We start from the raw sequence: 55,959 nt of genomic DNA, 5'->3' as shown, positions 1-55,959 counted from the left end.
CATAGCCAACCTTTGAAATGACATTTAACTCCTAATCGACACTGCTATCCGAAAGTTTAAAAGCTATGTTAAACTTCATTTAATAGTAATGTTAGGATTTTCCCCAACTTGTACGGAAAGTGCGCATAGAGGCATGCTTGGGTTGTTACAGCATGAACGCGGTAGGTAATTAAACAACGAGGAGGAAAGTTCAACCGACGAGGCAGGCTTACGACGTAAATAGTCGCCGTAGTTGTGGGAAGCCCCCGCGTCCACAATTTCTGCCAGTCATGCTTTTATTCTTACAGTAAAATTGGGATGTTGTCCAAAGTTATGCCACCCACAATTTGGGAATAAACATTATTATTATTGGTGGTTAATAAATGAATAGAGTGAGAGCGGAAGCGTTCGGCGAGTGCCGGTAGGCGACAGATAAAACGGTGTCAAATAGAAAAGAGATACTAAGGGGATGATGATCCTACAAACGTGCGCATTTTTGTTGGCTGACCTAGCAACCAAGGACCAGATGAGTTTGAAGATGTAGCACGAGAACACCACAAATCATTATAAGTGGGCCTCTAATCGACGTGTATACAGTACATCCAGGTTCCGGTGCAAGAGAGTATCATTTGTGGTAAGGGTTGTGGCCCGTGCTTTGCACTGAGCGTCAGTTGAACGGAGTTCGTAAGGCCAGGGCTTGAGTAGCTGTGTAATTTTGAGAAAGCAAGGACTTACCCGCCGAGGTATCGGGCAAGGAGGCTAGCCGTTGAACTATTTGACATGAGTGATGAAAGTGTGAGTTATAGAGTGATTAGTGGGAAGTGGTTTTGAAATCAGAGTCCCCATTATGCAAAGTGTGAGGAGGGTAATTTGAAGGGCAGTTGACAGATAATGATCGGTCGAGCGAGAGCCACTGAGATAACGAATAGGCACTATTTAGTAACTTTAAGCTACTAAATTAAATGAACGGAAGGTGTATAGTTCGCCAGTCAATGAGCCACCGCCGTCAGATCCAAGCAACAAATAGTGCTTGGCAAAAAACACGCAACAAGCGCAAGATGTGACTGCTTGTATTCAGGGACTAATATGGTCCTCACATTTTATGTCTTCGATCACCTCGTGGTGCAAGCGGGAAGAACATTTGTGTCATGTCTGGCTGATGAAATAGACTTTTGCAGTGAATGTAATCGCCTCACGAAGACCAGATACTACCACTTTGCGGATACTAAAGTGCCCTCGTCTGCCGGTGATGATAAGGAGATGCCTACAATCGAAGCGATTATCTTCTTCACTCCAAACACTTCTAACTTGAATGGGCGAGGAACAATGGTCATTACTTATTCGTGTTACAGGACTCCCCTCACCACAGCACATGCCGGAGTTTGAAGCCACGCCAGCTGCTGACTCGCGGAGGTTCAGACATCTTAGTGGAATGACAGCAATGAGGGACGCACGAGATCTGACTTGGAGCCTACACACTACTCAAAGCTAGGTGCTAGAGCACTCAGAGTTGATGAACCATGCACCCAGAGACAGCAACAATACATTTTAGTGCGGTTCTGTTTGACGACTGTGCAGTTCATCCAGATAGCAATGCAAGAGGCTACCATTCGTGGTAAGAATAGTATCCATTGCTTTGCACTGAGCGTCAGTCAGTCGGAAGGGCAAAAGTAGTCACGTAATTTTGGGATCGTGGTACTTAGCCATCGGGGTTGCAGATGAAGAGGCTAGCTGTTGGGCCAGCTGGTACGGCCGGTGACGCTGTACGTTAGACATGAATTGGCAATAGTATTAGGCTCAGATAAACACTCCAATCATAAGTTCTCCGTTTTGCAATGGGGTGGTTATTGTGAAGAGGGATAGCAGCCAGATAACGATCGGTTGAGCGAGAGCTCTTGAGATAATGGATATGGACTGTAGTTCATTCGAGACCTACGCTGTGAACTGAGTCAATGCTGTCAGCTTCAAGCAACGAATAGCACAAGGAAAAATAGCGAAGAGGCGCCAGCCCTGATTGTTGATATTAAGGGAATAACAAGGTCATCCTACTTATATATATGTATATGTATACGAATGTGGTCACTTCAAATAACAAAGGAAAAGAATGTGTGTGTATCATCTGGGTTGATTCAGCCCCAACTAAGATGAATGTGGCAACATCTTTGAAGGAAGGTATTATTCTTTAGCCTCACAAAGCATCTTCAGGCTAAGCTATTCGTTTTTGTCAAAAATGAGACGAAAGGACAGTCGTTCCTCGCTTTTATTTCGTGGCCTTGCCAGATAGGTGACAATCTGGAAAAGCCCAAACCATTTACAAACAGACAACAAAAGCATTGTTTATGAAATCCCCGAATTAAAGGCCATTATCAGAACCACCGACGATGGGCGAAACACCCGTGATACTGGAACGGAGGCGGGTATGCGAACGTACCACGGTGCATTGCAACAGGTCGACCCTCTCTCTACAGGGCCCACCCAGCCACAAAACGAGGTTTTGAGCCCTCGCCCGTGCTACCTGATCAGCGGAATGGCAAGCGACCAGTCATAAATGCCAATTGTGCATTGGTGCAAAATTTGTCCGGTCGCGAGGACAGCCAGGCCAGTAAAACAACTCGGTCGATTAGAAGAAACGGACGGCCACTGGAGCAGGCTGTCGCGCGGGCAAAAATGAAACGACAGCTACCTTTTGGGCCATAAGAGCAGAACGGAGATGATCAGGGCCTGAGCACCACAGCTAAACGACGGCGAAGCATTTTGTGAAACGCCACGACAAGCAGAGGCGCGCAACAATGTTATGCGTGTGCAAATGAATGGGCTGTAGAACTAAGCAAGAATTTTTTTTTGCGCATCTTCAAACCCACTATTTCATGTGCGTACACTGCCCATGGTCGAAGGAGCACGGTTTTGAACGGTTGGGAAATGGGGCTTTGGTTTGGCTTATGTTGGTTAAACCCTGGCAAAGCAAAGCACCAAACATTAAATGGAGCTTATCCGAAGGATGGTACCCAGCTTGAAGGAACAAGCTGTAGGTCGTCTGGGTACGGAGGTTTAAGGTTGAGGGTAAAGAAATTTAACAGGGTCGGTGAGATTGAAATTAAATAATCACAATAGTAGGTACTAGATAGTCTCGGCACAATATCTGGTCTTCAGAGGGCAGGTGCAGATTCAGTTACAGGAAGTGGAACTCCCACATAGAGGATAGTGAACAGGGGAATCAATGTCCAAGAACGCTTGAGAGGGAGGCTGTCTCACTTGTTGGTTAACGGTAGATGGTTCAAGCTGACAAATGTACATGCTGGGGCTGTAATGGGAGACTTGGGAAGGGGGCACAACTCTAATGGGCTTACGGTCCCATAAGAAGGTGTCTACTGTAAGCTGTGGTGCGAGAAAATGCTCCGCTGCCTCAACAGAAGGTTATGAATCAAGGACGCCTCGAAAGCTTACAGGGGAGGACATAATACGAATATGAGAAAGGAGCTCGGTTCATAGTTTAAAACACAGACAAAAGGAAAAGCTTCGAATACATACAGCCCGGGAAGTCGAATGTGGGAGCGAAAATTCGGACTCGCGGACGTTATCGGGAGGGCGCGAAGGAAAAGGGTGGCAGTCTGCAGAATAAACGATGCAAAAGAGCATAAGTTTAGCCTAATGCGCCCCAGCCATAGAGGATCTAGCCCAAGTGACAGACAGTAAAGACCACATGGTAGCGTGAGTGACTTTGGAAGCAAAAAATAAGTAAGTGAGTGCTGCACATTCTTCACAGAAGCCCGGCATTTCTGTGGATCCTGAGAGGCGAATAGGGTTCACAAACTGCTCAAAGATGGCTTAAAGATGAGCGAATAGAACTGCAGAGCTTGCTGGCTTTAGCACTTTGTATCACGCATGTTGAGAGGGGCTAAACGCTGAAGCACCTAAGACCTGTGTCTTTCACTAAGGGAAGTGTAGGAATCGAGAGTCCATTATGAATTAGACATGAAGGACTTCGAGAGTTGGTTGCGGGCAGATTCAGCTGTGAAATGTTTGTCCGTCATCGCTGTTGGTGTGGGTGCTGAAGGAACCTAAATTAAATAAAGCCAAGTTGGCTTTGGTGAGGCAATGTGCCAATTTCCTCCCGGCCAAGCCCTTTGGTTGAATGTATGGTTTTTTGCATCTACCTCGGTCATTTGATATGCACACACGAGCCCCCGTGAGCTTTTGAAACTTGACAGGTCAAACCACTTTTGACGAACTTTGTACGCGCGCTATTTGAACACGTGCGTGAGCACGTGCCATACGCGCAAATATCTCATTAACTAAGATCGATTCGCCATTCTCTCCTCGCTTTCCTTGAAATTCCTCCAATGCGTGCAACATGCAGACGGAAGTCAAATACAATCATGTTTGAACAGCTTTTATATACGTATCTTTCACGTCTGCTATTGCATTCTGTTGACAAAACCCAAGATTATCGAATTATCGTCCGAGAATTCTCACGTCACTCAAGTGTGATATACAAAAAGGTTGAAAAATGACGTTTATAAATCCTTTGGGTTATTGAACCATTTCTCAAAATTTTCAAATACAATATCCACTGACTTCGTCCGTCTGTTTCTACCGCGCAGTGAATACGGACTGCGTGTTTTCAGATATTTTGAATCGCCCTGTAAGATCCTTAGCTGCCCGGATTTAATCAGTGGCGTCATTGTGAAGCCAGACAGTCTGGACGACGTTTCTTCCATCTGCAGGGAAACTTCTAGTGAGTTTTCCAAATTTCCTTCACTAGATCACTCCTTAGGCTCCGGAGCGAGAGCTCCCAATCAAACTGATGGACACAGATGAGTGGGTGGAGATGGAGATGGCCAGGTTCAATCATGCGATGGCTGAATATCAGGGTTGCACTATTGATACTGCTACAGATACAGAACACCAAGACTCCATTGGATGAGTAGATCAGGACGAGGTCGCCATCCCCAACCAGGCTGCGATGCCTTCACGAAACACATTCGGTGTCTCTAGAACACCATCATCTCGTTCAATCGAAGTGGATCGATTGAGCCACCGAAATTCTCAAGAAGAACTGGGAAGCTAGTTTGATCAGGTTGGCATATTATCGGTTAGAATGTCCTACTTGCCGGCCGCTAGCTCATCTTCTCCGGCGGCCCCATTTTGTATTAACCTCATATCGCACCTTATCCGATAGGCTTTGTTGATATTTTGTTTTAAACGGTCCTAAGCGCGCATTCTGATTCGACACGTAACAACTGACGCTTGGCGGCGCTAGGTATTCACACAATGGAACTGAATTTTCGTAAGCTACGACGTGTCACTTTGGACAAAAAGAAGCAGGAAGTTGAGTTCAGAGCACGATTTCATACTTGCGAGCTCCGTCTAGGTATCCTGTGGCATCCTGTGGTATCCTGTGGCGTTTTTGGATAGCTCCATTCTCCCCTGGACCTTAGATTGGCTTCACTTACAGGACACAATCTTCCTTATTTTGTTCGCCTTTGTTCTCCTCCATTTTGATATCCTAAGAATACTCAGGAGGGAGCAAGAGTCAACGACGGGTCCTCAACTAGCTCCAGGACAGGTGAAAATGACCGAAACGAGAATACCGAGGAGAAAGTCGCAAACGACTTGACATATTCAGGAGAGGAAACAGTTTATGAGACCACACTCGGAAGTTTTACCCTACAGCTGCCGTAACTCCTAGACTGTAGGGTTTTCCTAAAGTCTACAAGAAAAATTTTGATTTAATGCCATTCCAGATGCGTGGAATTACTCCACAGACGATAGTGTCCAGTGGCTAATTAAGATTTTAGAATCTGATTGCCGAAATTCTGGCTCGGTTAGTCTCCTAGATACTGTTGAATTTGAGGGCCCATGCAGGGCTATGATTCTAACTCCTAGCTGCTGTTCCATCAAATCCCGTCCGTAAAGACCATAAATTTGGCGTGAGTACATTGATTCATCAGAACTGACACCTCAACTCTCACCATCGCCTTAGAGGAACTAAGTCTGCCTTGTATCCTCATCGTACAATTTCATTTTGTTTACTCGAACGGACAAACTGATACGGATAACATGGTCTCTCTTTGTGGTCCCAGTTGAGTCCACGGACGGAGTTAGGCACGCTCAGCTGAGTGTAGTTTTGAAGCCGATTGGGGCCATGTAGTGTTTCTTAGTGGAGTCGGCTGGACTAACGGCATGGCGTTTTGGGAACTGAACACCTGAGCACTGCCAAAAAAGTTACATTCTGGGTGCTTTTACACCTAACTCATGAAAGGTAAAAGTTAAGGAACTATGGAGTTCTTATAATTGGTGTACACCTATTCTGAACATTTTGCTCCCGCATTCTCAAAAATAAGTTATGAATTTGGACCTAGCGTTCGCGTTTGCTTTTTGACTTATTTTCTGGAAAAGTGTGTTTGATATTTGCAAAATCGTCAGATGTGCACGGACACACAGGAAGATAAACGACGCCCAGTAGCGTAACCAAAGTGATCCCCAAATAAACCTCGTGAAAGTAAAACCTGACATGGTAGCACCAAAGTTGGAAAACAAGTGCAGCTCACTTGACACCATGGATTGGCATTAATGATATAGGGGCTTTTTGCAGAGTTGGTAGACGATAGCAAAACCAAACTATAACATATACTATATAACATACTATATATAACATACTACATAACATACACTACAACATACACTATAAAATATACGTACTATAACATATAACGTATGCTACACAAAGTGATATGCATACCCAGCATGAGAAGATAAGATCTCGACTGATTTAAATGGATGGTTGGTTACTAGCATTTCCTACTCAAACTATCAGTCGCAATGTTGGATTCACGGAAGAGACAACCCCAATCGTCAGAGAGACTGAAGTTGCTACAGATAATTAAAGATGGAAACTTTACTGGCGGTCTCGAAGAAGCTCAATGTTGCATAGATTGATTCATTCTATCGTGTATGAAATGGACAAGCTATTCTGCATAATGACCTAATTGACTAACATCGATCAGGCATTCTCGACACACCTCTCGACAAAGCAGGTCGCTTTGACCCCATTAAGCAAGTCGTTGATTGAATAGGACTGCTTCAAAATCCAAAGCCTAAGGCATTGACAGCGCAAAAGAAATTGTGACATTTGATGCACGCATCTGCATGATCGTCTGCCATACACTGACGTGGTACCAAGTAAGAAGAAAATCTTTATTTTGGGAAAGTCGACATAAGTTTTGTGAGGATGAGAACATTAAGATTGCAGTGGCCTGGAGCCGAAAGACCCAGGATCAAGGAGGGTACTTTTGAATTTGGAGACCTAGTAAGGGAACGGAACCAAAGATGGTACCCAACTAAAGCATCCTGGGCTCACCGGATCGATTTAGCAGCATCTGACCAAAGATAATGGACGTAAATTGTCTGAGGCGTCTTGTTACGTCTTTCATTGGTGGGACGTATGCACACAATATCCAGTAGCAACTCTAAGGTCACTTATACGGGAATTCGAACCCGGGTCGTCGAAACGGAGGTCCTCTAATTTCCTCACCGGGCTGCCAGAGAACGGTTTCCACCGTCGTGCGCAGAACTATCAAGTGATGTTCGTATGCGCTACGATGGAGTACCAAAGCTCCTATGAAACGTGTACACCTGAAGGCACGACTTGGAAGATGCCATTCCTGAAAGTCATCAGCACTCATCATTGTCAGCTGTATTAACCGCGTACTCGTCGTAAAGTGGTTGTAGCTGCCGCAGTTTCGTTCACCGATGATTTGGGGGAGGGGGAGGTAGCTGCGCATTGCAGGCGGGAGCTGATAAATTGGTGGATAAATGCAGCACTGTCAGTGGGATGTCAAGGGGGGGAGTGGGGGGTTGGAAACGGAGCTATGCATTGAAAGCAATAGCATGGATGCACGAGCGCCATTGAGGGCACGACTGGGCCATATCTGACAATGCGTTCCTGAAAGTGACCTCTTTCTTACATCAGTTCCTCCATAAAACCCAGTGCAAGCGGGAGCTGATAAATCGGTGTATAAATCCAGCACTCTCAGTGGGATGTAAAGTGGGGGGGGGTTGGAAACGGAGCTATGCATTGAAAGCAATAGCATGGATGCACGAGCGCCATTGAGGGCACGACTGGGCCATATCTGACAATGCGTTCCTGAAAGTGACCTCTTTCTTACATCAGTTCCTCCATAAAACCTGGTTGGACATCAGATAGAATGATAGTCGAGGTTTCCACGAATATTTCTGATAAGTTACACACACAACACAGACGTTGTCTAGCGTCTAAGAGGAAGAAAATTTCGTCGGGGGTGACTGATAATGCTTTCATTTGACTTCTGCTAATCAGGTCATTTAATTTACGGATGACAAATACGCAAAGCACTGTAAGATTTTCCCCGAGTATGGTCCCTCACTTACCATTTCTGCGTAATGATATACGCCATCCGACCATTCGTTCCGCGCAATTCGCACACATCGGTAACTAAGACGATTTTATGCAAGTTACTTGTTTAACTTGTAAGTCTCATGCTGTCTGACGTTCTATCAGTTGATGCTGCCCCTTTCACAGCCCTGCATTTTCCCGTACTGCCGATGCTGATGTAAGTGCGGTGAACTCTTAATCCATTTAGAACCTGTAAGTCCCTCAACTAGTGTCTTGCTTACCCCATCACTGGTAGTTTACTCACTTCGATTGTATGCCGTTATTCATTAAAAACTTGCTTTGAAATCGTTCACGTGTCGTCACTAATTGGCCAATTCAAAGTAAAAAGTTGCAACGCGTTGGTGTTACTGGCATAGGGACGCCTGAACTCAGAGGGACCGATAGTAGCCACTCCCTGGGAATGTGTGGACCGCCCCGGATGCCACCGTTCACTTGGGAAGGAGGATACATCGAGCATTGCGGCCCTAATTTGTTCAGAGTTCACCCGCCCTTCTGGTCCAAATAAATCCAACGCAATTTGTCATATGGTTATATTATTTGTATTCACGAACTGTCTTCTTGAATCCATTGCAAATGAAGGAGAGAAACAAATGAGCGCACGAGTTAGCGAAAATATTGGCCGGCAGGAGCAAAACACAGAGAAAAAAGAATCCCCAGACCACGAACATCCGATGTAAACCATGGGATCCGATGAAACAAATGAGGGAAGGAACGAACGCGCACAAAAAAGCAAGTTCGGAGTCACAGCGAAAGTATGGAAGAAAACAAGAGAAAAGCTGTGTTCAAGTGCCTGTCAACGTGTGCGTGAGTGAGCACGCCGTAATTATGTGTCCATCAACACAGGGTGAACGGTGTAGAAAAGGGGGAAATATGAATGCAAAGTGCAGTGATGATAGGAAATATTACTAATAGAAAAATTTAATCTCTCTGAAAGGAAGAAGCGAAGGACATGCCTCACTGAAAAGTTACCCGAACTGTACGAATAAAGTGGTTGGAGATGTGGGAATTTGGGTGTTCAACAGCCTATTTAGGGCGCTTTGGGTTGGGTTTCTTCAGGGGAGAGTTCAGGGACGGGTGTTTTTGGTGAAGAAACGGGAGTGTTTTCTTCGGAAATACAGGAAACAGGCAACAGGGATGGTGAGTTAACGGACCTGGCAGAGGATGAATGTGAATGGGCCGGTGATGAGGTAATTGTTGGGGAGGAAATTTTCTCACCAGAGTTCTGCGGACCGAAACGGGATGACGACAGATGCGCATGGTCACGCAGATTACGCGTTGAAACTCGATTAGATGACTTTTCGTCTGAATGAGGTTCCACCGATTCGGGTTTCCGGAAGCCTGTAAAAAAGTAGGAGTACGTAATAATACACTGAGCGTTGGAGGCAAACCAAGAGAGTGAAAAAGATATTCCAGTGAAGTACCGAGAAAACCTATGCATGTCTATCCAAGTACCACTGACGCTTCTAAACGTGAGGATGATACACATTCAACTTAAGCTGGTTAAATTACTTTCAAATGACAGCAACGCCAATCAACTAATTTAAATTAGTGCGTATAAAATTCGAGTGAACACAGTGATCCTAATAAAAGTCGGTAGAAGAGGCATCTGATATTAAGATAATAGTTAAAGTGTGCTTCTCTATCGAAACGAAACTGTTCAGAGCATTTCCGGTCTTCGCAGTCAGTGGACGGGTGGCAAAGCTCAGTGTGAGAGCAACACGCCTTCTAGGTTACACTGATGAACACGAACGAAAACTGACGCCGTCCAATTACACTTCAGTCAGCATAAAAAGATTACTAAACCGAATTCCTTAAAACCTACCAATGTCCGAAGGTCATGCAACCCGACAGCAGCGAGAACATCGAGGCACCACCCGACAGAACAAGCCTAAGACGGGCAGTCAGAAACCCATTGGTGTGAACTATTGATATGAGTTATCATCTTAAGTACTATGCGGGTGCAACAATCACACAGACTTCAGTGAGCTGAAACATCAAGTCATCAAAATTGAATTCGTTTACAGGTGTATATGTGCGCACAAAGGCCGAACAACGTTCACGGGAAAAGTTTCAAGTCCAGAAACGAAACGCGCAGCACGGTTACACTCTGTATATCACACAATAAACCAGCAGCTTTGATAGTCGGCGCGATGAAGGACTCTTGTACGTGACAGGCCTAAACCACTACGAAGTTGCGCTACAGGTGAACTGAGTATGCCACTTCGTAACAAACCCACTTCAGCGAGGGGTCGGTTGTGGATTACAGCTCTTACACTGGTTCTTGGCTCGCAGTTCCACCCAATATGGTACATTAGAGATCAGTTCAGTTTTCCAACTACAAACTGTTTACCCGAGTAAAGTGATTTTGCAGCACACCCGCTCAATCGACGTGATTTTCGTTTATTTCGAACGCCTCGCCTCCGGACAGAGTCCCAGCCCATCTGTGGTGAATTCGCTCGGTCACATTAATCAGGCGTTTGCAGTACCGGATAGAATGAGAACCCCCAGCAGCCATCGTTATTTCGAGTGCCCAGAAGCACCGTATTTCAAATGATCGCTCGATAGGAGGCTGTTAGGGTTAGGCTTAGTAGATTCGATTCAATTCAGGATTGATTGAAAGAACCAAATGGTGACACTTTTCTCCTCAGTGGTTGCAAAATTCCTTTCTCAACAAGAGCATTTGTTCATTGCAGGTGGCCCAACCATGTTACACGTTTCTCATTGAAGTTTCAGCTCTGCCCTGGTGCATATGTGATAGAATATTCTGCTCCGCTATTATGTTATTAATAACGTATATTATTATTATTATATTATTATTATTATTATTATTATTATTATTATTATTAACTTATATTACGATCACCAAACTTTGTCAGTTGGAAACTTACACGCGAAGATCTTTTGTAATTTTTAGCCAAGACTCGAATATAACAATCGGAATGGAAACTTTATAGACGTTAATCCATTGCCGCAGCGAATGGCGTTGTGCGTCTGCAAAACCAACTCAAGTCCGGAAATATTCGGGATAGTGTTTCAGCGATGCTTATGACAACAGCCATCCAGTCTACTGATATGTCTGAATCAGTGGCAAGAAACATTTCTGTAGCAGAGTTACCTGCCGCCGAAAACATTTGAGGAACCATGAATATCTCAGGCATTTTTAATTAGAGAGATAAATGCAACCCGCTACCACTAAAAGCTCTATCCACGATAGGGGTGTCCTCCTGTGAGGGACACCGCGGTAAGAGGCACCTACTGTGACGTTAAACCAGGGGTACAGTTGTTTAGCATAAGGATATACGGAACCTTTCGAGTGTCACTGTCGAAAGCACTTGCAACGGAGAACTAACCGGTGGACAGCTGAGAGCTGCTCGCCTGTGACATACTCGAAGACGGTCGGGATATAGGATCTTCTAATTCCTGACCGGTCGTCGGCAAGACGATTTGGGAATGCACAACACCTGAAAGACTCTTGGAATCGAAATGGTCGAAAAGTTGACTGTTTCCTCGATCAGAATGGGGCAAAGAGGCGGTGGAAGCACGCCGCTGTTGAGATGTTTTGACCGGCAACTTTGAAGGGACAGTGTTGGTGCAGTTCTGACGAAAAGAATGGGCCGTACCATACATAGAGATGGATGCGGCATGCTTGGAAGTGCTTGAACGGGAGGACGGCTTAGGGTAGAGCCCAGTCGTCATATCACCAGTAACAGATCCCTCGCAAACATCGACAACTGATTTCCAAGCAGCTGCTGCAAATATAGGGCAAGTGTAAAATTTAGCAGAAGCACACATTACAATAAACAACAACGCGTCGGAGAAACTGCAATCATGCACACGCGCACAACGTTTTATCAGCGGATTCATGCATTAGTCGTGAGGTATGCATGCAAGACACAACACATGGTTATTGGGACACCAGGCTTACACATGCACTGCTGGATGGTAAAAATCCCAACAAACCTTCTGGAACGAGGGCTGTAGCACCGGGATTAGGTGTGACGATGAACTGCCAAAAATGCGCGAAAATGAGCTGAAATGAGCCAGGTACTGTCAGTAGCGTGATAAGCACTACCACCCTTGCTCTTGAGGAGGAATAATCAAGATCCTGGATTGCCTCGAGAAAGATGGTTGGAAGGGTTGGCTTTAGTGTTTGGCATCAGCAAGTAGAAGGCGTTATCCTGACCGGGGCCAGAGATACGCCGAACCGTCGTGTGCCTCGGATAAGATGTACGATTCAGCTGATTCCGCGACCTGTCAGACCCGGTACCCTGATGGGAACTGATACTGCTATCGCCACTGCTGCGTAGAGTATTATAATGATTCGAAAGTGCGGTATGCATACGAGGGTCACGAGGTAATGGAGCAAACATGGGAGCATAGGATCGGCGCGAACGGCGATGACGAGATGGAGCTAAACCCACAGCCACAGCTAAATCGTTGAAGCTAGACAAGCGCTGACAAGCACCTTAATGCAGAATGTGAGAGGTGAACAAGAGAGAGAAAAAGGGAACATTTAGACGGTAAGAGTAGTACTAGCAAAAGCTATCAAAGTAGTTTATGAGGATAGTTAGCGTGTGTGAGGTCAACTAACAAGAAACAGGGGAAGATAGGTAGAGTAAGGATGAGTGAACGGAAGAACACCATTGATGTTAGCAGGATTACTGGTGTTCATCCATCCCTTCGTATTCGGTTAATTCAAGGAAGGTATGTAGTCATCCACTGATCGAAAGGGACAGTATTCAGCCACAGAACTTCGGAGATTCCATGGAGGCTTACACTCTTCGAAAATCAGCGTAAACACGGTCTGAAGATTGGCGCCACGAGGGTGTTCATCGTCAATGTAACGATCAGCGCAGTATATGAAACGTTTGCCACGTCAGAGACGTTCCTTGATGTTTACCACTATATCGGCTAACTAATCCGACGTCGTGATGCAGCACAAAAGGTCTTTTGTGGGGTCAAACCACCGGCAAAACATAAGAAAGTCACACATTACATAAGATTGTGAAAACTAACCTCTCGATCGTGATCAGATATGTTACTCGCATAAACGGTACAAATAAAACAACAATGTTCGATAGATTACCAATTTCACGAACACGAGTCCTTGAAGCAGAACTTACCACGACAAGGATCATTTTTTGCTAGAAACTCGTCCAGAGTGGTCCAGCCACCGCCAACGCGTACCATGACAGCGCTGCGCAATATCCGCACAAGGCGCAATTTTTGTGAATCGCCAAACTGAAATAGGGAGAGAAGATTGGGCTAAAAGTGAACCGACTATCTATCTACCAGCAATAAGCAGCTAGTACAATGATGTAGGAGTTCAAGAGTCACTGACGTGGATGGGGTAGCAGACGGATAAAAATCTCACAGTACCATGACAGCGAGGTAGATACAAGCAGAAAAACCAATAAGTCTTGCGAGAAAGTGAGAGGGGAACTTACTCGGTATTTGTCGGTGGCCATCTTGCAAATCTGGTAGGTGTTATGACAGGTACACAGTCCAACCTGCCTTCTCACTTCACAGTTAATAGCCTCTTCATCATTTGGACCGACTTGAGACAAGCTAAGCTGACTGCTGCTCGTGTTATAACCGGTCATTCGTGAAGCGACATAACCGGCTCGAAGGGCATTCAAACATTCGCGATAGTCAATATAGCCATCTCCGTTGGCATCGAAAATTTCAGCCACCGTTTGCAGCTCAACACGGGTAGTTTGGAATTCTTGTGAGAGATAAAAAAAACATGAGTACAGTATCACGGAATGGGTGGAATATCTGGAAAAGGATATCAGCAGACATTCGAGCACGGCTACAAAGAAAATGAACGATGTAGGCTCCGAATACGAGTGATACATGTGGCGCAGAGATTGAAATCAGGTAAAGTATCGATGAAAAAAACAACGAATGAGCAGTGGGCTGGATGATCTGACATAACATAGCATTGGATCGGGATGCATGGATCTGATTAGTTGCAGTGTAGTACCGGGGAGACAAAACAGTATAGTTCGAAGTTGTGTTTTCGGGAGTGGCAACATTGCATTAGTCATGATGGGATGGTAATGACACGAATACAGCCAGACGACGGCATAAGTTTCGAGGTTTTGAGTTGCAGCGGAGAAAAGAAGACCGAGAAACGTGCTAGTGAACAGAACTGGCATCAGGAAAGATCGCTGTGAACACGATGACTGAGTTACTGCACAGATAGTCACAGGAACTGACAAGTGACTACGATCATTAATGAGCAAACTTGAGAGGGCAACGCCACTGTTTGGGTTTGAACCAGCAAATTATGAGTAATTACGACTTTGGGATGGTTGCTCAGTAAGCAAGATGATGCATGCTCTGATGGAAGAGAATAGGATCATGAAGTGCGGTCAGTCTGGTTTGTGTGAGATAAACAGAAGTTTGATTCTGTGTGCGAATTATCATACATCAAAACGTGTAGGTAGATGCGGTTGATTGGAAAGACGAGTATTTATGCTCGCCCGCCCCCCCTATCCGAGTGAAGGGTAACAAGCATACCTTTCGTAGGCTATTAATTTCGGTTCTTTTTACAAATAACGATGATGGATGAAGGATAACTGGCTGACATATACTCGAGTTGATAAGCCACACATTAAAAATTGAAAAGATCGGCCTTATATTCCCCCAATCGTGCACCGGCTCGACGAATGGTTGATGTCCCACATACACATACATAAAGAATGCAAAGCATACCGGGAAAGTTTATGTGCAGACGCCAAAGTAACAAAGACAACGGAGTTTGTTGTTTCCGCTCCAATAGCAAAATATACTGGTCCAAACACACACCAGAAACCAAGCACAGTGGAGAGTGGGCAAGAAAACTTACTGTGGGAGCTCTTTGAATCTGTAAAACATTTAAATTGGAGATGCACACCATGTAATCTTCACTGCGACATTTATCTGCCTGCAGCTGTCGTGGGAACTGAGAGCTGAAAAACTTCAGCATACAATCTAACCCTCAATAGGAAGCACTTCAGTAAATCACATGTATCGTCTTCCCGATGAATTTCCTATTCTCCAAACCTTGTGACTGTCCTGTTTTCCAGGAATAAGATGATATAACACAACGAAGATAGTCGTCTCCACTGTTGTAAAACTCTATGAGCTTTTTTCGAGAAATAAACTCATTTGCAAATCAATTTGGTTTTCAAGAGAGACGCGACTGAATCTCTCGTTCGCGGTACTCTACAAGTGAATGTGCTGCACACAGGGACTGCGCCTGCCTGATGAGCCCCAAGAAGGGCGAAACCGGTCGTCGGCTGTCGAAGAGTTTTCAGCAGCCTTGTGAGCTCTATTTGGGCGCCACTAAAGCGCCCAAGGGTGCGTTCGATTCTGTCTGTCGGTCAGTGCTGTTAACCACGCTTTCTAAACAGGGTATACCCCAGAAGTTTGTGAAATTAACCATATGCACATACTCAAACTTCTGGGCGCGAGAATGTATGGTGAGCTTTTCCACAAAAGTAGTGTCCCACAAGGACGTCAACTCTCTCCACTCTTGTTCAACTTCATGGATGATGAAATAATGAGGCGAACGCTGGTAAGAACGTTATCGATCTCCAGTACACAGACGACATTGTCTCCATAATTGAAGATGAAGGCGAAACGCAAGCTCTGTTGAATAAACGTTTGCGAGTTTGCTTCACTTGAGGTATCCCATACGCTAGACTACAGTAAGGACTGTATTGTTGTACGGTTGCGAAACATGGCTTATGCGGACAGACTATTTGAGGTGTCTTCAGGATTCTGACCACTCATGCCTCAAAAGTGTCACTGGTGTCGGATGGCGTCAACGAATTTGTAGCAAGGTTATTAGGAAGTATGTATTTGGTTATGCAGCAGGTACTTCAATCGCGGAAAAAATCCAGCACCATCAACTATGGTGACTCAGCCATGCGATAAGCATGCTGAGTGTTGTTTTCTGTGTCTCCTTCAGAACTGCACAAAGCGCGAGGTGGACAATGTTTGGCTTGATAGAAGGGCGTGAAAGAGAAAATAAGAAGAGTTTGGGTGTTGTTGGTGTAGTACGCCTTCCGGGATGAGGTTCTCGTGACCCTGCCTGCGCTCGGCTAGCGACATTGCAAGAAACTGGTCAATGTCAGTGGCTTTTGTGTTGCAAATTTCTTTCCAGATTGCCTGATTGACCGCTTTTAGGTGGAGACACCTCAGAACGCTTGCGACAAGCCGGTACCAGATACCCTCTGTCACCCACTCCCTCTTCCCCTTTTCATTCTAAGGCTTTAAGTATACTTAGATAAACTTTGTGGTTGTACGGCAGTGAAGCACCAGTGTCAACGCTGATGTTACTGTCTCTGATTTGAGTGATGATGAGCGGATCGATACTATTAAGGGATGTAGAAGCGCTTGTAACAACTACAATGATGAAATTACCGGAAGCCAACATTCCCGAATGGAAATTTTTCCTACATATAAAAGTTATCTGGCGAAGTAACCATTCACAAGATCAAAAATATTGGACAGCAGAAAATACTCACTCATTTCCAAGATTCCATCGATGAATTCTGCGTAAGTAAGACGTCCGTCATGATCAAGGTCTTTGCGGTGGAATAAATCAATGACACGTGACTTATTCTCATTCAACCAGGCCACATAGCGTTGGCGCCAGGATTCGAATTGGAAAGTTCTCATTTTCTCCACTTCGGACAAGTAGGTCAGTCTATCTCTGAGCTTCGTCCGTCTGGCCGCTAGAGAACGCTGTAACATCGACCAGCGTTGATAAAGTTGGTTCGCTGACGAGGAGACGAAATTGGGCTCGGTAGTCTGCAATTCGCTTTTGACTTTTCCGGTCGCTGGGCGACTCACGATGCGACCACTGGCTCGACCCCGTTGAAGGAATGAACCTCTAAGAGTGGATACCCGTTGAATAGTCCTGCGCTTTGCATGTTTCAAGATCAGGTCCAATACTGGCTGGCGAAGTGCCGCTTCGCGCTCTAGTTCGGCGTGCTCGGCTAACAATCGCTCTATCAATTCCGGCTCGGTGATTTCATTCAACGGTAACGTACGGTATGTAGCCACACTCGACGAATCGTCAACATCCGACGCCCCGAGAAACACCTGATCTGAACCAAGCGTAGAGATTTGGTCATTATCCTGGCTTTCGTCTTTGTCTCCGCCGTGAGTATCTACGGTCCGTTTTGTGGTACTAGCAAACGTGATGGTTGGTTCACGATCTAAGTGATCTTGTGTTGTCTTTATCCAGTCCAAAAGTTCAGCACGGAGAGATTGTCGACGCTTTTGATCATCTAAAGCAGCTCGAAGGCGATCGGCCCTTTGATTAGAACTAGCGATAAGCTAACACAATGGGTACAAAAGGTAAATCGAGAATCAAATGACATATGAATATCAACAAAAAAGCATGTCGACAAGTGAAGAAATTGAGTAACAATAAAATTCAGCAGGAATTACCCTACAAATCGGTAAATTCGGAGACGATTCCCTCCGTATGGATAACAGGGAGCGACTTATTCGGTTGTCTATTGAACACCATCCGTTCCTGGCTTCCCATGGTCAACATCAATTACAACTTTCTGTCCCTATTAGTGCGTGGTGATACTGGTAGACGAGACTCAGTTACGCAGTGCGCGGTGCTCTTGTATCAAAACCATCGCGTACTCAAACCAACAGACTTATTCAACATCAGCTAAGTGATTAGGCCATCGCCTTCAATGCCTTTCTGTATCACCCTTGGTCTCGCATTTTGCGGTGATCGAAACAGCAGAAGCTGGGACCAGAGTGTCTTTGGTAATGGTTTATAGCTGATAAAAGGACATCGACAACATTATAGCGTTGGACTAAGCTTATTCAAATGTCTTGGAATGAATTAGCACATAATTGCAGGCCAATGAATTGGTCTACCATTTCAAGGGGAAACCTCAGAAGGGGGGTGGTTTTTCAAATTGGAAGTGTCTTACCAGGGTCATAGGGTATGAAAAACAGCCATACACAAGGCGGCTACCGCAATAATGTGGTAACTGGTCGACTATAGAGTGGTTGTCAGTACAGTTTAGGTCGGCTGTTCTGTCATGGCATACTGACGGTTGAGTGGCCGCTAACACCAAGTAGTGAAGTAGTTACGAAGGTGGAACAAGTGATATTCTTGATATCTCATATTTTTGTGATATTTTGAGGTGTGAGTTGTGGGCAAAAGCGACCTGTTCAGAAGGGGTGAATTCTTTTCGTGGAACCTGAAGAGAGTGACTGGATCAACCACCCTGAAGGATTAACGAAGTTGCCATTTCCCCAGGGTATGTGCATCTCGGTGGACTACCGTAGAGAAAAACAAGTGGGTTTTTGCCGCCAGAAAAAAAACCACAGTCCAAAAACCGTCACCTACCTGAAAGAAACCATAACCATAGTTCGTCGGGCAGTCGGTTATTCGGAAAGACGTATAAAGGGGCAATCCAGAATAAGTCATTTTTACACATGATTCGACTTACATCACTCCAGCGACTCTGAATCGCATGTATCCACTGGCGTAAGCGTTGAACAGCTTCTGGATGGGCCTGGGCCATAAGCTGATTGCCTAAATGTAAAGTGGCCTGCACTCGCTCCGATTGGTCCAAAAGGTTCTTGTGTGTTTGATCATGAGCGTTAATGGCAGCTGCCAGGCTTTCCGGAGCCTCAGCGGACTTCGGCTTCAGTGTATCTGTACTTGATTCATCCTCTAGATCGTCGTAGGTTGGCAGTGCCGCCAAGCGTCGAATAACATGTTCAGCACCGGCAAAATAGTCCATCAAACTACGACACATCTCCTGGAATTGCACAGCCTGTGAAGAATGAAGATGTATAGTGAGCAGACGTATGCTAATTGCAGTATCGAGTGTCCAGGGCGTCACGAAGAGGGCACTCGTGACGAGCAAAAAAGTAAATAGAATCAGAGTTTGGGGCTTACCAACTTCAACGCTTCATCCAACCGTTCACCGCGTTTCTTAGTAAGCAGTTGAACACGATTCCAGACACCATCTAAATGATTTAGCTGTCCTTTGATAGCCGCCACATCGGCTTGGCCAATGGAACCCTTGCTTGCCTTTCTCATGAGCTCATCAGCAGCTTCATGGATGGATTGAATCCATCCGGCACGTTCATCAAGCTCCGACACCAAACGACGGTGAGCCTCAATTAAATGCTGGAACGCAAAACACAGTCAGTCATTGTAGGAGTACAAAGGAGCAGTGATCATTCATATGGGACAGGATGATGAAGTTCATGTGGAATTGTGCTTACCTCAACCGTATCCACATCACCGCAGTAGCCCACTTGATGTTCAGACAACTGGGGCTCCACACCAGATAGCCATTCAGTTAACGACTGTAGTGCTTCTTTGTATAGGCCGGCAGAAAGTAGTGCCTGCTCCAACATGCGCTGGCTGTGACGATTAGCATGAACAATTTAAAGGAAACGGTTAGGCACAGAAATTCCACTGTCGACTGAGCATGAATGGGAAGGTAACTGCGGTGAAAAAAGACCAAACCGATAGGATAAATAGTTCCCGGAGAGTACCAACAAAGCGCATCAGTTACTGCGTATCAGGAGATCGCAACGTTTAAGAAAAACAGCGGATGTTAATGCCACCTACCGATCAAGAGAGCGAGTGCAGACGGCATTCCATAGGTGCTTCAATTCGTTAACCATGTCATCCAATTCCTGGTGGTCACAAACTGGCGCTCGATCACGCAGATAACGTGCATAACGACGAACTGAATCGAATGTCACATTCCTCGCGCCCAAAGCACGCTGAAATTCGTAGTGTTGCGTTAGCTGATGGGCTATGCGTTCTGAACGTGTAGCTACGCTCCCACATTCTTCTTCCAGACAAGTCAGCTGTTCCTTGAGCCACTCGGTCAGAGTTGTCCAGTTATTCAGAAAAGTTTGAGCTTCCTATGGGGAGAGAATGGTTAGGGGAACTTAGGAATTACGATTGGAAGTTAGTAGGCGTGTTGTGGTGGTCATCCACGCGGGCAATTAGATGAGCGACCAGTATCTCACGTCTACGCACTACATCTTCTTCATATAAAAATGTCCAGTTAGGAGTGTAGGATATCTTGAGACTGTTTTGCTGAGGGATCAATAGTTGCCGACATGTTGATTTCACGTTGGATTTCACGTCTGTAACGAAATCCTAAGATTCGCGCAAAGACGTTATACCATAAAGGCGATATAGTATCAGATTGCCATGGCATGTGTCCCTAGTACTAAGTCATCATCTGTCCTCACAAGCTCTAACTGCGATTTCATGTGCAGAACTGCAGAAAACACAGGGTAGGAACTCGAGAAGAAGCGAAAATGGCAGAAGTCAGGAGAAAACAGTGGGATGTATGATGTTTTTCGGATTTGGTTGAAAACATTGGACATGGCTGAAAGCACATATAAGTGGACTTTATTACACCGCATCAAGATAGACGCTGAAACTGTAGGTAACCCAGGAGACTTATTGATCAGCAAAAAACAAGCCTCCCCTCACGACGGAACAGCATCCAAGAAACGGTGCTCACCACTAGTGAGCTTGTGGCTAGCCGGTGGCGTAAGAAGGGACTATCCACCTTGACGATGTCTTGTAAACTTAAATAATATGCACAGACAGGTATGTGCGTGTGTCGATACAACTAGGCCCGTCAACTATTCTGAACGAATAATAGTGAAATCCAGTCGTAGCCACCATCAATCTGTGGTGCATGATTTTCGTGGATCCCATCATTTTCGCGTAATGGTGCTTATGGGTTGTTTCCACAGTTTTGATAGCAGTAACCTTACCGGCGCCACCATCCTAAAAGTAAACAACGAACGTCAATTTAAAAACCAAGAATTAACGAAAATGCACTGGTTTATACCACCATCTACAACGTTGACAAGCATTGGCCTTTTCGGCCAGTCCAGTCGGCTGTCCCTGAAGACTGTTTTACTAAGTCTGGATATCAAACTCATCAATCACAAGAGAACAAACCTTCAGTCCCACATTTAGCTGTCGCGTTCGTTCGGCGGTGCGCGACAACAGCTGCTCCCATCGATTGTGTACACTGGACAGCAAATTTTTCACCAAGACTACATCTTGCTTTTGTGCGTTGTGCTGAACTTGCGCGCCCATGCGATCTAGAGATAGCAAGACATCCCGGTGACTGGCAATGCTCCTTCTGAGTTCTGCGTGGTCCAGTATTAGCTGGCCGAGACGTGTAACGATGCGACTGACTGGCTTCTGTTGAGCGACAGTGCGCTCCATCGATGTGAGCCATTGCATCATCTGAGCCAGCTCAGCGTGGAACCGTTCGACTTCACTGAGCCCAGACTGCAGCTGGTCCCGAATTGCAGTGGCTCGACGTAGCAGCTGTGAATGATGGTCTTTGAACCGGTCCAGTGCACTCGTGAGGCGTTCTGGTGGTTGGTCTGCAGAAGAACTTGCGCTGACTAAAAGAGCAGCTGAAGCCTTCCGGAGATCAGTTAGCTGCAGACGAAATAAGAAATTGAAACACGCGGATAACAATAAAAGCATATAATATTCACAACTAAGCAAGGCAATAATGCGCCGTGGTGACTTCACTGACAAACATTGGAGGGTATTAACGAAGGTCACGAAATACTAGCTATTCAGAGTTAGAGAGCAGCTCAACTGGCTTGAGGGTACGCAAATAGGTTTCTCAATGGGCCAATACGATAGCTTCAAAAAATCCACACAACTAGATAGGAAAACCCTGTCCGCAGATCGCCTATATGAACAATGATACTTTAGTTCGTTCACGAACGAAATTCGCTCGCTCAAGAGACATAAAACGAGGACATCGTCATGGCGAAAATTTTCCCCAGTTCACAACCACGATAAGTTACACAGACAGCACCCTATTCATACATTCCCAAACAGCGTTTATGAATTCAAACGGGATAGGTTTGACATTAAATTATAGCATAACATAATAGTCTTCCTTACCTTGTCACCGACCTCAACCAGACCGTTGTAGATCTCCATGAAACGACGCAGCTGCTCTCGAGCACTGTCAGGAAGGCAGCCCATTATGCGAGTTCCAGGAGTGGGAATGCGACTTTCTAATTGACGACAGCGTCGCACGAGGTGGTCGAATTGCCCATGGAAGTTGAACGTCTGTTGACCAACGAGAATACAATATTAGTGTAGTTTGTACCACAAAACAAAAAACTTAAGTTCGGAATCTTTGCTTATCACCGTCCGTTCCGCCAAAATAAAACGCCATGAGATGGAATTCAAATCAAGTAACAGAAGCTTTTCACATAGCAGTTCATGTCATACTTACCTCTCGCAAGGCTTCTTCTAAAATGCACTGTTTTTCTTTCGTACTAGCCTTCAAGTGTTCCCACATTTCGTTCATCGTGTTCAAGCGCTCGGCTGTTTGATTCATAGGGGGTTCGGCACTAGCCTTTTGGGCCTCGATATTCGATGGGACCTCAGGTGTGTCACGTCTCAAGGAGTCGATCCGCCTTTTGGCTTGCTCGTGAACACGCACCACTGCAAGTTGGTGGTTGTTGACGCTGTTTTGAATGATCTGCAAACGACATTCGAACAATTTTTTTGTCATACACTCTTGTTGAGAAACACATAAAGACAACGACACATGCACAACCTATTTAGTACCCTCAACCCAAATGAACATTTGGTGTTCATGCAAACCACAAACAGGTGTCCAGTTAACCGACTTTTGTACTGATCATGAAGAAAATGGGCGGAGATAACGCTCAACTAAGTGCCTAGCTTTACTCCGAAACTAACATATTCTTATCTATACTGTATACTTAACCAATAAGCAACAATATTCAAATAGCAGTCGACCACACCCTTGGTCGGACACCATAAAATGCGCGTTAGATCATACTGCTGTACTCAATGTCACAAATGAATGACAAAAGGGATGTAACAGTGACTCCCAATCATTCCGACACTTTCGGTAAAGCAGGCTGACATGATAAACGAGAAGTCAGTCTGAAGATGACTGTCACACGCATCCAACTTGGGCCATCATGAGTGCTGGAGTCCTGTTCTGTTAGCACAACTCCATGTACGGACAGACATAAACTCGATCACCATCTGGAACCCATGGGTTCGCTGAGCCGTCTGAATGACTTGATAACAGTAGAAAGCAACATATCATCATCCAGGATCACCCACAGGCTGGTCAGCAGACCGCACACTACGCCAGCCAGGTATGAACCACTTTAACTCAACATAGTGATGCCTTCTTATGCTACACTGAACCGGACTCCTATGGGAGCACACGTTAATGAGGGAAGACGAAATGTTGTCAGGCTTGGATCCAAGTGATGTCCGTATCATCCCTTGGCATTTGAGGTGCACAAGGGGAGGTTTGAGGTTCAAGAGAGTGCTAGATGCTACAGTTTTAAGATTAAGAATTGTGGTACAAGGGGTCGATGTTTTGTTCGTTAGATCTTCGACTTTTTCAAACGTGATATGTTAAGGTGGCGCTGAAATGCGCACTTCTTTGGTTTCTCCGTTCTGGCCAAACCTACTTGCTAAATCTATGGCTAAGCCAAATATTGGAAGCTACACGTGAGGGGGCAGGACTAAGTGAGAACCCTTGATGAATGAGTTACCTCGCCAGATGACCAGCAACCCAACAGGTCACTCTCTCCCCGGATCACCCATATAACATTGAGAAAGAGGGAAACAACGTCATCATGAGAAACAGCTGTAAACCACAACCAAAGGCAAAGGGGGTCGGTCATGATGATGAGTTTAAACTAGCCTCTGGAAAGGAGCGGTTCAGGATCGCAACATTGTACTGGTACCGACAAATCAGCTTCTCATACAACTGTTAATGGTGCAACCCAACCGAAAGTGAACCGACGAAATTCAAAAGGCGAACCAGAAATTCGAGTGAAAAGGTGCATACAAAAGATGAACGAGCAACACCACAAACGTGAGTTTGGTTTTACCGGTGCCAGTTGAATGAGATGGAACAAGAAAGACAGATGTGTTAAACGTGAGCAGTCAGTTCATCCTCGAGCAGAAAACAGTCCTTTAACGTTTGCGCGAAAAAAAACGGCAGGAGGTGAACCCATGTTACCGAACCGGGTGTCTGACTGAATTTGTTTTCCAACAGCATAACTGGTGGCTCTCAGAAGCCCAGGTTTCCCCTCGGGCGAACTACTATAATCACTTCAGTCCTTTGACAAGCGCAAGTCTTGCTGACAGAAGGAACCCGATGGTAAGCCAACATCATCACGAGTGGCTGCACGGAATGGTGTTGGATACGGGCTCAGAAAAGTACAAAATATGGCAATGGAAAGCAATTATCTTTCAGGTTTCTTGCGGCAAGAAAGCAGCGCGATGTTTATGTTACTTTTACATACAGGACGAAATCAATCCTCCAAGGGACAAAGTTAAGTACAGCTAATACAAACAGAAGAACTTCTTTTACAGATGCATGACAAGGGCGGAACATTCAGCACAAGGGGGCAACTGATCAGTCTTACGGACCAGAGTCGTGATGTGATCCCTGCACGATCAATCTGAATAAACCCATCTGATGAAAAAAATCCTTCAGCCGTAACACCCTCTCGGTGTCTAACTGCCATGCCACCCGGAGGAAGCACGAGGGTTGGGATACCGCTAGGTTGCTCAAGCCTAGACAGGGGAAGTCGAGTGGCAGAGGTCGGGTTCGAACCACGGACCTTCCGGTCGGTAAATCTGCGCTCTAACCACTTGGGGCATCTTGCCCCTATCTGATGAGATGAAATAGACGGTTTGTAGCAGTAGGCTGTGACACAACTGCTGGTCTGTAAACAAAAACCAATGCGATGATGTCTTCTTATTTATATTCGACTTTATCAGTGTGCATCTCAAACCACAATGTCATATTTTACATTGCATAGGAACGGAAGCCTAGATCAGATATGTCATAACTCACTTTGACGCGTGCTAAATCCGCCTCGAGACCCCGGATATTACCTCTGCGCACAGGGATCTGATCCACATTGGCTTGAGCCATCGCAATCCATTTGATCAAGGCATCAAGAGCTTGATCAAACTCACCAAGTCCCAGAAGTACAGTTTGAAGTCGATGACGTCTGTGATTGCCAGAATCGAGTAGAGTGTCCCAACGGCGATTCGCTCCAGCCAGATCTGACTGTAACGTGCTCGGGACAGTACTCGTAGGACCAACTGTATCTTCTGTAGCAGATAAAAGTAAGCAATAAGATAGTGACTGTTGCAAATCGAGGTCCGGTAATCAGACTTGGGATGAAAACACATGAGTCAACTTACCCATGCTCAACGTTTCCATTTCGTCCAAGTCTAGAGCACTGAGTTGGCTAGCGGACCAATTCAAAGCTTCTAAATCGGAATGCTTGTACAATAGGCCGTCGGTCCATGCAATAATTTCTTCCAGCTGCTTCAAAACGCTGACACTATCAGTCGCGATCGGAGCAAACTGGTCCCATATGACCTCCTGTTGGGAAAGCCACCTGATGAAATCTTCCAGTCCCATCTATGCGGGAGAGAGTTCACGGCATGTGAGAAAAAAACATTTATCAACCACAAAGTTAGGCATAATTCTGTTCATATCAGAATATGAGGTCAAGCTCCAAAGCAATAAATTACAGTGTAAAGAAACGCGACGGACAGCTTGAGTCCTTTACTGTTACATAACCGCTCGGGGATGACGTCAAGCGATGACAACAATGACTCACAATGGGTGGATAAAGTTAGGATAGTGGAATCATCCGACACTGGATGAAAAATCTGTTCGATAAAGCCTGGAGACCAACTAAATTTTCGGACAACTGGGTCGCCAATGAGGGTATTGCATCCAAGGCGCAGAGGAAAAAGGGAATCTTGACATTTAGTAATTCTCAGGCCATAATAATGACTCTTTGTCTCAGCTAACATAACCCCTTAGTTGTGCTCGTTTTGAAGGTACTGCTGGCACACTAAAACCCTTAATACTAATAAGGAGTATTACCAAAATTCTTTCAGAGATTCAAGGTGCTACAATATTGGCCAAAAAAGATCTACCAGTCACTAATAGTCACTAAGAAGTGGTGTGTACGTTCTTAGGAAGGTTCGAAGTGATATCTGGTCATGTACCATAAGTGACGCCTACGATGGATGTCTGTTGCAACCTCATCGCACCAGGCAAGCAAACATTTGAATTAAGGTCATCGGGACACACTCAAGAGGACCTAGATTGTTCTGCAATCGGTCGTGTCGACCTGAGTTAGGTTGTATGTTCTCTCATCGTGAATTGCCAATTAGGGTCAATTGGTGATAGAAGACTGAAGGAGTATGATATAAAGTGAAATACAGATAAACGAATTGTCGGGCATTGCATTCACAACCAATGCCAGGTAAAGTTACGAGCTGCGTTTAGCTATATGAAGAGCATGACTCGGTAGGCCGTTGAACTAGGCCCCTAATGCATTGTTTCAAATGTTGCCATTCTTAATAATTCTCAGTAATTCAATAAAGCGAAATGATCCCATTACGTAAAATTCACCGGTAGAGCCAGAAGATATATGAGCTGGCGAAGTAATGTCCCTCTGTCAGCCAAGTAAGACAACTCTCACGACTGATAGTAGTGGTGGCGAAGTTTGCCGCCAAAAGTACTGGTGTGATACCCTGCTTTGATTTGATTTCAAACGGAGGGCTTTAGTTGGGTGATGTAACCAGAAATCGCGGAATAACAAGGACGAAAGTGATTCGTGGGACTGATTGTGGCATAGTTCAAGGGCACTGATGTAAAAGTTGACTTGTTTTGGCAGATCAGGGTCACAGTCAGTTTCTGCTGAAATAGTTCCTTAGGGTGCGCAACCATCTCGATTTCCGATTCCGTGCCAACGTTCAAACCACCATTTGTGTATAAGAGTAGCTGACCACATACTGAAGAAGAAACTTGGGCCATCTTGTCCCGCTAGACGTTTTCGGTCCTTGATACAACCAAAAGCTCATTCTTATCAAGCCGAGCTACTGTTCGCTTTCTCAGCCTATCACCTTGAACTATGTTGGGGAGCGGAAAATGTGTAACCTTCTCAGATGCAAAAAAAACGAACCAACCACAGCCGCGGAACAAAACATTACAGACTGACTGACCTTGAACTGCTTAGCCGCAGCTTCTTGCTTGTCAATCTGCTTGGCAAGGCGTTGACAACTGGTGAGAAGATCCTCATGTAGAGCATCCAACTCATTCAAGGCCGAGTTTACTTCATTACGTATGGCCTGCTCCTCTTCACGGCGCAACTGAAGGGTGTCTTCTGGACTGCTGGCCCCAGTGATCAGCTGAATAAGCTGTGCGCCGGCCTGTTGACAGGCAGACAGTTGACTAGTCAAATGATCAACCTGTTGTAGCAAAGCACCCAAATCGTTTCTCTGCTGTACATAGCTGGTGGGATCCAACGGGTCTCGTCGGGTAGACGCATCGGAGGGATCGCATCCAGTAGCTATGATTCGTAGGGCTCCTCCTGCCAGGATAAGGGCAGCCTGGAGCTCACTTACCCTGGGCCAGAATCCCACCGAAGAGGTTTCGTGAATAACACTGAGTTTGGCCACACGTGCTTCTAGTTGTTTTTGTAATCCAAGCCAATCAGTCTGCAGCTTCTCAGAGGTTCGTAGCACTGAAAGTAATAAAAAGACGAATTTCAATGGACCAGGAACCAAAATCGAAGTTAACCGAATCACAAAGTCATGTTGGAATACGTAAGATAGTACAGACTGGAACTTACATTAGCGTGATGGTTTGTGCAATCATGTGATCCAGTGAGCTATTTTGAGGTGTCTAAACCGCACTGAGAGCGTCTCATTGGTCAATGGGTAGTCTGCCCAACGCGGTATCTTTTTCATCCAGGTTGGCAGTTGGAAAATGAATGACGTTAGTTTCTTAAAAACCAAACAACTGTGATAGTCTGACATCAACTACTGCTGTGTAACGCAATTGAAACCTGACTGTTCCCGCTCACACCTGTTTAACACATGACTTTACGTGTGCACCTCTCCCTCTCTCTCTCGCTTACGGGTATCCCGGACGAGTCACCATGAGCGCCGGACAAGAAGGAGTAGTCTGTTTGGACCCCCTCCACTGAGTGGCCTTGACTTGTTTTTCTGTGCTTCAAGTGACCTGTACCCGTTGTTCCGGATCCAGTTCCGGTATCGAATAAACGTGTGTTCGCAACGCGGTCATTCTGCTCTCCTATCCGTGCGTCGTGCTTGCTGTAACTACACGTGCTGCTGTGTTTGAGTTAACCCGGTGTATCCCTTGCCTTACAGCGTATTGCGTCGACTCGCCCACGCTACAGCTGCCTGCGCCCCGGCTTTGAGGCAGACTAATTTGAAAACCTCAGTTATTCACCCGCCTAGGTTTGAACACATCGCAGTGACCTAGACCACGTATTACCATGAACTATATACGCAAGTTTTGAATGATCATTTTAATAGTTGTAGGTGATCAAGCCACTAGTACCGGAATTCCCACGATACGCGGCAGCTTGCAGTATTCGCACGGCTAACCGTTTCGTACAAGGGCACGAAATAAGATAAAAATAGGTTATCGAGGTAACATATGATCACAGTAAAAATGCTACTTACGGGTTTTGTGAAGTTCAATGGCACGTTCTGAAACATAATGAAAAAGCAGGAAAGCCCATGAGTGAATGACGCTTACAAACCAGCTGGCAAACGCAAAATCAAGACACCATAGATACTGACCTGCATCCGCTGCAAATGGATCAACCATTGCAGGTGAGTCTAGTTGGGCTTTACGTTGTGTCTTGATAGCCGCCAGCTTAGGTTCTAGCTGAGCTCGTACGCATGCTGTCAGTGCTTCCAGTTCGGGAAGTCGGTGGCTTAGTGTTTCTATCAATTCCCGCGTCTCATTCAGATGTTCTTGCAGTTGATCCGGCTGCACGCTGACTATAGGTCGTACTCTACCGACACCAGCTTCGGCAAGTAGGCCAGACTGCTGGGTTGGTGGTAAGGTTGAGTCAACCATCTCTACGCCAGGAGTCGCAGAAGGCCGTGCCCAGATTGTGGACGGATCGATCGGGATGCCCAGATGCGAAGCCTGCTGAGCAACACCAGCAAAGAGGTCTGACATAACATCCAGTTGTTCGGCAATCTGAAATACCAACAAATCGCCGACTGTTGAGATCTAATCAGATTCTATAAAAAGTATATCTTCAGATATGATCAAATAACCTAAGTTACACTTGTATTCCTGTCAAAGGCGAAAGACAAAAATTATTGGAAGAATGGTGTTCCATGGCGATGACGGCATCTTTCTGGCGCCAGAAAGTCATACATTTATGGAACACATTGCTCTAAGCTTTAAGCGAAAATGCGGAGAGCCTGATATACATAACTTGGTTTCTGTTAGCAGGAGTCGGCATTGTGGCATTTAAGTTAGAAACACGAAAGATGCCCAGACAAAGGTGATGTTTCGCAAGTGTGAGTGGTGACACTGATGCCACACGAGGCCGCGAACAAAAAGTAAAATCGTCGGTCGTCTATCAGGTGCCATTGGAAGGCACTGACGATGTCTGCTCGTATGAAGGTAAAACGTTTGTCAGCCAACTGTGAATCTCGGTGAACAGACCAACTGCTCCATACTCAACAGCGAAAAAACCCACACATCGCCAATATCATAGCCTACAGAATACCAGGGATTATAATCCGCACAATGGAACGAAAAGAAGTAAGAATTAGGGGATTAAGAGCAAGGTTGTAAGGTCAAATCATTTTGGAAATGCGTGGGAACTGTAACGCTGATGATTACAATAGAAGTGGATTTCAACTGTAGGATCATATCCCTACTTAGGATTCCTTAAGACTACTTGCTGCGGAAGAAAACGTAGCGAGGATCGTGTATGGAAAATTGCCGAAAGCGTAGGATCTGAAAGGATTACCATTAATGACTACAAGGAGCGTCCCAAACCAGTTGGCTGTTTTCTTCGATCGACCTTTACACCGTCTCTTGTCTCTGCCACAGTTCACAAATCTTCTGGTCTGTTCGCCCACTGTTATTTTAGCATTTGCTTTCGCAGAAACGGCAATCTGATTGTTTTCCCCAGTTTCCTATGCTAGGACGCACTCTTATAATTGGTCACTCTTGGTCAAGATCAAGTGGGGTGTGAAACGCCAAAAATCACATGCACGGTATTTGGGCGTTCATTTTGCCCTAGAAGATGCTGTGGTGTTACTCAGTGATCCTGAACATTTGGAATGATCTTTTGGCATGCTTATTTGGAGAGACCAAGAGAACCGTTCAACTAGTGATTTCATACCTATCAAGCTCCAGGTTTGCCATCTACATTTGTAGCGGAGGTTTCAGGCAGTTTGTGTAAGCTGACGAGAAACAGTCTTGCGATCCACGTCAAGAACAAACACCCGGCATTTGCATCTTTTCTCTCGATCAAACCCCATTGCTTGAACCCACCGTTTTCCGCATCTACCTCATGTATTCGACATTCACCCAAGATCGTTCATCAACTCTCGACCCTTGACATATAGAACCAATTTCGACGAACTTTTTGCGCTAGCTTTTCGACCACTTGCGTTACCCCGTGCCGTGCGCCTGCGTTTGTCACTAATTCAGATCGATTGGCTGTTCTCTCTAGGCTTTCTCTGGACTTACACCAAATCCTGCAGCGCTCAGACGGAAATCCTCATGATGTGATGTTTGTATCACTTTCATATACGCATTTTACACATGTAGTAGCGCATTTTATTGGTAAACCCCAATGCTTTGCAATTCTTGGCTTGCAATTTCGCACGTCACTCGATTGGGCTTCCCAGAATACGTCAATTATTCTACACAGCATTTCAAATCAGGCAGATGATAGGGCCAGTAATTCTACTGACCGGAATAGAAAAGAGGGCCACTTATTTCATCACCCAGTTGCTTAAAGGCATATTGTTCCGTTTTTTCTCACACCTCGTTGCCTCACGTTGAAAAGGACAGCATGAGGCCGGATTTGCACCTTCTACCTCACAGTATCTTCTTTATTTTGATTCACTAAGATTTCGCCCTTTTATGAATACGTCTCTCATTCGACGTTTCACTTTTATGTTCTAATTGTCCACTTTGTTTCAAACCTCATTCCTCATGATACTGAATCCTCAGTGCCTCAACAAAATTCAACCGAGTAAAACGAGCAGGAACGAATAAAACTCGGGAGTCAGCACCCATCACTGTGAAAACACGAAAAGGGAACATTTCGGACTGGGATAAGCAGTCTACACCTACGGCGGCGAAGCATCGCTGTTGAATACTGATGTCATGCTGTCGATGATGATGATGAGCAGTCTTTGTTTAAGTCTTCTTGCTATCTCGGACAGACAAAACAACTTCACCTCGATGAGCTAATTGGGTTGGTGTGACTGTCAGTCCCTTAGTATCCTCATCCTCCGAACGAAATGAACTGAACTTCGGCCTCCTGAAGCAAAGTGAAGTACAACAACCACTGTAGTTTTGTGAATCTCAGGGTTAGCACAGTCGTTCTTGTGTTTAAAAGGTTAAGTCATTTGTATCTTTGTCAGTAGGGGACACCGAAATCAAAACGAAAAACAGGCGAACCACGGTATTCCGTTATTTCCAAAACTGAGAAGTCGGTTGAGAAGAAAACAAAGAGAAACTTGCCTCATCAGATTGCTTTAGCCGCGTTTCCACGCTGGTAAGTCGCGATTTGATTGCCTTCTGGAGTTGGCGATAGCGATCGGTGGCATTCCTCACACTATCTCGGATGGTAATCCCATTATTCTTAGCAACTAAGTCAATAAGGGGAACGCTTGTACGAGTGATTTGATCCAGCAGCGTTTTGTGCGACTCTGTTTTCTCATCGAGGGCCTGCAAAGAAAAACAGCTTGCGTGAATGCGGGGAATCATAATTATGACTATATCAATGAATCCAACAGAGGCATCATAAGGATAAACTCCAAAATTCTAGATGCCTTCCCCGCTACTTCGGGATGAGTGAACTAATGCATACGCTACCGCTAATGCCATCAGTCGCACAGCCTATTTTAACGTCGCTGAGTGGTTGATATCCAGTTCAACAAGTCAGTTGCTTTTGATTAGAGTACCAACGATTAGGTTATAGATTATTCGCCCTATTGTTACACTATGGCATATGGGAAAGCAACACAATTATTATAGTCGGCCGTGGTCAACTCCACCATCAGAATCTTTGCCACAGTGCACCAAATAATCAGAAGGAATTAAAAGTTATTCGCATGCCTTAAACCTTCTCATTGTCGCACTGCACTCACGCTCCCACCTCTTCCGTTAACAATTGGCCAGTGAAAAAGCTGTTATTTTCGAAAGATGTAGAAAGGTTACTAAAGCAACTAGGAGGTAAGGTGAGAGGCGCTGTATAGCAGTTTCATTCTGTTTAAGATTCACCGATGATGCTCGTAAGTAATACCTGAGACTTATACCGCTTCATTTAGTCAAGCTTTCATTCTGGTTTGATTGAATGAATAACGGAAACCCTCTTTCCAAAGCAACTACTCACCGGGCAGTAACTGATAAATGAGAACACTAACAGAATTGATGGTTCAGTGAACTTCTTGACGAATCACACAGATCCGGAAGAAATAGCCCATGAGTCACACAACGTGGGGAGAAATTGAAGTCCTATGAGGAAGCAGTAAATGGACGGGGAGAGCGAATAATCGACAAAAACTATTCATCAACTACTTGGACTTCCCTACAGTATGGAAACCACTCGTGCGACGCACCTTGATTTGTTTGTGCAGTACCCGTTCATTGTCTAATTCACCTAGTTCAGTTTTGCTTCGCGGTTCCAATTTTCCAGGAAGAGACAGGCGCTCAAGTTCTGCTTCATCTGCATTCATAGTGTCGGCGAATTCTCCCATGTCTTCATAGAACGATCGGGATAGTGGCAACGCCTCACCTACTCGGACTTCCACCTGACCAAGCCGTGTGTCCAGTTGGGCCATTCTTTTAGAGAGTAAATCAACGGCAAGAACCAGCTGTCGTCCCAATTTGTCCCCAAAGTGTAGACCGATAGTTCTTCCGCTATCTGTGATGCCACTAACACGTATTCCTGCAGCTTGTAGTAATTCATGGGCCTCTGTCAACAAAACTTGAGTTTTACTCTTCTGGCGCACTTCCCAGTTCTCACGGAAGTGATAGAGTCTATCGCGTACTTGACTCAATGGGCCATAGTTTGCAGGCAACACGGCCAACGAGGGGAATTCGTTAAGCAATGCGGACTGATCAGTAAATGAGGCCAGGGCATTGCCATCGAGTTTTACGAAATTCTTCTCTCCTTCTTCCGCATCACCGGTCCAATGTGCTGGATCGTCAGAGACAAGTGGGTCTAGTCGCTGAAGGGCAGAGTTCAACCAGCGCGATTCTTCGTCCAGTTTGCTCAGTAGAACGTTTGTCTTATACCGTGTGCTACTGACTTCTGCAGCCAATTCGGACAGCTAAAATAAATATGTGAAAGAGGATTTATTCATGAGCAAGAGAACACCGCCTCATTCAGATGGGTGAATAGACCATATCCCACGTTTTGTTCGAACGCTGATTCCAAACGAGTCAAAAGAAAGGATTAGCTACTCCACACCGTAGTGTGTATGAATGACATGTTCCAGAAGGATATTTGTGCCTGCTGGACATCTTGGTACAGAAACACAACTGTCGTGCATTAGAATCAGTCGAGACATGTTTCCACAATCAATTACTCGGCGATACTCTGTGATGCTGCTACTTTACACATGCTTGCCAACGATAAGAATGCTATCCTTGGAGAACTCAGCAAAAATAGCGAAGGCAGCAGGGTTATGCCTATCTGCAAACACATCAGTGTTACAAGAAGTATTCCTAAGGTTACTATCATTAGTAGTAGTAGCATCATACACATACACAAGGTTAACACTGCCCAGCCGGTAAGCCAACGACGCCAAGCTGCTCAGTATGCGTGCAATCAGACGTTTCCAACAGGGTGTCTCTATGCAGACTTTTGCCATGTTGTGGGTCAGCATGACAGTGTGTTACACGTAATCACTCGACTAACATGACCTCCGTGACGGATGAAACGATGTGATATCGTCGTGACTTCTCTCAAAAAGAAACAAAATACAGAGTTATCATAAATTGCTTATTGAGTTCAGATTACCGTTGACACAAGTCAGGTATTGGTGGTAGAATAAGGTGTATTATTCACTAATGGGAAGTGATTGAACGTGGGCCTAGTAAGTTATTTACAATGAAGTCATTCCAAAAACTTACCTCCATTTGAAATTTATCGAATCGTTGCAGCTCGGCTTCAATTTGTTCTGCGTGCTTGACTTCTGACTTTGTACCGTCGGGAAGGGTGAGAGTACGAGAAAAGAGCGATGGTGGAACGGACAGCTCCTGCAGTCGGTTCCAGTTGGTGCGGACGAGGTGAGCTTGCGGTGCAAGGATATTGCTCAATTCGGCCTCTAGAGCATCAACACCAGACCTTCTCAAGTTAATCGGGTCGGAACTACTGGCACACAGGGAACGTAACCGAGATTCAGCAGCCGGTAATCGTAAACCCAAGGTGGTGAGAGCAGAAACCAGTCGTTGAGTTGTTGGCAAGGCAGCTTCGAAAGCACTCAGGCGTTGCTGGATTCCACTTCGTAAATCACTGTATGCATCTTGCAGGGCACCCAGACGGTCACGGATTGGCTCTGGATCCAAAACTGTCATCATGATCAATTAAATGGGTTAGAAGTGGACACAAACGTTCGCGAAAATGAAGCTAAACTCAAAAATCTTGCATGGAGTGTCGGTTGTGAACTACAATTTGAAATTTAGAAACTACGTACGAAAGATACTTGATGTAGTCAAAATAAAGGCTATAATTGATGGCTTACCCTGTTTCGAAGAAATCAGAATATCCCCATCTGATTTCAGCTTTCGAAATACATCTCGCTTGGAGTCTACTTCTTTGGCCAGACTCTGTGAGATTGGAAATGACAGAATTGACAGTTGCGAGAGTATGTTAACACTTCCAAATCAGCTCCAATTTGCAATGATATTTGGTGTGAAGTACAACGCGAGAGGGAAATATGATTTCCACGTGAAAATAAACGCTAATTCATGTAAGGTGCAAAAGTTGAATTGTGAAGCTGTAGCTCAACTCCACCATGTGCATTCCTTGCGCGGTTTCGTAATGCCGAAGAGGCTATCTCCTAGCTCCCTAGTGAATTCATGACATTCTTACCCGAGGAGTGATGCCATCCTAAGAAAAGGGCGATCAATTGTCAAAAATACAGGAAAACATACAGGTGTTTATGTAAATTCTGAATGGGTGGAGCGGTAGAGTACAAGCATCGATGGATTCTGAGAAGCTCGTTTAACCTCATGGATTAATATTTCAAATAGTAGGAAAGTAGACGGGTAATGATAGTACCGCAACACTACTGGACTTTAGCTCATGATGCAGTGAACAAAACCAAGGCCTAATTACACCTTCCCGATAGCACGTCTCGGATATCATTTCATATGTGACACTCGTCTATTACAGCATACCCGTGTGCCACTTACTGGATGTACGGAGAAACTCCTGGGAACCTGGTGAGATCAGGATAAAGTGGGCGACCTATCAAGCTGAGGTGTCTTGTTGCGGTCCTCATTTCTCATTGTATGGCCGAGGCATTGTGTTCCCGTAGATGCGATTAGGTAGATGTAGGTAAATGTAGGTAGATGCATTGCAATGCACTATTGAAAAGACAACCTAAAAGCTTTCTAAACAATCGACAAAGGCAGATGGATACTAGGGTAGCAAGCATTTTCATACAAATATGAAAACTTTCGTAAATCGGCTGGCTTTTATTGACTCTTTATTTCATGTTAAACAATTCCGAAAGATGGAGCTTCGGCGTGTAGAATAAAAATTGCACTGAATTCTCAGAGGCTCACAAACACTGTCAGAATTCCGGTAAAGCTCAATTGGATCACAGTGTTTGATTCAAGATCTTTCGGGTGATCTCATACTTACCCTAGTTGACTTCAGACAGCTGCGAACGTCCGCCACCATTTTTGAATCGCCAGTTTCAGTATCTTCGGGTGCACCGTAGACTGGTTGGTTAAACCGATGGCGCTGTACCGTNATAAAAATTGCACTGAATTCTCAGAGGCTCACAAACACTGTCAGAATTCCGGTAAAGCTCAATTGGATCACAGTGTTTGATTCAAGATCTTTCGGGTGATCTCATACTTACCCTAGTTGACTTCAGACAGCTGCGAACGTCCGCCACCATTTTTGAATCGCCAGTTTCAGTATCTTCGGGTGCACCGTAGACTGGTTGGTTAAACCGATGGCGCTGTACCGTCAACCATGAGTCGACTTCTTGGATTCTGTCCATCAGCTGCTTTTGCGTAGCTTCCGCCTGCACAGACTCTTTTAATTGTCCCTTTAATTCGCTTATTAAAACAGCATAGTTGCTCAACAGTTGGTCGATGCATTTATGTAGATCGTCTTTGCTCTCATGGGTTTGAATACCATGAAGTGATTTTATAGCCGTTTTCATGTGATTCAATTCGTCCGTACATGATTCAGCCCGGGTGAGCATAAGCCGGCAGTTGTCTCGCAAACTGCTGCAGTCACCACTGGTGGCAGACCGAAGCGTTTGAGCTGCGAAATCATTTCGAAGCTGACCACGTTTTTGGATAAAAAAAAGTTATGAGAGATAGAGTCACGATAAACAAAAATGCGAGGTACGTACAACTGCTTGTACATACACGGTGGGGCTAATATAATAAAGGTAGAGAAGGCTGAACATCATACACAGTAGATCGACGAGATCGACGAAGAAATCTGGATTGTGTAAACAGGCAGTTTACTTATAGTACAACACATGTATGGATACAACTGATACATCAGCCACTGCAACCGTCCCTTTAATAGGTACGGATGGTGAAGCAGCCTTATTGCGGTCTTCCCAAGAGTGGACAACCAATGCTCAGATGAGGAAGACATACTGTATGGAAACTAAGGCGGTGGGCGGTTCCTATTAGGTGGAAGAGCCTGTTAAGAGCATTAGAGGACAGGCTGTTTTGCTAGCCGTCGCACATATGTTCCATGTAATTACGGTGTCTGTGTTCAGTGCCTCATCAAACCAAGTGTTATTCGTGCAGCCTAGTAAGTCCAGTAAATCATCGCAAGTATACTGATAGGGGTAAGATTAAGTTAAGCGGAGCATATCCATGTCGGGTCCATGTAAGTAGGTTTGTGCACCTATACTTATGAGAATACGGGTAGACAGTGATTTGCTAAGTGTCAGTTCAACAAACAAATATATCTTCAACTAGGGGTAAAGATAGCTAGGGTAAAAAAAGTTGCGATATCAAAGCCATTGTGGATACTAGGTATGAGAGAGAGATCACCGATGAAGAGCGTGAATTCTTGACAATGGAAACTAGTATCGATGGCAGGTCTCGAGAAATGAAGACAGCCGGTAGCAAGTAGGTCTTTCCAACGGAATAACAAAACAATGTACGTGCTTCTTATGGGAACTATTATGGTGTGTGATACGAGTAATTTCTTCGAGTTCCCAATGCAGGCAATTAGGTCACACGTTATAGTTAAAATTAGTTAGAAGATGATGTTTAATTTGGAGCCTGTCTACTTAGGACTATGAAACCTATGTCTAACTGGCGAGCCGGAACAAGTAGCGAGTCCCTTCCAATCGGAAACAGTTTAGCATATCGCATAGAAGAGACTTCCTGTTGTGACGCGATATATCAAAATCGAGAGCTTTGAGCTAGAAACCAAAGAGCAGTACGGTTCAGTAAACAATAGGATTTCGATCGAGAGATAACTCAGGTGAAGGCATACATAGCTTATGTAATCACCTCATCATACTGATGCTGAAGTCTTTGAAGGTTGTTCCGGACTTGAATAAGTAGTGATCCAGTCTGATCACGTTGTCCCACCGCACGGGCTACCAGGTGTTCGGACAGCTGCGCTATCACAGCCTCTGCAGTGGCAATCTCCGACTCCATCTGACGCTGGGTAATTTCGTCCGCATAGTTTTCCGATAATTGACGACTCACGGTAGACATTTGTGCTAGCTCATCGCGCAGCTTCTTTATCAGGTTCTCTGCGCTCAGTAGACCGGTAGAAGCGTCAGCAGCACTGGAACAGCAAAAGTACACTGAAGATAGTTTACTTTAGCGACACTGTATCTGCAAGAATGTGACAAAATAAACAGGTGACATGAAAACCGTTGGTAGTCCAAATGAAGTATCTTTTAATGTTTGTGGTTCTCCCCACAATCCGCCCGGAAAAGGAAAGCGCACCACTGGCTAACAATAAGTTCCGTTTACAGATGCATCACTCGAGGAGCAGGCCCATAACGATTTCACATGAACTGACCAAACTTGCGACATAAAGTGAATGAAAACTCTAAAAATAGGCGGACATCATTCGACTTTTTCGTGCGTTTAACGCAAAATGTTAAATTTCAGCGTACCAAAGGAAAGGTCGCGAAAGCAACTTACGCGCTGGAGACTGGTAGACAAGCCTTTCGAGCCTGATTAACTGAAGTGGCCAGTTGCTGTCGTAATTCAGCCAACTGTTGCGCTTTTGGCAACCGATTCTTCACCTCCGATTCCAGTTGTTGAGCTCGGTTTTCCAGACTATCTGTTTCCTTGTCCAACGACTTTAACTGACCAAGTAATTCTGCTACGCATCCAGGTGCACCAGGAGCCCGTGTCTGTGATTGCAACTGGGCTTGCAACTCCCCTATCACCTTTTTGCAATGAGAGAGCTGAAAAATAAGCAATAGGGCGGATTGCGTCGCACAGGTCAAACGGGTGGAGACTAATGGAATGGACCCAACGTACATACTACTAGCCTTTATTTCTGTTAGTGCCACTTCACTAGCACCCACCCTACGAAGTATATGAATGACTCAGGTTAGTACCACTAACTTCAGTTTCTATATGGAATCCGAAAATCCACATGAGGACAAGAAAATACAAGATTCCATTCACTCACTTCATCCTTTATCTCATTCATACTCTGTGTACGTTCGCGGAGTGTTTTCGGAACAATCCCTGGGGATTTCTCGGGGAAGTTTGATAAACGTTCAGCCGCAGACCGCACTTGCCTAGCCACTGTATTCATTTGCTTGATTAGGTTTACAGTGGTGTTAGCGCTAGTACTGGCTTCTGCAGAGCCCAAGTCGTTGTTGACCGATTGAACAATAGCCTCAATGCGCTTCCGTGTTGCTCGAATATCGTTCATAATTTCAGTCACAGATCGACGGGGATCACTGTCGCCGGCAGCTTTCAAGGAATGTTCCAGTTGCTCCATGGCTTGAATCATACCCAACGTAGGGGAGGGTCTAACTGGCAAAGCACCTGTTGTGGTGGTCTCCTCAAGAAGAGCAAATAATTCCGCCTGTAGATCAGCCATCTGATCCATTTGGAGGGATCTCGGAGAACCAGGGGTTAAGATGGATTCTCCCTCGGTCTGATCCACCCTAATGGGTCTTTTTTCTAACCGGGCTTGTTGTAGATCGATCCACTTCGTTTCAGCATCGTCTACAGCACGACGATAGGCAGCGACAGCTTGCTGAGCTTGGGTGTGACACCGTTTGACATCCACAATTCGGTCCTGAAAATAGGTGGAAGTATATTTCAGTTTGCACGCATAGTAGAAGTACGACTGCTTGTGAAAATGAGTCACGAGAATCAGCATTGTGCACTGAAGTGAGGCGTGGCAAATAACTGTTATTTCAGAATGGGAGCTTCAATCAGAGGTTGGTAACCATTATTGCTAGAATAGTGAGATCGGGTAAATACACTTGAGTCTAAAAAGCGGTCAGCTGTCTCATGGACCACGTGAACCATAACGGTTCTTGGCAGTGAGAAAGAGAAACGTGAATTGAAGGATGCGAAAAATGGTGCGCTTGAGCAAGAGCGTAAGCAGGAGTCCATAATGCGCCCGAACAAATGAGCTCGTCCCAAGGAGCATGCAAGGATTGGCGAAATCCACCAACAGATTACCATCAAAAGTATCATTATTATACTTTGTGTATCGAATTGGTGTGAACCGAAGATACAAACGATCCACAAGTGAAGCTGATGTTTTTGGTGCGCTACAACTGATTGTAAAAACTGCCTTGGAGGTTAGCTCTGGTGTACATTCAGCTGAAGGATATCTCGATTTTCGGTAGTCACATAACTGTAGGTTGATAGAGACAAGGCAGTCCTTTCCAACCCTAGTTTATTACAGAGATAGTGCATGTGAAAGTAGGTGAGTATTTACTGACCATTAATACTTCGACTTATGCTTCGGCTAACAGTATCGGCTGGGTAAACCGAAATATGCAAGAACAGACAGTTCCTCAAAAGAGGAATATCGACGAAAGGAAAAGTATTTTGGATGAATGAAGCGGTTATTAGCAACGTGAGTTATTAGCAGGTATACCGTAACCACTTGGCCAAGATTCCATTTCAAGTAACAAGTCTACAAAAACAACGGTTATAAATCTTTCTCGTCAGGTAAGTGCAACAATAAGTGCAACCAACTTGAGCCATAAATGCATTGGTGATTCGAAAATTAGAGTTGACGTTGCCGATGAGGTCCACAAACGGGTATGTGTGTGCGCGCGCACCCGCAGGAATGAAATAGGAGAACTCACTATTCGGTTACGAACTTCCGAGTCAAGTCGCTTCAAGCTTAGGAGTATACTGTCAGCCTGATGAAGCAATCCATTAGCCACGGAGCCAGGGATGTCCTTCACAGGTAACTTCAACTTCTGCTTGAGGGAATTCAAATCCTCAATCTTGCGACCGACTTCAATGGACTTGGATTTCAGCTTTTGCTCGGTTGCCACTATCTGTGTTGGATCGGCAAGAAACGCCCCATGAGTTGCGAGCGGCTTCGTGAGGTCACCTATTTCTGAGTTGATCCAAGCCTGATGTGAAAAAAAATCGATTAAAACGGTAAGGAAAAGTTCGCGCTGTAACAAGAGAAAAGGATAGAAATCGATAGAGAATTCCTTTTTGATTAGGAGCAGTCGGGACCAATCAGCACCACAAAGATATTGAAGGACAACCAACGCTATGAAAAGTCGGCAGTAAATGAACCACGGCGTTCGAGCATTTGATATGGTCTCTTTGTATTAACACAATACCAAACCATAATATATGATTGTTAGGAACACTTGGCCATTCAGCCAAACCACCTTGTTTAGCTTGCAACTATTAAACCGAAAATGTGAATAACTCTGAATTGTGGATTGGCTCTTAGCCGATCCACTAACAAACAGCGTCATGAGAAAGCAACCTAAGGTACAGCCTGGCGGGTTTAGAACTTACAACTCCCACACTAGACGTGAACAATGTACCGCAACCAGAGGTAGTTGACAAGGGTTGGATTGAAACGTTATCCAGCCTCAATTACTCTGATAGCCGAAATAGACATCTAACTTGTGAAACCACGGGATGGGGTGAGCCATTGACCTCTGTCCGTAGAACGGTTCTTTTAGGTTTGGAGTACGGTTATTCTAACGGGGCAAGAACAGTTAGATACAAGAAGAGCTTTTTTGGACCAAAGTGAACTCTACTTGTATCATCAGTGACATACAGATGCATAGGTTCATGGGCAAGAGTTTCGGTTACCCATTACATTAGGTCCTGCATACGTAGTAACAAAAAACGACACACACGCGAGGCATAATTTCAATCCCCCAGTCACAAATTTCTCGAAAAAAGCACAGACAGGTGAGGTTAATCAACTAACCTCTAGCTGGTTAAGACTGGCCGATAGCGAAGTGGGCTCGGAAGCAACTTTTTCCAACTGCGTCTGCTTGACTGTGATTGCTTTGGACAACAAATCAAGCTGCTGACTGGCAGTCCCGAGCATTTCAGGGGGTAGTGCAGATACTGGCATTTGGAGATCTCGGCGTTTCTGTTGTATCTCCTCCTGTGTGTCCTGAGGAGAAAGAAAACCATGATACATATAGTGTATTGCAGTGCGAAGAGGTTCAACATGGCATCAGAAGCAGGAAATTGAGTAAATGAACTCACATGCAGCACCTTAATCTGTTGAGCAACTTGGTCCAAACTCAATTCACCCAATCCAGAAAACTGCTGACCAAGCAATTCGTTTGCCATTTCCAACTGATTGCTTTTCTCTGACATCCAGTTGCACAACGCGCCAAATTGTGTTTGGGCTGGCAGTGGTAGTCGACCATCCAACCTATCTTGCCCCGGTTGGCCATCCAATGCACGACTGGTTTGGTTAAAGAGATTTTCCATCTGCAACAACTGTAACGAAGGCAGAGATACGAGATAATAAGGATAGCCATCACGCAGAAGACACAAACAAGTGAGTTAATGGATAAAACCGTGTTATGCACAAAGAACTAACCTTGGTCTCAATACCGAATTTCATAGCTGCATCTGTGGTTGAGTCGGATAGTTGTTTGCCAAGAGCACGAGCACGCGTGAGCAGCGTCCGAGCCTTATTCATCTGGTCTTCCACCTCCTGACGATCCTTCCGGCCAATTCCTGGTCTGGAAAGGATTGATAAAAATACTATAGCGTTGCGATTGAAGAACAACAGACTGATGTGTAATCATGCTTTGCTAACGGATACGGAGTTAATCATGTAATTGATTAAAACTCCGATATCTCACCACAATTTTTCATTTTCCACGGAATCGACAGGTGGCCGTAACCCCATCTCCTCTGGATGTTTATGATTCATATTTCTTACTTCAACATCAAATTACATGCACGCACGGTTAAACAATCGTTTGAAAATCCACATGAGAGTAATATGTGACTCCAGCGAATCTTCCTCGTTACTGATACCAAGTTAATGTGCTGCGCTGACTGCTTCGTTTAGGCCGGTGTTCAGGACATCTATGAACATCTCATTGATACGGCACTACACTAGGAAACACAGTTGTTGGAATAATACAAACTCTTTCGGTCTCGTTTCAGTTTCGTTTTAACAAGAACGTACTTTGCTAACGAGCGTTCAACTTCAAATACACCCAAATCAATGTTCAACGAGGAAGTGAGATTGATGGATCTACAAGTACGACTTCCAACATACAAAGCACGAAAAGGTGGAATGGATGGTCGGTTGTAAGGGGATTTTCAACACCGACAGATGTAGTATCACATCAGTGTCTTGATCGATGATCACATCGACGTGTTGATTAACAGGATAACTGAAATATCGGAGTATTCGGTAGAAGAATACGACAAACGATAAAAAGGTACGTCTTTAACCTCTCACCCATCCCTCACATCATTCTATTTATGAAGTTTGACTAGAAATTTGCTCTTTTTTTTAAGAGATGGATGACCAACTAGGCTTGGGACAACAAATAAAAACAGCACTTCAGTGTGGTAGGTGAATCTTTGGTAGATTTTACCGTGAGTATCAACTATCAACATACATTCTGCGTTGTCTAAACTGTCTAACTCGAAAGTCTGAGCCTGAATCGGAATAAAAGATAATTACTCTTAACTGAGTAACGCACAGGCTATATAATACATACTGGCAATACTGCCTGTGATCTAGAAATGGGAGTTCGATATGAACTGGACGGTAAAGTGATAAGTGACCCCAGACATTCGGCAAAGACTCCCAAAGGTCAGTCAGTGACTTGTTTTTGTTTGCCATTGTAGGCATCTGCGTATCAGTGTGGTAGGTGAATCTTTGGTAGATTTTACCGTGAGTATCAACTATCAACATACATTCTGCGTTGTCTAAACTGTCTAACTCGAAAGTCTGAGCCTGAATCGGAATAAAAGATAATTACTCTTAACTGAGTAACGCACAGGCTATATAATACATACTGGCAATACTGCCTGTGATCTAGAAATGGGAGTTCGATATGAACTGGACGGTAAAGTGATAAGTGACCCCAGACATTCGGCAAAGACTCCCAAAGGTCAGTCAGTGACTTGTTTTTGTTTGCCATTGTAGGCCATCTGCGTACTCACAACACTTTTGTGTGTGGTACATGGCGTTGAGTTTACATTCTCGCCAGTGAATAGCACACCGGACTCAGTATGACGGACACTATGTTCCTGATGTGCGAGTCTTGACTATGCTAGAGCCTACAGCGTCTGGAAGAGCATTCAGTACTGCTTGTCTTTTCTTCGGTTGTTGGTTTTTACACGCGTATTTCTATACCAAACGTTCTGATATACGTCAGAATTCATCTTGTCTGACGGGAACTCTTGGTGGCATGACTTCGAAGAAGATGCTTCTTTCTCCTTATCTAACATCCTCCTGTAACCTTTCTACATTCATCGCTTGCATTTACTTTTTATGCCTGTGAGCATGATCTTCAAAAATAAACGATAGGAGTTTGGTATTAACGCAGACTCTTCCCCCATTAGCGAAGCACCATAACGAATGCCGTGGTGACACGCACGATGAATACAATCGCGAATGAATCAACAGCGTTCCACTATACTTTTCAAGCAAATTTGACCCGAAAGAAGTCCCACAGCAACACCACAGACAATGAGAGAAATGAAGATTAAAATTATCGTCCAGTCCCTATATGAGATATCGCAGATTAGCGCATACAAATGAATCACAAAGAAGCCGCTGGTCATTGGTAAATGAACCAAGATCATCCACAACCATAAACAAAGCCTTACCGCCATTAGTCACGCCCTTTGGCTGCTAACTGAGTGGATAAAACGTTGTCTTTTCTGGAGCCAACCGTATGAGTGACTCTTTGCTGCATCCTTAGAGCCAAAGCCCTTACAGTCCTGGTAGGCCCCAGTAGAACGGGAGCAATCGTTTATCGGTTCACTGAACGTATCTGAGTTCAAGTTCATGAAGGAACTTACTTGTCGATTTGGCGCTGCGCACCACCGAGAATATCATCAACATCGTCCAGCAACTGTTCGAACTGAAAGTTCGGACCCAGGACTTTCTCATATTGACTAGCTTTTATAGCGAGGTCTTTTTGTGCCTGGTCATGCAAAGAACTGACATGATGGATCTGTTGACCGATTTGCAACTCAGCGACAACTGGCGGTTGTAGTCGATCAGTTAGGCGTTTACCAAGCTCACGCATCTGGACGATATCGGCAGTCAGTGACTCTAATTCAGCTTGAAGAGAGCGTATCTAGCAGAATAGATAAGAAAGGAGGATAACCAATGAAAGGTGTTAGCGATCAGCAGTCCCGCCGGAATAAAACGTGGATGATACGCAGATTTTCCAAAAAAGTCTATAAAGTACCTTATATACAGATGGGATTCGTATATACACTTTCGGTCATAAATTACCAAGCTTCTGTGACCTCTATATGTGAAAACACAACGACAGACTAGATGACCAACTGGTGAAATGCGAACCACGAGTGTCAAGTTTCTGGTCGGGCTTATGACTACAAGAACTGCACTTATACGATTTATGCACAAAGTGGATGGCCCACCACAAAGGTTTGCTATTTGACTGCTTGGGCCATACTCCATACCTCCAGGTGATCACATTAGCTATGTTTGATCTATCGTGCAAAAACGCACACAATTTAAAAGAAACTGCTGACCACGCACCTGTTTCAGATGAGAAGGCGCCAATTCCAAAGTGGTTTGATCGATCAGTGGTGAAGCACGAGCAGCTAGTGTGATTTGTCTTAGTCGCTGCGACAGTGTGCCATCTAACCGTTTAAATTCAGCCACATCTCTGATCAGCCTTTCCAGACTTCTTTGGCGTTCAGTGGCTGCGTTAACGGCAGTGGACCAGTGGTGTTCTGTTTCAGTAACAGCATTTCGTAACTCGGCTGCTCCGGCAACATAGCTGCGATTGTGCAGAAGGGTAGCAGCACGTTTGCGAAGCTCGTCTAAACCAGACATTCCAGAAACCAGCTCATCATGAATGCTGTGGATATGAAGGGTGAAGCGATAATCAGAAGAAAGCACGGTAAACATGCACAACATATAGGTAGATTCACAAAAACACAAACGGTAGAACGCTTACCGTTGAGCCTCGATACTTGCGTCATTGATAGTCTGCAAATCCGTCAATTTCTTAGTCTGCCCAACGAGTGCTTGAACCCGTTTCCCAAGCCAAGTGACCAGATCGTCGCGATGTTGTTCTAATGCATTAACCTCTTTTGAAACAGCCTCCAGAGTGCTTTGACGTTCTTGAATCTGGGTGCCGAGGGTTGAATAGCGCTCGCGAAGGTCTTTCATTTCCCTTTTGACGTCACTGGATTCTACACAACGAAATTCATCGAGAAAAGTTTCCAAGTAAAACCGAACTGTCAAACACCGGAAGCAATAGGTGGACTCTGGGTAGATGAAATATGGTTAAAAAGACCGTATTGTTTTAAATCATAAAAAATAAAACACACAAAGACGATATGGTAGACCCCAGGGACCTAGAATCGCAACTTCATTCTCGTAAATCAGTTACACAGTCTCACCATACAAGGATCGCTGAAAGCAACGCCAGAGTACGGAGTCGATACAGTATCGTCACTGATCCGTTCACATAGGGGTTCCTTAAAGTAAGGACCATAGCAAGCATGGTAGGTGACTCAGGGTCACGGGAAAGGTACATTCATGTTATGAATGTGACAGTCTACCTCGTAAAATCATTAGAGAGTTGGAGAGTAGTTTGTCGACATATGGGAAATTCAGAAAGAAGCTGACGGGGATGATGGTGTTCGTTTTGTAACCTTTCGAAGAGCAGACACCCACCAAAACAAAAGTTATGCTACGTCAGAGTTATTCATTCGGTCAAGCGAATAAAATGTTAACATTGCTAATATAGAGAAAAGCGGTTGTCGTGTAGCTTAGAGGTGGCAGTCAAATCCTGTCACCTTTAAGGAAATGAACGAGAGCAAAGAACGAAAGAAAGTAAATGCTCAAGTATAATTAGTACAGTGCATGTCGCACTGTAGGTATTCATTTCACTATGAACTACCTTGTTCGAAAGCTGTGGGATCCTCTGAACCCCGAGAACCATGTTTGACTGAATGCGAAAGCGCATCATAGGCCGTTCCAAGACGATAAACTTCGTTTAGTTGATCACCCTGAGCCTTCCATCGGTCAAGCAATTCCTTCGTTTCAGCTGACTGACGCAAGAGTTCCTCAGAGGTCAAAGCGATTGCAGAAAGCCCCTGGACGACACCACATGTCGTAATCAGCCATTCCTCAGCGGCCTGTCGAGCAGCACAATAAGGGGCGTATCGCGCATCGAGCAAGTCTAGATTTCGCGTGGCCAACGTCAACCTATCATCTAACTGTTCCAGACGGGCCTCCAGGACAGAAATGCTCTCTTTCAACTCTTTTGCACTGAGAACGGATGCTGGTAAAGCTCGGACCTGCTGGCCAAGTTCTTCTGTTTGTTTCTTCCGGAGGCCAAGCTGCGACTGAAACAGGAAAAAAACGAAGTTAGTCAAAACACGCGATAGCGACTATACGGTCAGAGTAGCAGTGGAATAGAGGTGGGTGTGAAATATGCCGCCAGAACGACTTCGATTCACAAGATAAAAACAAACAACGTACATTGATATCACTAATGCATCGCAAACACCAAGAGCGGTAAAAAAATCCTTGATATCGGTGAACAACTGGTATGAACATTGGTAGTGATATAGTGGACCACTACTCAAATTGGTTATTAGCAGACTTGATAAAAACAAATCTACATGACCTTGCCCGGAGCCCTCCTACACCATAGGAAATGGTCAACATTAGGTGCCTGCCCCGCCGAACACTAGTGAAATGCTATGGATGGTCTGCTTTGGACAGAAAAACGTCCACCAAGCAAATTTATTGTGGGATAATACGGCGAGAGGTGTATGCAGTTGATGAATGATCAATCGATCACCTATTCTAAAGCGTGAGAGAACACACCGTTTTCCCTGCGCATATATTTTCATCAATTAAAGGAGTCAATGGAACTTGAGCGTATCTGAACAAAATGACGGGAACGATTGAAAGAAAGGTTTGGAAGATCACTAACCTGAACAGCTTGCAGACGCTTTCGCAGGTGACTTTCGGGTGCTCGGAAAAATGGTGGTGAATCCATTAACGCCAAAGTTTTATCTGTCCAACTGACAATGTCCTTAACGTCTCGTTCACATATGTTCATTGTTTCCTGTGTAGCCGTAACGTTTCGCAGTCTAGTCGCGACTTCCGTCTGATCCTTAGCCAAACTACGGTTGGAGAAAGACAAACAACGGAGTTGGGATAGTTGATAGTTTTGACCATTCAAACTGTTCCCTACAAAGAGGAGACGCCTCCAGTGTTTTCGAAATATCGTATCGATGGAGTGCTCGAAAAGAAACCTTTCTCACAAGTTCTGTATTCGGTTGACGAGACTCCACTTGACCGTGGATGCAATCGTCAGACTTTTCAGGGCGATCTTGGACATGTCACCTTCAAACAGGTTGAATAAGTTAGATATCGAATACCTTTGATTCCAATTAACTTACGTACGTACCAGTTTACCTGCATTTAACCCAATAAATTTTGTGTTAACCAGAACCCACCGTATGCATTGGACGGTGGTTATGGAGTCCCTACACAGAGGAATACCGTGGATTTCTCTGCAACATTTTCTTAGTACTAAACCTCACTCCCTATCGCGGCGAACTTTAACCATTCAACGTGTTTAACTATCGATAGCTCGGGTGCATCTAATGGTAGTTGAACGGGCGCCTGCCCATCTGCTGGTTGACCATGACAATTGGCTTGCAATTATCTCGTTACTGTTCGAAGGAACATCATTGGCACGAAGTCGCTTGGATGTTCCCTCTCATCTTTCTTGCGTTATAGTTAAAACATGGATGACAACTTATTCATACTCTAAGTTTGATCAGTCATTTTACGACCTATGATGCCTTGTGAGCTGTCGTTCTTTCATTACCAACCAAAATGTGATCGGGATGATTTCGAAACAATCAATTACATTCGTATTGCAAGATGCGCTTTAGAAACCGTACAAACGCAAGCAGAGTAAATAACGCATACAGAGGATGTATCTTTGAATGGTGACGAAACGTTTTCAAGACGGTTGCCAAACTCGGTGAACAGGTCAGCATTCAAGAAATACACTCATCTGCAAATCAATTTGGTTTTCACGGGAGACTCAATTGAATCTCTCGTTTATGATGTCCTCCAGCTGAATGTGCTGCACACAGGCCACCTCATGGCACGATATTCGATATATCGCAGTATATTTTCATAAAGGAAACTACTCACAAGGTTGTTGAAAACTCTTCGACAGGCCACGACCGGTTTCGCCCTTCTTGGGGCTCATCAGGTAGGCGCAGTCCCCGAGTTTCCGTCAACCTTATGATCTACTTGAACCCAAATTGCACTGTTTTCGAGAAATACACCCATTTGCAAATCAATTTGGCTTTCACGGGAGACTCAATTGAATCTCTCGTTTATGATGTCCTCCAGCTGAATGTGCTGCACACAGGCCACCTCATGGCACGATATTCGATATATCGCAGTATATTTTCATAAAGGAAACTACTCACAAGGTTGTTGAAAACTCTTCGACAGGCCACGACCGGTTTCGCCCTTCTTGGGGCTCATCAGGTAGGCGCAGTCCCCGAGTTTCCGTCAACCTTATGATCTACTTGAACCCAAATTGCACTGTTTTCGAGAAATACACCCATTTGCAAATCAATTTGGCTTTCACGGGAGACTCAATTGAATCTCTCGTTTATGATGTCCTCTAGCTGAATGTGCTGCACAGCACAGCATTCACCTGATCAACAACCCAAACCCTCCAGGACGCTGCATAAGTGCACCTGTCTACCAGGTTAACTTATTTCCTAGATAGTTTGTTTGTTTTACCCAACAATGTGGCTAGCGACAGTGCTAAGGATATCGATTTCACTGGCCAAAGTTGACGAATTCATCCGACCAAATGGCAGGGAACGATACTACTTTGCTAGTCCTCCTCAATGGAAGCATCCGATTTGTCAACTGTAAAATGCTTCTTGTGAGGTTCTGGGGGTAATGTTCACTTGAATGACAGTTGACCCAAGAAGATGAAGGCCCCAAATAATGTACAAAAGAAATGGTGTTTCGTTTCAAGTGAGAACTGTGCCAGCAAAACGAACGTACCTAACATCAGTAGTGTTTACTTACCGTTGGTCCAAAACGTCAATCTGCTTTTCGAACTCGCGCGCAGCCCGTATGTCAGCTTCACTGACAGCCTCATCACGAGCAGCAGCCTTGTCTAAGACTGACTGAACTCGACCGCGTGCAACGTGAAGCGCAACAATTTGCGAGGATAATTCGGCCTGGGCTTGATGCATTTCAGTCGATTCCTCTTGGGTTTTACCCGACACAGGATGGGCTAGACGACGCTCAACTTTTTCCAAACATTGGACAGTTGAGCTCAAAGTATCTGACACGGATTGTCCCTCGGATAGGAGACGTATCAATTCCGTGCTTTTCTGTTTAACGCCTGATATCAAACTCTCGCATCTTTTGAGTTCTCCGATCAGGGGCTTCTTAACAACCTGGTCCACAGCAGCTTGGGTAAAACCGGCCTCCATTAGGCTAGTCTGTAACTTCGGAAAGGTGTCCTTCAGTAAAACCTAAACAGAAGATGATATATGTGGTAAAAGAAGACCCACACAACTTATCAGCATACAGTTGCAAGCTGCTCAAACGAACCTGTAAGTCATGCCCGGTATTTTCCAGTAAGCCAATCAATTCCACCAATGTGTTGGAATGTGATTGTACTTGGCCACGCTGCGAACCGCTCAGCCGGTTACCCATGATAGCAATCCGGCCGAAATCAATACAACGAAACTTCTTCCCCACTGTGTCCAAAGCAATTGTGCGCCGGGAGACCTCATCAATAAATTGTTCGTATTTCTCCTGTGCACTCAACATGTACGCAAGTCGATCACGCACTCGATCGCCTAAATTGAAAAGGCGATCGCTAGCCTCATGGACAGCGTCCCGTACCGTGTGTTCCAGTGGTTTGTCATCTTCTACAGCTACCAAACAATCCAGCGATTCACGATATGCATTCTAGAGCAGGCGAAAAAGTAAAGGAAATAGTCTTTCGATAACACACAACAAGCCTGTGGTGACCTTTCGAAATGTTAGCAGATAAGTGGTAAACTGTCTAGCTAGTGAAGCGCCAAGAAAGACGTAGAGGAAAAATCACCTAAACAACTTGAAGAGGAAAATATGCATTACAATACGCATTGCCCTTTTCTACGATCATGCTCCTACTATGCACACACAAGCGTTCTGAGAGCGAATTCTTCAGAAGGTCATTGTAAGAAAGCGGTCCTTGTAAGGAGCGGCTTTCAAACTCGTCCATCCGCAAGCTTGAAATAAACAATCCCTACCCTTGAAGTAGATTACCTACTTTGTGATGGCGACGGAGTTCACAAAAATGTAACAGGTGACTTCGGCAATCTCACGTGACAGTACTCAATCCCCTATAGTTGGATAGCAAAAAAGAAGTCTCAAATGCTAGGTCACGCGGAAACTACCAAATGAAATAATTACGATAATGGAGTCCACCCCAACAAAAATAAGACAGCACCTTGCTCCGCGTGTACCGACTGACGTGTCCGAGGAAGTTGCGGACCAAGCATGGGAGGTTGCTGATTTCCGCTTGGGCAGTGTTCGCCTCAGTTACAGCTGCGTTAAGGCGTTGAACGGCTGTCCTAAAATTGAACTGCGATGCGTCCATGGTAGCCCCGGTTGAAGAAATCGCAAGAACCGATTCGAATTGTTTGAGCATATTTTGTAAATCGTGTAGTTTGTAGGTCAAGTGTTCCAATGCGTCGAAACTGCCGATAAGCGTTCGAATACGGGATTCCGCTTCGTTGTGAGCCTGGAAATGATGCGGATGATTGAGAGGAGTAGGTGCGTATCCCACATGTGCAAAACAGTTTTTAGGGTGTAGTAAAAAGGTCCAAATTTCAACTCACGTGCTCAGATCGTTCACGAACACCGTTGACCTTCAGCTGCAGTTGTTTACGAGTCGCAGGACTACTAACAGTTACATTTGACCTCAGAAACTGTTCAGCTTGAAACACAATGGACCGAATGGCGGTCTGTCGTTTAGTGAGTTCCTCTAACAAGTCCTAAAAGGAATACAGAAGGTATAGGTCACTGTGCGATTGAAAATTCAAAGGTTTTGTTTAGATGGACACAACCGGCGTACCGGTGGTAGGCATAGCACACAGATATGCTAGTGAATCACTTGCGTTACGGTTATCTAAACGCAGCCATCTTCTAACCATGACAACTTTATTTTCCAAGGCTAGCGGCCAAGAAGAGCCAATATCACAGAGACAAATCCCAATCCACCATAGAAAGTCGTAGATTTCGAACTCCTATTCTAACCAGCTTCATGTGAAATACTGCTTCAAAGGCTGTGATGTAGTATCTGAAGATCAAGTCCGATCATCCCATGTTCCTTCTATGACGATCGCCAAAGCTTTGGAGGTGGATTGACCGTGTAAGCAAACAAATTGTTGACAAATGTACTTCCTCACCTGATGACTATCCAGCAACTGACGGTTAGATCTATCATCCAAGGAAATAGCACCCATGCGGAGTAGGCTATCTTCGCATCCAGTAATCCACTTGCTTTCCTCATCCAAACCAAGTAACAATTGGTTCACAAGTGCCTCCGATTCCGACTTCAGGAGATTTCAAAGAGAAAACCAAAGATGGACAATTAGAGGTTTCAGAATACAAGTAACTTGATATCAAGACACAACAATGGGAGCATCTGACAGGGCGTTACAGAAAGACGTGCTGATGGTATCACCGTAGGATAAGCAGCAAGCGAGCAAGCACAAGTGATTGGGAAAGTTTGAGACCAGATGAATTGAGGGAATGTTACATCATCCAGACAAGGCGGCGAAACCACATGAACAAAGCTCTTCCACTTTACAAATTACATGCTTTAAGGAGTCATAGGTTTTCGCCTACAGAAAAAGGACATTCTGTGACGCGAATTACACAAACTTCTACGTAACCGATATGGTGATAGATCAGGTAGTCGCGAGAACGGAACACCAGTGAGACACAAACTAAAACAGATCATGAAGAAAGCTGCTGTTACAACGTCTATGTTTGAAGTGCAATCTAACCGCAGAACCTAAAACGTTCAAACCAAAAATCAATGGAAACCATCAAATGAGAAACTATTCAAAGGTAGGAATGAAGACAACACACGACAAGCAGACAGTTGCCATTAGAAATCGATAATGGTAAACTAAGTGCCATAAGTAAATTGGTAAATGAGTAAGAGATTATCATATCATGAAGGTTGAAATGGGGAATTATTTTGGTACTGTGTTGGAAACAAGGTAGGAAAGTTGGTTTCGATCCACAAACTCGAAAGAAAAGTGAATGATCAGAAAACTTTCGGACGTATTGTAGGTTAGAAGAAATGATGGCTTTATTCGAAAGTGTATCACAAAGCACCTGGAGACAGCATAAGAACTTTCACAGCTCTGTCCCTCGTCAAGGAAAAAGAAAATTTGTTAGCTGTTTAGCTCCAAGGCTGGGAAAATATATTCATACGAAAGTTTAGAACGTGAATTGGATGTTATTATAAACGTCCTGAAGGAAAACGGTTGGTCATTAATCAGTCTAACTATTGCGACAAATTTTTTTTGTTAGAAATCTCTCGTGTGTGGCGAGGTAGCTCACGAAGCGAGATGACTCAGTGGTTAGAGCGCGAATTTGCTGATCGGAAGGTCCGTCGTTCGAACCCGACCTCTGTCTCTCGACTTCCTCTGTCTAGGCCTGGGTAACCTGGAAGTATCCCAACCCACGTGCTTCCGTTGGGTTGCATGGCAGATGGGCACCGAAAGTGTGTTACAGCTGAACGATTATCTTTTTATCTTTTATATCATGTGTGGTTTAAAAGAGCTTGGAATCAACAGCTTGTTGGAGACGGAACAAAGTCGACTGGGAAAATCATGGTGCATTTGTTCAAAAGTCAAGCAAGATAACGCAAAGACCCACAAGTGAGTTTGTGCCCGTATGATGGTCATGAAGTCTCAAAATATCAGTTAAGCATGTGGACCACCACAAAATAGGGCATCACAGTAGCAGAAGCATGTACGTCACAATGAAAGCAAACGGCCAGCCCTTTTTTTTAACTCAGCAGGTCCAAATTTATGCCAGGAAATGGTGTGGTTGTGCACAACCACTAACCCACCGCTACGCACAACTACGCACTGATGATGTCAGCTCGATTGGTTATGAAACGTTTGCAACCAAATTGCCCAGGTCAGCGAACAAGCCAACGACTATCTACGCTAGCTGAGCTACCGAAATTCTCCTCTATAGAATGCCAGGAAATCCTATATGAAGTCAGGTCTTAAGTAAAAAAAAACTGACGCCAGCACGATATCACATGATGTGGACACCGGATGGTAAAAGGAAAAGTTACTGTGAAAACAGTACACGGCCACAGAAGCGCTTTCTTCCCTCCACAGTGAAAGAGATTGGTGGTTTGTACAAAGCTCGAGAATGAGGGGAAAACATCACCTAAAAGGCAGCAAAGCCTGCTCGGGGAAGGTGCGAAAACGGTTATGCACACGATGGACCACAGCGAAAAAAGCCAGCCCGCAAATGAGGCTCACCCACAGCTAATAAAAAATTTCACAATTCAAACGAAGTCATGATGTATGGACCAAACTGGTATGGAACAGGAACTGCATTCTGCGTTAACTTCGAATTAACAGTAGTAAAGTATCCAAATTTTTCTTCCGTAAAGAGGGATCTTTAGATCCATACCCGATATACAGTTGCAGGGAAGTAGAAATATTAGCGATATTTATTGTCTGTATCACAGCAGTTCCGCCCATCAAATAGATTTTCTACCGCACAGCTGGCTAAACCAGCCCAACCAACACAGACAGCACGGAAAACTCCAAGCGATAGAGTCCATAGAAAAAGTAATTCCAACGTGGACAAGAGATGCCCATAGCAACGAACCAAAACGAAACAACGCGCACAATATATGACCGAAATCTCAACTGCCCAAATATTTCAACAACACAACAAGTCGGACTATAAATGACACAGCCATGACAATAATGACTGATAAGCCCTGTATAAAGAACAGGCCCAAAAAAAGGAGGAAAAAAGAATAGCATAAAAACAACAAACCGTACCCACCGAGAATGTCGCAACCCAAAAAGGTCCACAATTAATTATCACTCATCAGACCACCACAGAAACAAAGTAACCATTCAAAAATTCACCATGCTAAGAATGAAACCAGAAACCCAAAAGACAAATCACAACCAGCATACAAGATGAGGCAGGCATTGCAATCAAAAACACACACGCCATTAAAAATCATACACGGGAGTGAAAATCAACAAAACAAGACACGACGAACGACACACGACACCGAAAACATCTTAAATACAGAAGCGCACTCCGAAAAACTTACATCACAAACACTAGACCCCATATTTTCAGCAATGGCTCCCGATGTAAAACTCACACCAGCCAACGGCGAAAAAGGAGAACACACATCCGACACATCCTCGCCCATCGCCGACGGA

The 55,959-nt window shown here is 44.8% G+C and overlaps 1 protein-coding gene across 1 annotated transcript; it reads right to left on the bottom strand.

The window, feature by feature from the left end:
- Positions 1 to 8,930: 8,930 nt before the first annotated feature.
- On the bottom strand, positions 8,931 to 55,956 carry T265_14575 (hypothetical protein; the record flags this gene model as incomplete). The annotated part of the gene is made up of 42 exons (XM_009174267.1): positions 8,931 to 9,751; positions 11,764 to 12,162; positions 12,374 to 12,878; positions 13,537 to 13,654; positions 13,861 to 14,138; positions 16,933 to 17,749; positions 18,895 to 19,224; positions 19,350 to 19,583; positions 19,682 to 19,823; positions 20,034 to 20,335; positions 21,399 to 21,893; positions 22,374 to 22,544; positions 22,714 to 22,962; positions 25,342 to 25,604; positions 25,698 to 25,920; positions 27,522 to 28,042; positions 29,010 to 29,036; positions 29,130 to 29,561; positions 32,055 to 32,265; positions 33,159 to 33,872; positions 34,678 to 35,114; positions 35,289 to 35,373; positions 36,416 to 36,517; positions 36,639 to 37,070; positions 38,272 to 38,554; positions 38,920 to 39,188; positions 39,419 to 40,039; positions 41,070 to 41,345; positions 42,173 to 42,364; positions 42,460 to 42,699; positions 42,803 to 42,947; positions 45,259 to 45,539; positions 45,971 to 46,295; positions 46,395 to 46,707; positions 47,346 to 47,793; positions 48,390 to 48,582; positions 50,534 to 50,988; positions 51,068 to 51,430; positions 51,981 to 52,250; positions 52,348 to 52,503; positions 52,918 to 53,064; positions 55,845 to 55,956. The coding sequence occupies 40 exons, from the start codon at positions 55,947 to 55,949 to the stop codon at positions 12,511 to 12,513; spliced, it is 12,033 nt and encodes a 4,010-aa protein (XP_009172531.1).
- Positions 55,957 to 55,959: the final 3 nt, after the last annotated feature.

Source organism: Opisthorchis viverrini (genome assembly GCF_000715545.1).
Source record: "Opisthorchis viverrini unplaced genomic scaffold opera_v5_217, whole genome shotgun sequence".
NCBI classification, from domain to species: domain Eukaryota; kingdom Metazoa; phylum Platyhelminthes; class Trematoda; order Opisthorchiida; family Opisthorchiidae; genus Opisthorchis; species Opisthorchis viverrini.
The sequence above is the reverse complement of the archived record's forward strand: the minus strand, read 5'-3'. Positions and strand labels throughout refer to the sequence as shown.